At 34.7% G+C, this 72,089-nt stretch overlaps 5 protein-coding genes across 9 annotated transcripts; 1 reads left to right on the top strand and 4 right to left on the bottom strand.

The window, feature by feature from the left end:
* Positions 1 to 509: 509 nt before the first annotated feature.
* Positions 510 to 6,658, bottom strand: LOC141721687 (disease resistance protein RPV1-like). 3 transcript variants are annotated; one of them, XR_012574819.1, is made up of 6 exons: positions 6,037 to 6,657; positions 4,324 to 5,413; positions 3,815 to 4,093; positions 2,143 to 3,696; positions 1,582 to 2,014; positions 510 to 986 (listed from the first exon to the last, which is right to left on the bottom strand). XR_012574819.1 is itself a non-coding variant. In XM_074524729.1 (5 exons), the coding sequence occupies exons 1-4, from the start codon at positions 6,507 to 6,509 to the stop codon at positions 2,152 to 2,154; spliced, it is 3,387 nt and encodes a 1,128-aa protein (XP_074380830.1). In that variant the 5' UTR covers positions 6,510 to 6,657; the 3' UTR covers positions 1,370 to 2,014; positions 2,143 to 2,151. The 3 variants fall into 3 exon arrangements, 2 of the variants coding, with proteins under 2 accessions (XP_074380830.1, XP_074380831.1); XM_074524729.1 differs by lacking the exon at positions 510 to 986 and having other exon boundaries at positions 1,370 to 2,014; XM_074524730.1 differs by lacking the exons at positions 510 to 986; positions 1,582 to 2,014 and having other exon boundaries at positions 2,142 to 3,696; positions 6,037 to 6,658.
* A 9,219-nt stretch (positions 6,659 to 15,877) lies between these two features.
* LOC141721689 (uncharacterized) lies at positions 15,878 to 24,974 on the top strand. 2 transcript variants are annotated; one of them, XM_074524732.1, is made up of 5 exons: positions 15,878 to 17,278; positions 20,602 to 20,725; positions 20,803 to 22,770; positions 23,800 to 24,253; positions 24,704 to 24,974. In XM_074524732.1, exons 1-4 carry the CDS (start codon positions 16,074 to 16,076, stop codon positions 24,166 to 24,168), a joined length of 3,666 nt encoding a protein of 1,221 aa, XP_074380833.1. In that variant the 5' UTR covers positions 15,878 to 16,073; the 3' UTR covers positions 24,169 to 24,253; positions 24,704 to 24,974. The 2 variants fall into 2 exon arrangements, with proteins under 2 accessions (XP_074380833.1, XP_074380832.1); XM_074524731.1 differs by having other exon boundaries at positions 15,880 to 17,278; positions 20,803 to 22,965.
* A 17,220-nt stretch (positions 24,975 to 42,194) lies between these two features.
* On the bottom strand, positions 42,195 to 43,815 carry LOC141720101 (helicase-like transcription factor CHR28). The gene is made up of 2 exons (XM_074522456.1): positions 43,380 to 43,815; positions 42,195 to 42,397 (listed from the first exon to the last, which is right to left on the bottom strand). Exons 1-2 carry the CDS (start codon positions 43,813 to 43,815, stop codon positions 42,195 to 42,197), a joined length of 639 nt encoding a protein of 212 aa, XP_074378557.1.
* Positions 43,816 to 52,426: 8,611 nt separating this feature from the next.
* Positions 52,427 to 58,099, bottom strand: LOC141717315 (long chain acyl-CoA synthetase 8-like). Its single transcript, XM_074519399.1, has 12 exons — positions 58,008 to 58,099; positions 56,838 to 57,392; positions 56,679 to 56,759; positions 56,244 to 56,516; positions 55,961 to 56,092; positions 55,712 to 55,885; positions 55,388 to 55,617; positions 54,788 to 54,905; positions 53,838 to 53,969; positions 53,546 to 53,680; positions 53,076 to 53,282; positions 52,427 to 52,849 (listed from the first exon to the last, which is right to left on the bottom strand). The coding sequence occupies exons 2-12, from the start codon at positions 57,381 to 57,383 to the stop codon at positions 52,685 to 52,687; spliced, it is 2,193 nt and encodes a 730-aa protein (XP_074375500.1). The 5' UTR covers positions 57,384 to 57,392; positions 58,008 to 58,099; the 3' UTR covers positions 52,427 to 52,684.
* A 2,027-nt stretch (positions 58,100 to 60,126) lies between these two features.
* On the bottom strand, positions 60,127 to 63,821 carry LOC141721690 (uncharacterized). 2 transcript variants are annotated; one of them, XM_074524733.1, is made up of 4 exons: positions 63,669 to 63,821; positions 62,432 to 62,789; positions 62,144 to 62,332; positions 60,127 to 60,456 (listed from the first exon to the last, which is right to left on the bottom strand). In XM_074524733.1, exons 2-4 carry the CDS (start codon positions 62,675 to 62,677, stop codon positions 60,373 to 60,375), a joined length of 519 nt encoding a protein of 172 aa, XP_074380834.1. In that variant the 5' UTR covers positions 62,678 to 62,789; positions 63,669 to 63,821; the 3' UTR covers positions 60,127 to 60,372. The 2 variants fall into 2 exon arrangements, with proteins under 2 accessions (XP_074380834.1, XP_074380835.1); XM_074524734.1 differs by having other exon boundaries at positions 62,432 to 62,692; positions 63,669 to 63,812.
* Positions 63,822 to 72,089: the final 8,268 nt, after the last annotated feature.

The following is a 72,089-nucleotide window of genomic DNA, read 5'->3' on the forward strand; positions in this document are numbered from 1 at the left end:
AATGTTTAGATTGGCTTGTGCATTTTATTCGTTGTATGTTTAACTTTTTTTAGTTTAGAAAACTTGATGCTTAAATTTAATTACATAATCACATATTTCATGCACTCTAAAATAACGAGAAAAGGCCTATTGTAAGGACTGCATATTTTATTTTCTTAGAATAGAATGTTTGAAATATACTAACTTTCTTTTGTTCAATGCAGCCTATCAAACAACTACCTAAGTTGAGCTATCTGAATTTGGAGTACTGCGGAAATATGAAATGTTTGCCAAAGCGTTTGGGTGATATGGAAGGCTTGAAGATGATTAATGCAAGCTATACTGCAATTGAGAAACTGCTATAATGTTTAGATTGGCTTAAAGTACTAGACGTGGATAACTGTTCAAAGCTGGAGCGCTTGCCTGAGCAATTGGGGGAAATGCATTGCTTAGAAGAGCTTTATGCATCTTTTACAGCAATTGAAGAATTGCCGGATTCAGTTGGACTGTTGAGTAAGCTACAGGTGTTGGTTATAAAAAACTAAGACAGGCTTAAATATGTGCCCAGTAGCATCTGGAATCTTACATCACTTATAAGATTGTGCTTCCTACAGGTGGCCGTCTTTAGAATTGATTTGCCTGATACGGCAAACAATATGAAGCTGGAAGTGTTATGTCTGAGATGTAATATAAGATTATGGATGCCTATGATGTTAAATTTACCATCTCTAGAGAACTTATATATTGCTGATGATGGCCAGTGTGTCTCTTTAACTACAGCATCAAATCCTTCGAAAGGCCACAACCTACAGGCTCTTGAACTTCCTCTGGAAATAAATCACATGGTTCTGTTTGATAAGGTCCTAAAACTACCCGACTTGTCCAGCTCGGAACAGAAGGAATTGAGTAAAGAGATGTGCATCAATCTTGAATCATTTCCTCCACTTCCTCCTCATCTTTGATCAGATAAAGTTTATGAATGCAGCAGCCTACGACATCTGCCAGATCTGTCAATGTATAACGAGTCGAGAGGTATGAGATTCATCGAGCGCATCAATCTAAAATCTAAAATTACTTGGTTTGACAGAACGTTCCCCAAAGGTACATTGGTCCCCCCCCCCCACTCTCAGTTCTGCATCTCTCTCTCTCTCTCTCTCTCTCTCTCTCTCTCTCTCTATGTCTCACACACACACACACACTCACTTATATACATATATCCCTGTTTCTATTTTGTTACAGGTAGGACGGTTCTACTCTTCACTTGAAGTTGATCTGCTTAACAGGGACATTGCTGAATGGCTGGATTGTTTTTTATGAAGAATACTCATATTAACCTCATTCAGAACATAGTATGGTAACTATTGAATCACACACACACACACAGTAAGTTTAGTTTCCAAGCATTACATTATTTCTTACAAACCCCATATATGTACTTTATGATAATGCAGTAATTGAATCAGTTGCGATGATTTTCTTAAGAAAAAGAATGTTTTTAGTTTAGCAACTGCTTTACAGAAAATCCAAAGGGTATGTGTAGTGTACTTTTACAAAGCAAAGATAACTTGTTACAGACTTAGAGGTAATCTTAAGAGATAGTACCCGGTGTTATCAGTATCACATGAGCCCCGCACATCTGCAACTTCACTTCTCCAACAAGAACCGTTACGCCTACATAAGTATATAAGAAACTTTCAAATGAAATCTTAATCCTGTCTCCACTTTTTGCTGAGATTGACTCTGCGCTACTAAATTCTACCCTGGACTGTACATCATCCGCGCCATAACCACACATAGGTGGATGCATGTCACACTCCTTTGTTGTACCCTTTGTTTCATTCGTAACAACAGCTTTAATGACTGAAATACCAGAGGCTTTCCATTTATAAATAACCCAGATCAGAACACCTAAGAAGTTATCTCCTGAGTCTGGTGGGATCTCGAAAGAAGCTGTGCTCCCACTGCTTTTGTAGCTGAACCACTCCGGAATCGTCCTGTTTGAGAAGGTAGCTCGAAATGATGAGTAGTCTTGTACCTGTAACATATAAAGAATTGTGAGTAAATTTACAAAAGTAGTCTTGTACTTGTAGACATATAACAAAATGTGAAAAGATCTATAGAAGTGTGGTGTTTGTCGTTGAGAGAGAGAAAGAATTAACGAACCTGAAGGCATCAATTGTTCACCCGGTTTGCCAAAGAACTGCCAATTCTAAAAAGGTGAAGATCTTTCAAGTTTTTTAACATTGACAGATCAGGTAGATTCTGTAGGCTCCTGCAGTCGGAAATTTGAAGTTGTCGAAGATGAGTAGGAAGTAATGAGAGTGAATTAAGCTTAGAGCATCTCTGTATATCCAAACTCTTTAACTGCTTTAAGCTCGATAAATCTGGTAGTTGTTGCAGTGTTGCATACTCATATACCCTCAATTCTGTAAGATCACGAGGAAGTTCGGGAAAGGAGGACCCAAGACTTGTACACTTATCCAATGTAAGAACTTTTAGGTTGGAAAGCTGAGAAAGGCTAAACGGTTTTTCTGAGGAGAAACTTTCACCTTCATCAGTAAGATATAAGCTCTGAACAGAAGACAAGTTCAAGATAATAGGCATACATAATCTTATATTACAACTCAGATGGATGTAGGCCAACTCCTTCATATTGTTTATTGAATCAGGCAAATTTCCAAAGTTTTGACCTAATCGCAGTTCCAGTTCACCCAAATTAATCAGACGTGCAAATGAGTCTGGAAGTTGCTCAAATTCACTATAGCATGCATTCAATGTCCTTAAGCCTTCCATATTTCCGAAGTGCTCAGGTAACTTTCTCAGCTTCATGCAACGACTCAAGTGCAACTCAACCAATTCGTTTAGGCAAGTAAACGAATCTGGAAGTTGCTCAATTGCACTACGACTTACATCAAACATCCGTAAGCCTTCCATGTTCCCTAATTGATCAGGTAACTTACGAAGCTTCTTGCAACTGTACAATTTCAACCAAACCATTGCACTAATGCAAGTAATTGAATCTGGCAGTTGCTCAATTGCACTGAAACTTGCATCAAACGTCCTCAAGCCCCTCATATCCCCAAAGTTATCAGGCAACTTTTCAAGCTTCTTGCAACCATGCAAATTTAAGGTAAACAGTTTATTTAGGCCGCCAAATGAATCTGGCAGTTGCTGAATTGCACTATAACTTGCATCAAACGTCCATAAGCTTTCCATATTTCCAAATTGCTCGGGTAACTTTCTAAGATTCCGGCAATTGTTCAATTTCAACTCCGCCAATTTCCTCAGGCGACTAACTGAATCTGGCAGTTGCTCAATTGCTGTGTAGCTTGCATCAATCTTCTTTAGGCCATTCATGTCACCCAATTGCTCCGGCAATCGTCTTAGGTTGCTGCAATGTGCCAATTCTAAACTCCCCAAATTAGTCAAATGTTTGACAGGTTCGGGTAGTCGTTTCAAATTTATACAACCACGCAAATTCATATAGCCTAGTTTACTCAATTGTCCAATTGGATCAGGCAATGCTTTCAAATTGTCGCATTCAAACAAATCTAAATGGCTCAAGCTACTCAACTGTCCAATGGATGCGTGGACATTTCTTAGGCTTTTACAACCACGAAACAATAACTTCTCAACCGCTTTCGCATCTCCAAAGTCAGGGGTCGCTTTCAGATCAACTGAATAGCTGACATTAATGGTCTTCAAGCTCACTAGAGGCTGTTATAAACAGTTTACAAGTTAGCACAGTTTATAAACTTTTAGTGAACAACTTCATTTCTGATGAAACTCTTTATTAAGTATTATGAACCAGATAGTATGAGTTTAGGTTTCATACCATGGCGCCGTTCCACAATGTCTTAAATTTGCTGAATGGCATGTCAAGTGAGGCAAGTTTGAGTGGCCGGAAACTGGAAGGTAGACACGTCCACGGACAATAATGCCAACGAATACATCTTAAACCACGAAACGATTTTCCAAAACTTCCCTTAATGTTATGTGCACCTTGTATCTGAAGTAACCTCAACTTAGGCATCTTTTCAAATATTTCTGCGCTGATACTTTTTTCGCTCGACAGGGTTAGATCCAAGATAAGACCTTCAATTTTATCCGTTCCCTGGTTTGATTGTTAAGAAATAATAAATAAACAATGAAGCTAAAGTAATTTAAAAAAATCTATTTAGATATCTAAGTAACAAGCACACCTTAGAGCAGTTAACAGTTTAACTTGTAACTTTATCATATTCTCTATACATCAACACAAACAAACAGGGCGAAATTTCGGATTCAGTTTATGTGAATTTATGTTAAAACCTTATTTGTGCCAACCCATAAATTTAAATTTACCTCTAGATCTTGCAGATCATCCCATGCATCTTCTTTCCAATGCAGGTGTCTGTTCTTTCCAACTTCCCTTCCCATGTCTTGTATAAGATTATGCATCTGAAACCTATTATCGCTATCAACTGTTAGTAGACACCTTTCTACAAGAATTGGTATTCCAGCATCTGGAAAGAACCCGCAAGATTTGAATATATGATTGGCCTCATTTTTGTCCTTCCCGACAAAGAAGAATACTATATCAAGGAATATTGCCTTCACGGGCTCATCGCCTAATTCATCGTAACTCAGTTGAAGGATATTTTGTATATTCTTTTCAGGAAATTTTTGAAATTTTTCAAGTGTATCTTTCCAGAATAACGAATCAGTTCTACCACGCAAAGATGAACCCAAAACCTTAAGAGCTAATGGGAGACCCTCAGCATAAGTTACAAACTTAATCGAGAGCTCTCTGAAACCTTCAAGTGGCATTGTTTCCTTGAAGGCATGATAGCTAAAGAGCTTCAGTGATTCTTCTTGTCCCAGCACCTTCACCATGTATATTTCTACTTTTGAAATATGTACTTTTAATTGATTTAGCAGGTTTGTATCTCTTGTTGTAATGACAATTCTACTTCCAGCTGAAAGCAAGTTGTAAAATGTTGCTAGCGGTTCTGAATGGCTAAAGTGGTTCAAATCATCCAGAACAATGAGTGCTTTCTTAGAACAAAGAATCTGTTTCAATATCCTTATTCCACTTTGAACATCACGGACCTTATAATCCTTCCTTCTGAGAAGCTCGATCAAGACTTGCTCAAGTAAAGAAAGTAGAGGACCGCCTCTTTGTGAACTTTCTTTTATATTTTCAACAAAGCAGCTGATGTCAAATTTGTTGGAATTTTCATTGTAAAAAGCCTTGGCAGTCGTAGTTTTGCCAATTCCACCCATGCCACATATCCCAATAGCGCGGACATCATTTGATTCAATGCTTAACTTTTCAGATATCCGTTCGACAGCAGAATCTATCCCGAATAGATACTCCTCGAGGTGTAATACTTGTGCAAGTACTTGTGGTGCCACATTTTCCACAATTTCTTGTATGATATCTGATTCATTCCTGTTAATTTTGTTCAACAAGAAGAATTCATATGTAAAGTAAACTTACATAATTGCAATTTTATCAATTCATAATTTCGTTTATAGCCATATAGGACTGAATAGAAAATTGCAAAAAAAAAAACAATTTAATGAATAATCTAGGATGCACCTATAAACTATACAATGACTCTAATTTTTAGAAATCACATAAACTTCTTAAAAAACTTTTTTGTTCTCCAAATCTACACTTAATTAATACCATATTTCTCGTGTTTTTAAGATTTAAAACTTAATTTAAAAACAACAAAGACTCTCCTGTTCGATTTGAATCATTTATGTCTACAATAAACTGAAGAAACTGAATCTCCATAGCCTATCTATTAGACATGTATATGATAACTCAAAACAAGGAGAAAGACAGTCTATACTTTGTTGTAGAGGAGTTTCAAGTTTAAATCTGCATTTTATTGTTCTAAAGATTTCGACTTACTAAACATATGTTTAATTGTACCCAATGTTTCTTGTTTTACGGGATGTTAAGGGTTCGAATCAAGACAGGGAGAACTAGCAAAAAGATATATATGTTTAATCGAGGGCAACTAAAATAATCATAGAAACAAAGGACCAAACAGAAGAACATACTCATTTGAATCTTTCTTGAGATGGTATCCTGATAACTCTGCAATTGCAGCAAGAGCAGATTTCCACTTGTCGATCATATCACCAGAGTACCTTTTCTTATGATAATCAAGAGCTTCTCCAAAACTCCCTTTCTGGTGCCGTAGATGTGATGGATCAACATGGTAAAATATGGGAATAACCTGAAAATCAGTTTTTTTACAACCAAGGATCTCTACGAGCTCATCAAGGCACCACGACGAATGAGCATAATTCTCTGAGATAACCACCACAAACTTCTTTGAACTTTTGATTGCATTACGTAGTCCTAATGAAATCGCTTCACCCTTTTCAAGTGCAGGATCATCTCTGAAGGTTTGAACTCCTGCTTGATCAAGAGCAAAGTAAAGATGGGAAATGAAGTTTTTGCGAGTGTCCTTACCGTAGAAGCTCAAGAACACGTCCCAAAGAGGAGGAGCAGAAGATGAAGAAGCCATGTAAGATGAAGGACAGTGCTTCTTAGCCAAATGTGGATAGGCAAAATGCAATGCAGATTAAGAAGAACGATTCTATGACACTGATTCTTGGCGAAAAGTCCAACAATCAGAGCTAATGTAGTACAACCAAGTTGTAGTAATGTCAATACAATAAGATGCCAAGTTGCAAGACAATTGACAAAACATGTGGCAACTGGCAAGGTATTGAATTTTTCAAAACGCGTGTTTGTGTAATAACTCAAAATCTTAATATAGTGGTGCACATGGCCATGGGTAGGGTCAACTGAACTAACTCAACTCTACCGGACCCTAGACCCTACTTACGGCTAACTTGAGCTGATGAAAGTCCCGATTGGTATTGTTGCAAACAGCTAGAGTAACTTTTTGCTGAAAAACTGTCAGAAAAATTTTTGGTAAATTTTAGAAGCGGCTGTCTGGAGAAGGGTCTAAAAGCTGCTAACTGTTAGCAAAAATATGTCCCCCTAACTTTTGGAAAAAGCGCTTTTACAGGAAGTAATTATCAGTTTTATCATCAAATCTTCTGAAAATATTGATTTTATATATTATATCTCAAAATATGCATAAATTAAAAAAAAATTACTCCCTCCGTCCCAAAATATTTTGCCCATTTTTACTTTTTGTCTTGTTCATGGTAAGCGATTGACTACTAATTTACGTCTAATCTATAAGATCAAACATATTCATAAGTGATTTTGCTGGATTCGTGTTTATAAGTACTTTAATACAATAAAATTTTTATATTTAATACTAATACGAAATTAAAAATATTAGCAATCAAAACTGTGTATTGACAAACATGTTTAACACAGAGAGTAGACGTTTTTAGGGACGGAGAGAGTATCAAACAATCATACTTTTTTTCATAGCACAACAATTTTCAACAACGCTTTCATACGGAGCCGAACTTTTATCCAACTCTACCAGACCCTAGTTACGGGCCATTCCGAGCGGATTATTTTTAAACGGAACAGTAAAACAGTAATTGAATTAGAATTTATTAAATACTGAATAAATGGGTCGAGTTAGAGCATAGGGAACCCAAATAACAATAACATAGAATAATCGTTACCTAAAAAAATTCTTTTTACTACGATGATATTCCCTATATTTCAAAAGTTATATTAAATTATTATAACAACCATTTTTTAAGCAGAAAAAAAAGGGAGAGAAGCTGTGTCTTAAGATGACTCACCTACATGTAGGTTCCTCATCTTCTCCGCTAAATTTTAACTTACGCTGTGTTCCAGAGATATTTTAGGAGAGAAGAGAAGAGAAGAGATGGGAGGAGAAGAGGAGAGAAGAGAAATAGTAGAAGAAAATAAATCAGTCGTGTGCTCCCAAGTTTTTGTAAAAAGGAGAGAAAGTGGTCATGAAAAATAAGATAATGTGAGAGGATATTTCCAAATCTTCCCATTTTTGGGAAGAAAGTTTGGGGGGAAATTATAGCTAATTTTCTCTCCTGATCACTTCTCTTCTCTCGTCAAAAAATTCGGGAGCACGCCTAGGAACGAATTTTTTAAAATTTTCTCTTCTCTTCTCTTTTCTTGTCTCCATTTTCAAACTCGGGAGCACAGCGTTAGAGTTGAAGTAGAGTTAAGTTGGAGGTTTGGAAAACTAAACTCTAGTTCATGCTGCAAGAGCTGCAAGAGCATCTCCGACAAACTCTTCAAACAAGCTCTTAACTTGAAAAATACAGAGCATCAACAAAAGTTAAGCTCCAAGGAACTCTTTAAAATCTTAAGAGTTTCTTCTCTCTTCTCTATCCACCTACTCTTAAGTTATATTTTATTATAAAATAATACAACCACTCATTTTCTCTCTCCACTTTTTATTATACTTCTCGTCAATAAAGATATTTTAATATTAAAATATTATTTAAAAAATGGATATAAAGAGTGTTGTTGGAATTGAATGCCCATTAAATTGCTAACAGTCAATATTTTATAATATATTTGAAGAGGGGCTAAGAAACTATTGAAGATGATCTAAGTACGTGTGTTCTTTTCTTATTTTAAAAAAATTTCAGCGTCGATCCAAAAGTTAAAAGAAGACCCGGTCAAAGGCTTAATTAAATTTGATGCAAGTTACACTGAAATTGAACAACTACCTGATTCATTTGGATGACTGTTTAATTTGGTTGCGCTGAATCTGAATTTCATTGATTTTACATGATTATCGCTGATTTTAATTATACGCGAATTTTAGCAAAGTTATTGAATAAGTGCATGTGTTTTGGGCACCGTTTTGGGCCACTTATATGGGCCAAAGCCCATTTTAACAAAACCCGTATTGTTTGGCTGATTTTAGAATGATCATATATGCTAGCAGGAAGTTAAACCTCATGTACTTTCACTATTTAATTCAACTCATTTCTTTTAAATAATTGTTATTCTTATTATTTTATATTTATTTTCAATTTTTTATTATTTACATTGGTTATATAAATATAAAGTAAGGATATCTAAGTAAGTATCCCGAATATATATTTTAATTAATAAATATTTACATTAGTTACACATATGAAAATAATTAGATTATTTTTTAGATATTTCGAATCATTAAACTAAGTTTTAACATAAGTAGGTTGAAATTTTTTCCAAGTGAATAAGTGCCAAAAAAAATATAAACCCGATCCAAGTAGATAAGTGATGTGTTTCAGTTAAAAATATTTTAATTTACGTTATTTAGTTTTATTTTCGCCGATATGAATAATGTATATTATTTATTTTTATCCCGAGATCATTATGCTTGTTTTAAAAAAATCTTTCTTATTTTATATTCATGTATTAAAATTATTAATTCATGTAATTTGTAATTTGAGTTGTCCAACTTCCTCCTCATCTTATAAAACTTCAAGTCCGTGAATGCACAGGCCTACAGCATGTACCGGATCTCTCAGTGTTGAACAAATTGAGAAGTTTGAGTTTCAGTCGATCGACAGTTGGTGTAACAATATGAAATTAATTAATATGAAAGAGTGTTTCGGGTGATGGTCAAAAATACAGTAAAACCTCTGTAAATTAATACTCGATTAATTAATAATCTCTCTAAATTAATAATTTTGTCCGGTCCCGACTTGGGCCAGTTCAAAAAATGATCAATTTCGATAAGATAATAAGATAATAATTTTTTTGAAAACCCTGTATAAAAATATGGTCCAAATAAAACTATAAATTAATAATTCCCTTATATTCATAAAAATATAGCTATTACATCTTTGTAAAATATGATTCAATTGTAGTTTGCTTTTTCATATAATTTAAATCAACATGAAGTCCATCCCTAATCTTCCTTATTGCATCCAAAAGCTCGGGTGTGGTGCTTTCATGCTACATCAAAAAGTTATTAAGCATTTTTGATGCCTTGAGTGCTTCTTTACGTGTAACCGGCTCCAACGGTGTTATATCGTCTTCAAGATCATCTTCAACATTATTTTCAAAGATGGTGTTGTACATTACATTGACTTTCTAAATTCATATACATTGAATTAATTGAATTAAGTATAAAATATAAATTGTACAATTCATTTTATTTAAATTCATGTGAATAAAAAATTAATCAAAAGTTAATTTTGTTTGCTACCGAAAATTCTCTATAAATTAATAATTATTAATTTATCGATTAATTAATACCTCTCTAAATTAATAGAATTCTCCGGTTCCAACTATATTAATTTATAGAGATTTTACTGTACTTCTTTTTTAGAAATTGTAACAAGAATACCACTTTTTGGAGTTTATGGCAAAAAATACCCTTCTAATACGCATTTTAGAAATGGGTAAATTTATTACGCATTTGAAAAATGGGTATTACGTAAAAAAATTAAAAAAGAAACAGAACAAGTGATACGCACGTCACAAATGCGTATCACCGGAATCAAATGTGTGATACACATTATGTGGATGCGTATCTCCCTTTCAATTTTTTTTATTTTTTTCAACTTTTCTTTTATACAAATTACCCATATTTAAAATACGTATTAGTAATACCCAACTTAAAAATGCTTATTATACGGAATTTTTTGGCCAAAATTTTCAAAAGTTGTATTTTTGTCACAAACTCTAAAAAAAAGGTATTTTTGTCATTTTTTCAAGAGTTTCCTAAAGATATGTTAGCGAGTTTTTTTCTCTAGATTTCTCTCAATGACACAATATCACACTTCCTATAAATTTTGTTCACAATTTTGTTTATGCTACAGGGAGAAAAATCTTGTTAATATATATCACCAGGAGATGCAAAACAAACAATTTCTAACATGATTTACACCTGTAAAGACTATCACATTATTTTTGAAGGAATAAATACATCCGCCAGCATAAACAGGATTGTAAAAGATATGCGGAAAGAAAGAATATCCGTAATGAGTCTATGTCTATGTTCTAAAAATCACCGATTTTATCGATTAATTGTTTCAAATACCCTGCCAATTCGATTTTATCATCCGATTAATCATTGCACATTTTTCTTAAATTAATATATTTAGTTTAATAAATTAATTATTTTTGTATTTTATTAAACACGTCCGATTAATGCTCTGATTAATCAATTCGATTAATCACCGATTATTCAATTAATCACTAAAAGGTTGATCTGCCGAACTACCAAAAAATGCCGATTTGAGCTTTTTAGAACAATCCTAGGACGTCAGTATCATACCCAAGTACAAGATAATCATTTTGTGGCGACAAATAAGCAACTACAAATGTCTTCTCCATGACAAAAGAGCTTTGCGCATAGTTTGATTCAGAAAAGAACTCGGGATAAGGAAGTGATAATGCTCCCCAAATTCTTAATATTGGATTAAAAGTCTCAAAATGAGTCAATTGTTCATCACCTTGTTGAGCGGAAAGTACAAAAATTTATTTATCAACCGATAATACCATAGGTTTTTCGGGTTTTCCGGATAACATGGGAGGAATCCAATATGAAGACGAAGAATCCGGTAACTTAGATGTATTGATATCAAAAGCATAAACTTCAGGAGGATGCAAAGAAAAAAGGACTTGCATGATGCATCAACAATGTAGCACTCCAAGGATACCAAACGTGAAAAGTAAGATATAGAGCCACCCATAAAATAGACTATCGAACCAATATTACTAAGATTTTTGTAGTGTGCGCCCACGGACACATGCTAAGAAAGTTTGATAGATTAGTTGTAAAAATTTGATTGGTGGAGAGCTCACTAATAATGATGGACCCCTACATGCACAAAAATCTCCATCAATTAAATTTTTACAACTCATCTATCACATTTTTTTAGCATTTGTCCATGAACACACACCAGACAAACCGATTTTAACAAAGGACATGCCATATGGGTATGTCTTATCTTGACAGCTGAATTCAAATACAATTCAAATACTAGTTAAATTAAAGAAAGGGGATAATAAGAAGAATTAAATTGAATTGATCATCCAAGTTTTATAAGCCCTAAAACCTAAAACCCTTTGGTTTGTTTTGATAAACCTAGCGGGGCAGGTACTTCGACTCGAGATCGGCTCGTGAAAACTATGATTTTATAATTTGAATTATTACGAATATTTTTCTATTTTTTTTAAAAAAATAGCAATAATATATTAATTATGAATTATTATGAATATTATATATTTTATAACAAATGGACTTTCGTTCATTGGGTTTTACTGAGCTTATAACTAACAGGTTATGATTGTTTTTAATGCTAAGGTTGTTCAGTTTCGACCTTTAATGGATGTTCTTGCGTTCGAGAGTAACGGTCTTTGTAAGATGTCTACGAACCTCTGTGCTGTAGAGAATTAAACCAAAAACGTAGTTTTATGTTGAGGGGTATAGTTTTTTATGTAGATGTTGAGTGTAGGGTTAGACTTAGGTTGGGAGACTTGGTGAGCAGGTCTCCCACTTAGATGTAGGACTCCTCTTAGACGGGTGCTTCTAAATCCTTCTTTGTAGGAGTCCATTTCCGCGTTGGACATTATTTTGGTGTCATTGTAGACCTTGCTTTCAGGTCATCTCGGCGGGCCTATCACGTAGCTGATTTTGGACCGTGGTCTTCATGACCCATCTTGGGTTGTGGTCGTCACGACCTACTCGGGTCACCGGGACTTACATTGGGTCGTGGTTGCCACAACTCACTTTGGGTCGTAGTCGTCGGTTATGATTTGGGTTGTGGCCACCACGACCCACTTTGGTTGAGGTGTTCACGGACTTTGACCGGGGACTTTTCAGTCAATTTTGAATATAATTAATTCAATATTAATTATGTTTTTACAGATTATTTATCATTCATATCACAAACGACTACTAACAAAAATTAAAATGTTTTGTTTTTAATATGATAATATAGATAGTTAAATCAAGATTATAACGGTTTACATTAATTTGATATAAAATATCTAACGGTTGAATTGAGTGAACAAACAACTATCAACAAAACTTTTAATATTATATATTTAACATAATAGTAGGTTATATATAAATAGATAGGTAGTAATATAAAGATACACCACGTACTTGAGACACATCTTCATGATGTACACGTGCTCATTCTAGCATAAGCTTCTAGAAATTGATAAATATTTATCATGGTCAAGTAAATAAGCTGTTTCGATTCAGGGTTAGGGTTTTGTGAACGACACATATGCCCCACATTTTGACTATATAAGTGTAGGCTCTTTTGCCCTCTTCCAAGTTCAACATCGGTTCCGGTGTCGATTCCAAATATCACAAGGGGTTGAGCGAATCATTAATTTCTGTATCCGGTATTAATTGTAATTAGGAGAAAAGATTGCGACTAAATATTGGATGTGGCAACGATTGTGAGTTTTTGGCCAAGGCATTAAGAATTAAGGATGAAGATGGTTCTTACAGCATAGGTAAGTCCCATATGTAGAAAATCATGGGTCAAGATATTTTCCCGCTTACTTTTACGTATTTTTATGTATCATTGCATATCATTTTGTACCTAGAACACACATATCTATGCACACACAAGTCGTGGGTCTTTTGACTAAACAGTCTCTTCATTCTTTGTAATGAGTGTAAAGGTACGTACAGTATACCCTCCCCATACACTGCCCTGGGCGGTATATACTGGGTACGGTTGATTGATTGATTGATTGATTATGGTTAAGTGATGGTCAAGTCATAGGTTGCTGAAAGTATAAGTTGTGAAAAAAATATTAATAGTTTTTTTACAAGAAAAATATAAATAACGAAATTAAAAAAGAATCATATGACGTTATCTCATAACGAAAAATATTAATAATTAAAAAAATATTAATTATAAAAGAATCATATGACATTATCTCATCAAAATTTCCCGAAATAAAAAATATCTTATAAATAGACGAAGGTATTAATATAATTACAGAGAAAACATACATTTACAAAAATAACATTAATATTTTATACTAAAATCCATGTGCATCGAGCAAGGTTAAATAACTCAAGTGATTTATAGTTTATCCTATGTCATCTCAGATCTCAGGTTCAATACTCGTTCACCCCAAGCACATTTTTTTTATAATTTATATTTTTAATTTTTAAAATTTATATTTAAAATTTTAATGTACATATATATTGTTATTTCTGACGTTATTCATTATTATTTTTATTTTTGTTATTTTGTATTAATATTGTTGTAACAAATATTCATATATTGAGAAATATATGAATGAGAAATCGAATTACAACTATATAGAGTACAATATCTAATCATATTCTATCTACTATTATATCATTGTATCATATTTTGGTGTTTGAATAATAGTAGAACAATGTAATCTTTTTATATTTATGATTGATTAAATCTCTATTCATATTTTATTTAGGATAGTATCAGGGACATTGCATCGCTATTGGTGTTTGAATAGTATTAGAATAATATATTCATTTTTCTATTTATGATTGTATTAAAAATATACTTATTCTAATAAAATATAATCTTAACCGTCTAATTATATGAGTTCAACGGTTGAGATTGTTTTGGCGATACATTACCAAAATTTTGGATAATAAATAGCTTATGCTTATTATATATAATAGTCTATAACCCTTGTGATGCACGGACTGATTATAACATTTGTAAATTTATTATTTTATAAGAATAAATTATATATTATTAAAATTAATGAAGTTAAAGTATTTATGTATTATTTTGTATGTATTGTATTATTGAAGGATCCAAAATTTAGATAGTTAAAATTTTAAATAGTCCCCCAAATAATAGGAGCCTATAGGGAAGTGGAAGTCCTGAATAGCAGTGAACCCGTGGTGTATGTGGATGATTTTGTATGTGGATGATTTTGTATTGTTACGTGGTGTATGTGGATGATTTTGTATTGTTATTTTTAATATTATTTTTGGGTTTTTCATAAATACTTAAGTTTTACATTTTTTTACAAAAAATATCACTTTTAAAAAATATTTACAAAAATACGTTATACAAAAATATTATAATGTTTTGCAAATCTCTTGAGAATTTGGAAAAATTGCAAATAATTTTACAAAAAAGTTGCTTTTTTGGTAAATTTCCTGTTTTTAAATTTTTTTCTTGATTTATTAATTATTTTGTTATATTATAATTTGAATTACTAAAATTAATTTTGAAAGTGTTTGGTTACCTACAAAAGGGAAAAAAAGTTGAGTGCGATTAGAAATTAAGTTGAATAGTAATTCATAAAGTCTGTAGTTATAATAAATACATGATTTAATTTTTTTGTTAAATTATTTATATAAATTTATTTTGAAATTTATAAACATATTTTTTAGGAAAGTGTTAACCAACCGATCAAACGAAATTATATTTCGCTTATAATTGTATTTCGCTTATAATAGTAGAGTATAGATAAGAATATAATAATATAATTTGTAAGATTAAAAGGGGGTGTATTCATTTCAGATTTTAAAAGATTGATAATAATTCATCGATTTTGGAAGATTTTCGTTGATTTTATTTGTTCGTGGATTTTGACGGAATTGATGGAAAAATCTTGCAGAGTCTTGCTGATTTTGTGAAGTTTTCCACAAATCTTTCAAAATCTCATGTATTTTAAAGAGATTTCAAAAGATTAAAATAAACTAGCAAATCCATTAAAATTCATAACTTTTTCAAATAAAAAAAATCTACGAATTTTTTAATAATATCATATTTTGATGGATTATTAAAAATTCAAATTGAATACCGTCAGATTTCAGTAGACTTTTTAAAATATAAATTGAATAAACTCATTTTTCAGTCGAATATGTGCGGACAAGTTGACCAACGTCCCTCGGGCTAGGCCCAACACAAAGCGTGCCCTTATCCTACCAAACTCTTTGAGATCCGCGATAACTACATGACCTCTCTCTCTCGCTCCCTCTAGTCTTATAACCCGACCCAAACCCAATTCAACTCACTCTCTCTCCCACCTCTCTCCACATCTCTCCCATCTCTCTCTCATTTATAACCCGACTCAAACCCCAACTCAATTCAATTCTCTCTCTCCATATCTCTCCCCCAATACACACAAAATCTCTCTCTCTCTCTCTCTCTCTCTCTCTCTCTCCCTCTCTCTCTCTCTCATGGCAGCCGCCGTCACCGACCGCCCGCTCCCACCAGAATCAATCCCGACCGTCGATCTCCACCTCCTCTCCCAATCCGAACTCTACACTCTCTCCCTCTGCTCCTCCTCCGCTTTTAACCCTCACCATCAAAACGACGTCGTAATCCCCAAAATCGATCGCACAGTTTTCAATGAATCCGCCGGTAGTCGCAAACAAACCTACTCTCGGCTCCGATTAGCTCCGGCATCTTCCTCTTACGCCTCGATTTGTCGACGCACTCCGCATCTCCGTATTCCTAAACCTACCTCTCTCGAAACGGATCCCGAACGTGCCGAGAATTCGAAGATTGTTGCGATGCTTAAAGCTTTGTTTTCGAAACAAAGTAATCGAAACGGCGTCACTTTAGCTAGTATTGAACACACTCCTTTTGTACCTAGTTTACCTAGTTTGCCTAGTTTGCCGAATTTGCCTAGTCAAGCGGTTCCCGTAGTGAATTCGAGTGGTGTGATGAGTGTTGACGTGGTTAATTCGAGTAATTCGATGAGTGTTGGTGTTGGAAAAGCTGATACGGGTAATCCGATGAGTGTTGGTAATGTAGAAATGAGGAGTACAATGAGTTTGAGTACTGCGTTGAGTGTAGGTTTGAAACGGAAGAGAGGTAGGCCGCGGAAAGATAAAGATGTGGCTCCGGTGATACGAGATATATTTAAGTATGAGAAGAAGGAGAATATAGGGAACTATATGGCTGTGGATAATATGAACGGGATTAAACGGAAGAGAGGTAGAGGTAGGCCGAGGAAAGATGGGAGTATGCCTATGTCGATGGTGGTGTCTACATCTACTGATACAGCTATGGTTTTAGTTCCGGAGGAGAGGAATGAGGAAAATGAGAACAATAACGAAGTTGTCGTTTATGAGAATAGCGCTGAGAGCGACAAGGAGGTTTTGAATTCGAAGGGTGTGGTCGTGGATGTGGCTGCTTTGGCTGAGTTGGAGGATCCATTTGGACCGGAAATTAGGCGGAGGACGGAGGGGATGTCTACCGATGCTGAGTTGTTAGGGTTTTTGGAAGGGTTGGGTGGAAGATGGGGGAGTCGGAGGAGGAAGCGAAAGGTGGTGGATGCTAGTTTGTTCGGGGATTATTTGCCAAAAGGGTGGAGTCTTTCTATATCTCTAAAGAGGAAAGAAAAACAGGTCTGGTTGTTTTGTCGGCGCTATATAAGGTTGGAACTATACCCTTTTTATCATTGTTGGATTTTATTTCTGTGTTGATTGAAGTTGCATAGATATGCTTGATGTTTGATACTTAATATATGATATTATTTTTAATGAATAGTTTACATGTTTATAACAATGCATAAAATGTTGTTAGTAATGGCTCTCAAAATGTTGGAAAAACTGTGCCGCCTAAACACTCGGGTTTCAAACTATTTTTATTATCTGATCTGTGAAAAAAAGGATGCAGATACATCGGGAGGTATCAGAGAAAGAAACAAAAAATAGGATTAGATTGTTGGACAAATGCACTGTTGGATACAAGCTTGAGATCTAGAGTTAATCACCGTGTGATATAACATATAAGATTTAGAGTGGACAATCACCTTTTATATTGCAAAAATGGTTGTATAATGTTGTTTTTTAATCTTTTTTTTGCTTAAATAATTAATTTACAGTTAAGTTTGTCAGTTGTTACTAGATTTGCTCCAGGGCTTGCTTTGTTTAGTTGTTATTTTACGGTCATTGTAAGAATCTATTTGGTGTGATGGTGTTCCCGTGAATGTTACACACATGTTATAGGGTCGACTTTCTCTATGATCATTCTTTAAGTACCATATTTCAACGTTATTGTACGTCACGTCAAAATTTCATATTACTGTGTAGAACCAATCACATTTTTTGTTGATTAAGTGCATTAACTTTAATTCTATGCATGATTTTTTTCATCTAGATCTTCTTCCTGACTAGGTTTTGGATTTTGGCATATTTAAGTTTAAAAACGAGGTGCTGGTAACGGATTCTTAATGATCTTTAATGACATAATGGGAGTGGTTTTCTTGATCGCTTGCATGTTTAGTCATTAGAATTTAAAGGCATCCTGCTGGTGGCACAAATGATTTTAGATTAGGAGACCTGCAAGAATTCAAAACTAGGTAATACAAGGAAATTAAAGATCTTTAGCATAGTTATTTGAGATCGTAAAAATAAATTCCTTACAAGCACCTTTCCAGCAGAGTTTAGGCCAGATTCCCAAACCTAATTAGAACAGCAACCGAAATGACAAAATTCAATGTGGAAAAGGAAATAAATAAGAGAAAGCAAATACAAGGGGGACTCCTAAAGCAAGTAAATTATTAAAGAAGAAGTCCTTAAAACTCTATGTCTAAAACAAGATAGGAACAATTCCCAATTTGTGCTTGCATCAGTCTAGGTTCTCTTTTGATTTAGAGTAAAAAGAGAGATTGGTTTGTGGAAAGTTGAAATATTGCTTTTTCAGGCAAAGCTGTTCTCCTTTTGCAAACCTAATCTGTCATCCATATAGGATGGAACTTTGTATTTCCATGGACTGCTAAACAATATAAAAGATAAATTTCCAATTGTAAGGGCTGTACATGAATTGCAAGAGGTAAGTACTGCACCAAGTTGGACCCTAATGTCCTTTAGATTATTGCATGGAAAATGTTTTCCGAAACAACTACTCGTAGGTTGGCCAGTTGGACCATCGCGCTTGTTACTGTGACCACTTGAAGAATGGATATAAAAGTCGCGATAAAGTATATTGAAATTGCAGTTTCTTGGATGCACTTTTGCATTTTAAGTAAGCCTGTAACACAGTTTACTTTTTAAAGACCATATGGAAATGACAAGCCTTGTTTCCTCCTTTGTTTTGTGGCAATTATAAGTTGTGGGTCATGTTACCCTTCCAGTATGAGGGGTTAAAGAACAAAATTGTAAGATTAGAAGAATTCAGAGCTAGAATTTGACTTTATGAATAAATTTATATGGAAAAGATTAGTTTGTTGATCTACTGTAAAAAATCTAGTAGGTTATAACTGCATTGTTTGTATAACAGTGTGTTTTCTTGTTTTTCTGAACGAATTGACATTGTTGAATGTTGATGTGGTGAAATGAATTTTACAATTTGTGTAACATCATTGATGTGATTAGGTATAAAGAGAGAAAAGATATGTGTGTTGATTAATTGTAGAAAACCTAGTTTTAGCTCCAAGGTGATTCAGTGGAAAAAGAATCATTACGCTTAGGATTCTTCCAAACTCTTCCAAACTGCTGAAGAGAAATGATTATCAATTTGATTGATTAACTAAAGTCTTCTAATATTAAAATAAAAGATTTTCTCCTAATATAGAGGATTAAAACCCTACTACATGGCCAACAATTAAAGTAAGGAAACCAGTAATAAGGGAAGGAATTCTTTTTATTGTTCTACCAAGATAGAATATTCCTAAAAATATATCCTAATCACACTCACACACACACACACACACATTACTAATATTTTTATTCTCTAATAGATTAAAATAAACTATTCCTTGAGTAGCAACATAAGATAAATACAAGCTAATTTTTTAATTCCATGTTCCGCATCACCGCCTCCATTACCTACCTCTCCTCTGTATTTTGCTTCAAGTACACATTCCTGGCTTAGGTTGGATCATGGATGTGGGCATGGACACCCTGATTTCTTCCCATTTCTATAGTTTTCTTTCTTCTTCCTGGAACACACTGCAAAAATTATTTTTCAGAATTTTTGAACTTTCCTTCTTTTAAATAAAATAGTTTTGAGGATTTGGTGTTGATAAGTATCCTACGGGAAGAAGCCCTCCGTGTATTGATATCTTATGAGATGAGCTTGGGATACATGAAATTCTGAGAGGAGAAATGAGAAAAAATAATACGAGAAGTCGCGTTCGTGTTGATATCTTGACCTGCATTGATAGAAATCTATTAGATTTTATAAGGATTATGTACTCCTCTGTCCTGTTTATAATGACCTTGTTTCCTAATTCATCTGTCACAAAATTATGGCCTACATTCAGTTAAAATGGTAAATTAAACGTCAAATCTGTTCAAGTAATACATATTTTAGTAATTATTAGTTTATTTAATGTAACTGAATAAAAGGTCAAATATTATCACTGGACAATAAAAGCAGGACGGAGGGAGAAATTTTCGATATCCTTTACCAAACCATTTGATTTGAGTATTATGTTGTATTTTCGTTAGATATTTTTTTAAAAAGTGTCGCGTCTTCATACATGTATTCTAAGTGAGGACCGTTCAATATAGCAAAAGAGTCCTCGTGTCACCAATTTATTAAAAATATAGTCTCACACGGGTTTCTGTAGTGTTAGACTATCCATGCCAAAGTCCTTAGTATAAATGAAATCCTTGTTCCGCTACTTCCTCTCATTCTGTCCTGCAGTAAAAGTTCTTTGTTATTTTCTACAGCGCTTCCTGTTTCTTTCCTATTGTAGCATTGCTTGTGGTCGTTAACTTATAGTATTGTATCACACTGTTTCATGTGCAGTCCTAGTGGGAGGCAGTTTATATCATGCCAAGAAATTTCTTCATATTTGTTGTCCATCTCTGGGTTGCAAGACAATGGGCAGTTAGATTCTTCTCTTGGAGCATGCAAAATGGACCCTCAGAGTGTAAGTTTAGTTTTTTATGACAACAGTTTCATTTAGAATTGGAAATTTACAGTTTTTGCTTATGAGGATTACTACAGTCTGCAGGTGTTGCTCTTCAAGGGAATGTCACAAAAGATGACAGCCAATTTGGAAACCACATGATCAGTGAAGTGGCGGGTGCAAATGAATCTACTCTTGAACATGTACAAGATAATGTTGTCTCTTCATCAGTAGGTGAAATCCCTAACGAGAATCCGTTTGCTGAAGCAACTATAATGGTAGACATGGATGCCAATCCAGAAACATTTGATCCCAATGTTATTGATAAACTAGATTCTGGCATTGATAACAGTACACCCGAGGCAAGTTTGAGGGTGGGAATCTCTTCTGACAAGCTTAGTTATGATCAGCAGCATGAAGCTTATGGCGTTCCAGACATTCAAGCCAAAAAAATAGTATTAGATAGAGTAGAAACCAGTGATAAGCATACTAAGGATTGTCCTTCAAGTAGTTATGAAGTGGATGATGTAGCTGATCTTGCTGACAAACATTCCTTAGATTCAATTTCATGTTTGGGATCTGAAGCAACCTTGACTAGGACCGGCAATGATGAAAATCTAGCAACTGCTGATAAAAGCAATGTAGTACAATGTGTTTCAGATGCATTAAACACATGTTCTGTTGAGCAAGAAGCTGGTTTTCAAATTTGTGCTTCTCCCCTGATAGATGACCAAACTAGTGTTCCCCTTGCAAGTGATGTTTTTGAGGATTCTGCAGTTGTTAAGGAGTCTATTGGAGAAGCAGTTGTTGGAAATCTATTCTATAATGAGAAAATGTCTTCTACTAGCACAACTAATGATCTAAAACTTGATTCACGAAAGTTTGCAACTGTGGAGACGATATCCGGATCTAACACCAATCATGATGCAGCGAATAAGCATTGTTTAACTGCAGTCGGGCAGGATTTTACTGTTGGAGGAACTGCTAGTTTTCCTTCTAGAAACGCGCACTTTAGCAGTATAGACAATGTAAGATATGGGAGCTTGAATTCTGATTTTTCCAAGTCTCAGCAGAAGCTATGTTCTGACAGCAGTGTAGTTGCTCCATCTGGTGATGAGGAAATTCGCATCGACAACAATGTTAAAAGTGTTTTCCCTTTTTCAGTAACTCCACATCGTAATATGGTACTGAACTTTGGAAGCAATGAACCCAGTAAATATGCTGAAACACGACGAGATGTTGTGGATGTCCTTGAGGACGAAAGGAAATATGGAAACTTTTCGATATCGTCTTTGAGTCAGAGAAACCAAGCTACCGCGGAAGCTGAACCTAGGCAAAGAGTTTCTTTGAGCAGTTTACTCTCTCTTTCTGGGAATGAGAACACTTGCAGTGCTGAAAATCTTGTAGATCTACTTCCTGCAAGACATGTAGATACTGCAGAATTTAATGAAGTTGGAACTTCTAGGAATAATGAAATGATTTTTTCTTCTGGAAGAACTTACAATGATGTTGGTGCTAGAATGACGGGCAACAAGGAAAGAAGTCTTGAATTAAGTTCACTGCTTTCATCTGGGAAACGTGCAATATTTGGTGCTGAAGACACTGTTACTGGAGTTGATAATAGATCAGTCAGGGAGTGCAGACCGCAGTTCTCTGGAAGTGGTCTGCTTACTGGGTCTTGTTTTGCTGAACATCCTAGTAATGTTTATACAGTTGACCAGATCTATAATAGACCTGTAAATGAGCTCAAATTTAATAATGGGCAGAACTTAGGTAGTCAGGATCTGGCTCTTGCCTTTGGTGACCCTCATGCAGGATTGTTTGCTGATACCACTGATCTTGAGCATGAAAAGTACCCAGCAAATTGTTCTGTTATCCCAAACAGGATTGAACAGAACATTGATTCCCATATAAATGGGAACAGGGTTAATGATAATTTTGAGGAGCAAGGAATAAGTTCCTTTAGTGATTTATTTAGTTTATCTTGCAATGGGAAACTGTGGGGTTCTGACCCTAACTTCAATCAGGCTTACAACAGAAGATGGGAAGTGCCTGAAGTAAATGAGGTAGGAACTTCAAAAAACAAAAAGTATATGGTTGATTTTGGTGGTAATAATGGACAGCCTGGTGAGAATGTCATGCCTGGTGGTGGTATGTGGAGAGCTGGCGAGGATGCCTTTCAGAGTAGTATTGCTGGTCTCTCAAACCCTCCGGCGCATTCACCTGCCTCTTTTTGCACCTTTGATATACTCTCGGATAAGGTATTTGTTTCGAATGTAGAGATAAAGTTGCTGTAATTTAAAAATTGTTTAGTACTTGTATTAAAAGTTGGCCTTCTTGATAAAAACTATGTTGATGCATTGTTTTGATCGCTAATTTTTTTAACGGACAACTATCTTATATGTTTCCCTGTATGATTATATGCTGACATCCAAATATATATGCTCACATGTTTAATTTTAATTTATATTGTGTATACATATATCTGTATTTATATGACCTGCCTTCTGGTCAAAGGTAGTGGCTAGGTCGTAGGTGCAGTAAAGTCCTATGAACTTTGAGATGTTGGGAAGTGTGTAATAATAGAGTAAATTTATTTTTTAATGTATGTAATGTTCAAACTACAAGTTGACTACTTGACTTTGTTAAAAGAGCCTAATGGCACAATTGTGTGTGTGTGTTTTTTGTAAATTAATAAATATAATGACAAGACACTTTTTAATTTTTTAAAATAATTTAGTAAATATGTATTGAATATTGTATAACCTTTCTTATTTATTAGTGTATCCCGCCACATATGAGTCCCAATATTTTTGAACTGTCTGATTCTCATATTTCCATACTGTGCACTCGCAGTCATGCTTCTTAGTGTACTAGGTATGAGCAATGTTCTATTTAATTGGAAGATGTGGCTACTCTGTTTTTAGCTTGTTTTTGCTTTACTTGATTTTTGAAAATTGTGGTGTTGCATGTTCTTCATTTCTTTGTTTTTTCTTGTTCTCCCCAACTCTTTAGCAGAGAAAGCAAAGCATGATTTCTATGTCTGACCTTTTAGCTTTGATAACTTACATAAAATGGAATAATTGCTTGTGCAGGCTGAAGATGGTCTATATAGAATTGGTGATAAGTATGATAGAGAATCGTGTTTCGCGGAATTAGGATCAAGTAGAACTGAACCTGTTGAATTCAGTTTTCTAACTGCACCAAACTCAACATCTTTCCAAGGAGTTCCGGACAAAAATTCATACGGCGCAGGAGTGGAGCAACCATTTGGTTCCTCCTACTGGATTAATAAGCATGACTTGGTGCAGAATATTCCTTCCAGAAGTCAAGTTACTACAGTGTGTGTCTGGTGCAGAAATGAGTTCCTTCATGAGCCTGTCCACCCTGGAACACAAGCTGCAATAGGATCCATGTGCCCAACTTGCAGGACTAGGATTTCAGAGCAGGTCAATGCGTTGTAGTACAACTTGTTTGACGACTTTTACTTTGAAGGCAAACGCTTTCTGCAGTAAAAATATTAACGGAAATTAGGATCTCGTATAGAAGGTAATTCTACAACTTATCTCCTTACATTCTCTTTTACGCTTGTATCTGAATGTTGTTTAATGTAAAGGGGAAAATCAACTTTACCACGGTAAAGTGTGACTCTGATGTCCTCTTTCTGGAAATTTAAATTACTCATGATGATGTTTATCTATTTTTAACACCATTCTTTACAAGTTTAAAGCCATTGTAAAATAAAAGGTTGGAATACGTAATTAGTCTTGTGTACTGTAAAATCAGAGAGTTTAAAATGCTCTGAAACGAAGACGGCCTTTGTCACTGAATTATATTGATATCAACTGCCAGATCAAAGTCCTTTCCGAATGAGTAAATTTGTTTCTATTCACTTCACTTGGTGTTTTGTGATCTTTTCAGATTCAGATACAATATCATTTACTCTTGACTTAAAATTTGATATTTTTTTCATGTCTCTCTGGTTTGTGGTTGATCCAGGCGACAGAGATGCTGGCAGGATTGGAGGTGGATTCTTCCATGTGTTCTTGAATACTATACTCGCACAAGAACATGTTCGTTAGTCCCCTTAAAGTTAAAAGTCTCGTTACATTGGTTTAGCAAAAAAAATGTTCTTGTTACATTGACTTGGTTGTTCTTCTTTCTTGCATAGTACTTTCTCTTCTTTTTTTTTTCTTTTTAATTTCTGTAGTGGATTAAATGATGTAAAAATTGATGCAGTTTTGGCAGAGTAGTTATATTTTATGGTACATATTTTATGTTTGTACATTCTACATTTAACAGAGCGTAGACTTTTTATGGGCTGGCAATTAAATCCGGCACATGTTTATGTAATTACTGACTCTGGCGATCGCAAGATACTCTAGTATTCGCAACAAAATACTATAGTATTCTTGCTTGCTTTCCTGTGTACAGTCTTGTTTTTTTACCCTTGACTTGTGACTTGTAAGTCCCAAGTCCTGAATAAGAAAGAATATCGCTATAAAAGGCTTGTCCACAACCAGCCCCTCCCCCCCAATCAATCTCACAAACACTAGGCAGGTCATGCTTGCAGATATCACATACAAGCAGTGTTTGTGAAAATCGGGAATTGGGGAAGATTGGTTGAGCTACCGATTTGGGATTAACTGAAAATCGGGGATTAATCAGAAGGATTAGTCGGATGTATTACGGGAACGAGGGACGGTGATTGTAAGCTGATTCATATCTATTGTGCTTGAACTGTAATATCGCCCTTGTAGGTCATTTTCTTTTAAGGCTAGGAGAAGAAACAGCAAGGTGAAGTTGAGTACAATTGTCAATTGCACTTGATCATGCTCGGACCAGTGGCGGAGCCATGTAGATGTAGTAGTACACAAAAAGGGCATTCTTTAATTTTTTAACACAAGCAATGGAAAATCTATTTATTTTGAAAAAAATTTATCGTTTCTGGTGTTGGTGAATGAATATAACCAAACAGATAAAAACTAAAAAGAGAAATGCAAACGAAGTTCTGGAGCACCGAGTGATATTTTGCATGTTACTCCCCGATCCAATTTATTTGTTTTGTTTGATTTTTTATGATTAAATTGATTCAATTTTGACCATTATTAAAAACTTATCTTTTAAACATTTTAAAAAACCGAAAAATATATATTAAAGTAGATTAAATCTACTTTCTAATGATAAAATTTATTTTAGATTATTTACTATGTAAAATCTTTAAATTGAATCATTTATCTGTAAAAACTCAAATAAGACAGATAAATTATGACAGAGAGAATATTATTTTAAAATATGCGAGTGTCACATAAATTTTTATTTTGCAAATGTCACATAAATTTTTATTTTTTAAAAATTCATGAGGACACATGCACCCGAAGGCCTCCATATGCCTCCGCCTGTCGCTCATACCATGTTCACGAGGAGCCAGGAGATAGAGGAGCTGCACGAAAAGCCGGAGTCTGAAAATCTGGTTCGGTCCGACGCGGTCGAAATCCGGTCAAGTATGGCCTTGTCAAAGTTCGGCCCGGTCCCGGCCTGGGTTTAGGGCCTCAACAGACCCTATATTTTTAGGCAAAGTCTGATCCGGTCCGGTTAAAAGTCCGGATTCCGGCCCGGCCCGGTCTTTGGTCCAGCCCGATTAAAAATCCGAAAAATCCCGGTTAAAATCTGATTATTATAATATATTTTCTCATATATTTATGAATTTACATTTAATATAAATATTCATAATACTTTAAACACATATATATTTACATATTCGTGATTAATAATATTATTTATATACTTTATTTCAGGACTAATGAAAGAAGATACAATAAGTACAGTAAATATATTTGGATAACATTGATAAAACATATTATTTTATAAACATGTTTATTTTTTGCGGAACTTATATATTTTCCACGAAGTAATGTTTTCATAAAATAGTCCTTGCAAACTAATACATTTTTACGATAATCTAGTTCCTAACATATGTTTAATAGGGGTGAACAAAAAACCGACTAAACCGCAAAACTGACCCAACCCACCCCTTATTTCGGCCGACGGAGCGGAACTATCCAAAACTCGAAGGTTAATTGGTTTAATTTTTTGTCAACCCGAATATAATGGGTTGGGTCAATGTTAAAAAAATTAAAACTCTTGCTAACCCAACCTAACCCGATTTTATAATTATAGTATTATTATTTGAAATTTTAATTTATGTATTTATTGTAATAAATAATATATACGAAATAAAATTATTATTTTACGGATAACACACCACAAGTTATTAATTTTAAACTAAAAAAGTACACGGTACATATAATATTCAATAATAGTTATTTTCTGTTAAATTATGGGGTACACTTCAACTTTTGCTTAAATTTATTTGTAATTTTGACTCCTAAAAATATTTAAGTAATTTTATTCGAGTTTTAACCCAAACCAACCCGGCCCAATGTATAAAGGGTAAGGTTGGGTTGAAAATAATTTTTTTGATTAACGGGTTCATTTTTTTAAAATCCAATTAATTGGGTTGGTCGATTTATTACCTCTAACCTGACCAACCCGACCTGCGTTCACCTCTAATATCTAATAAAACTCGATCCAATTTAAATTAGAAAAAAGTCCGGCCGATCCGATCCGGCCTGAAAAAAAGTCGGCGAGGCCCGCCTTGAGGGCTCAAACGGGCTGGATCTGACCAGTGTTCTAAAAATCGGCCGATTAACCGATTAATCGGAGTTCAGACGGGTCCCGTCTCGATTAAAGTTTGAAATTATTAAAAAAATTAAAAGAAAAATTAAAGTTTTTTGAAAATAATAATTAACATTTAACATTTAATAATTAATAATAATAATATATTAATATATTGACATTTTTACATATAGAAACAATCGTATATTCTTATATTCTTAAATCATCTACACAAATCCCTAATTGAATTATTCTCAAATCTGAACACCTAACTCGCTTGCTTGATCGATTAACAATTTTAAGGTATTCTAAATTTATTCAATAATGATTACATCTTTCATATTTGTATTGTTTTGTCCTACCCTCACTCGATTTATTTTAAATCTTAAGGTTTGAACTAGTAGGTAGTAATTTTCTGAGTAACAAGTAGTGACTAGTGAGTAATCAGTAATAATTAATTAGTATAAACCACTTAACTATCAATTATATACTAGTGGTGGTTTTTTTTTTGTAAATTTTACCAATTAAACATCAGTATTGAATTAATGATATGTGGTTTATTTTTGTAAATTCTATGGAAGGTTAGTGACATTTAAATAGAATTATTTATTAAATAAATTGCTTCAGATTAATGCTCCGATTAATCAATCCGATTAATCACCGATTATCCGATTAATCATTAAAAGGTCCCTCCACCGAATAATCCCGATTTCCGATTTTTAGAACACTGGGTCTGACATTTTCAGAAAACCCGGCTCGGTCCGGTCAAAATCTGAAAAGCCCGATACGGTCAAAACCCGAATTTTTTAAGGCCCGATCAAAACACGGTCCGATAAACTCTTGTGCATCTCTACGAGGAGCACGGGGTAACACCTTTATAACCATGAATTCATGTATAAATTCTTTATATTCATTCATTTGTCATTTGCAGACTTCTAGTGAATCTTTCACAATGATATCCATTTATATTTTTTCAGAAAATTATATAAGGTTGCAGCTTAATTAAGTTCCAATCACACAACAATGCAACATAAAAACGGGGTAGGAAGAGCTTATAAAAGCATAAACAAATAAAAAATTTAACGGAACACAAATACGATCATTTATAAATAACCAAATTACATGTATATCGTAACGAAAAAAATCGAGCCAAACCAGCCACACATCGAATCTAAAATTTAGTTGCCAGAGCAAATAGGTTGTGAGTAATAAGGATGGAGCAGGCATCCGCAAGCATTTTTGTGACAAATTTTGGCACCGATACGACAATTAATATCGCAATCGCAACTCGAAACACACGGCTTAACAACTTTCCGCAACGGCTCTGTTGATTCTGCTTCTTTTTCTGGGGATTTTATGCATGCGCATTGTCCATTAAAGCAAGCAGGAAAGCCAGTTGGACACTGATCTACACAGTCTTTATAAGAAGTGCATGCTTGTACTGAAATAGTAGACATGAGAATGAGTGACAAAATTGTAATGGTGATTGTAAACTGCTTCATATTTGATTTGATGAATGTGTTGTGGATTGTTATATGTGTGTGTAATATTATGTTTTGTTTGTTGCAGGATGAAGATGAAGGTCTCTGGTTCACTTTTTATATACACTTCAAGATTTTTGACAATTTTTGTAATCTTTTTGAATGTTAGTATCCAAATTAAATCTTTTTTTTTTCAGAAATGTGATCTCAATATATTTTTTGAAAATCTAATAAAATATTTTTTTTAGTATATATAATCCGATTTGTTTTGTGACATTTCATTAATGAAACATTCGCGTTACAAAAAAAATGTTAAAATCTTAAAAATTGTTCCCGAAACTGTTTCAAAATGATAAGTTGTCGGCGTATTATTGGATACTCACTGATTAATGAAATGGACCTTGTGTATTAATGTGAATTCCACTAATAAAAAGATGACAGATATTATTTTCTGAACGTTTGCGGAATTTTTTTTGACTATGGCCCTGTTTGGTATTGCTGTTGCAGACAGTTACAACAATTTTTTGCTGAAAAACTGTAAGAAATGTGTTTGGTAAATTTTAAAAATTATTGTCTGAAAAAACGTTTTTGGTCTAAAAGATGTTGTTAGCAAAAATATACCCCCCAATATTTTTGAAAAAAACTGTTTTCAGTTTTTGCAGAAATAACTATCAATTTCACAATCAAACCTTCTCAAAAACATTATTTTTATATATTATATTTCAAAATATGCATAAATTAAAATAAATTATCGAACAGTCATCTAATTTTTCTGAGAATACTTTTTTCATCAACATTTTTTCTCACAGTACAACAGTTTTAAACTGCATTTCCAATCCAAACGGAGTCTATGTAATATAACTCTTCTCAAAATCAATAGAAATTGCATGGGTTTTTCTCATAACAAAAATTTATCGTCTTATCTAATCGAAATGTATGCTTAAACAGTGTAATCTTAATTATAATTATCACAAAAAAAAAGGATTGGCCCAAAGTTTACACAATAATCCATATCAAGAAAGATAAAGCCTTTAAAAAGAAATCTGAGTTTTGAGTTTTGGAAATCAAATAATAAGAAAATATTAATTTCCATACTTAAAGATTTATTTCCATACATAGTCTGGGCTTTCAGAACCAAAAGATAACTACTAACCTTCTAGCCCAACAACTACCATTCCACAAAGCCCAAATATATTTTCAACAAAGTCCATCAAAACCAACCCAATAACATACCCCCAATGTGTTTATATAAGACTAAAATGCAGAATGTGTCCTTGTAGTATCCACAAAATGCAAACTGTGTACCTCCATTCCTTGAAATTGCAAAATGTGTACCTCTAGTTCATGAACTTCTGCAGAATGTGTACGCCCGTCATCTCAGCTGTTCATCTTAGCTGTTAGTTCCGTTAGTAAATAAAGCAGATGGAGAAGGGTGTTCTGGTAATTACAGCAGAAGATGCATTATTGTACTATATGCTACTTTGGCGCCAATATGCTACTTTGCTCTTCTTTATTCCCTCATAATCTTTCTTATGTCTTAATTTGCAAGCTTCTTGCTGAATTTGCCTTGCCACGACATGGTCTGTGCGGCCTCTTGCTGAAAATGATGTATACTCCCCGAAGGAAGCACCCGATTACAATAGTGAGTTTCTTGCTTTATCTTGTTTCTTGTTTTTTATCTTGATTACAGTAGTGAGTTTTAACTGATAAAACTTTAATTTATACTTGTAAAATGTCATATTATCTGTAGTATTGTCTCATAGGATTGTAACAATCATGTTTGCAAAGGTGTGATAGAAAAGTGTGATACTCCCCGAAGGAAGCACCCGATTACAGTAGTGAGTTTCTTGCTTGATCCTTGTTTCTTGTTTTTTATCTTGATTACAATAGTGAGTTTTAACTGATAAAACTTTAATTTATACTTGTAAAATGTCATATTATCTGTAGTATTGTCTCATAGGATTGTAACAATCATGTTTGCAAAGGTGTGATAGAAAAGTGTGATTTTTGTGTTTGTAAGAAGATTAGGGTTTGAAGAACATATTGAATATATTTGCTTACTATGTGTTTCTGTCACCTTTTCATATTTATGCAGATTCTCTTGATAAATTTTCCATAAAAATGCACATTGGTGGTCAATTCGAACTAAATCCTAGAAATTATGTTGGTGGACAAATAAGATATGTAGACAAATGTGATGTGGATGAGATGAGCTTTTTTTAGAGATAGGTAATATGTTAACTGAATGTGGTGAATCTACAATTGTCTGTGAGGTGTTTTACAAGGTTCGAAATGGTGATTTAGAGAGCAATTTGAACCATTTATCAAGTGATGGTCTTGCAAATGTGTGATGCTCTGGATTGCAATAGAATCATACATGTATATGCTATTAGTGAAGCATACATACCATCACAGGTGCATTTGGATGACCTAGTTTATGTAAATGATCCTAGATATATTGCATATGAGAAGGAAGAATTGCAATAATTATTTGAACTTGAGGGTATATATGAAGACTTCAGTGACCATGAAGATATTATAGAGCCTAACCTTGGAAATGAATCAGTGGATGATCATAGTGATGATCATAATGATGGCAACAACTTTCATGGTGATAGCTCAAACATGGACTCAACAGATGAAGATGTAACAACTTTCAAAAATGGTGAGTTCAAAATAGACAAGTGTGATGATGAAAAGGATAGGCATTATGGTATGTGTGCATTTGATGTATCTACAATAACTGGCTTCATGGATCAAGATGAACAAGACTTAGGTGATGTATCAGACTTCAGTGAGTATGCTAGTAGTGAAGAGGAGAGAATGTCTGGAAATAGCACTGATGAAGAGGAAATGAAGTATCATGTTTTTAATGAAGAAACAGATATGGAAGATACACATTTTGAGTTGGGAATGTTGTTCACTGATGCAACTTCATTTAGGGCAGCAGTGAGAAAGTATGCCATTGTGCACAGGAGAGCAATAAAGCTAGTGAGAAATTTTGGAGTGAGAGTTAGATTTGTAAGTCTGGGAAGTAGATGTAAGTGGAAAATTTATGTCACTAAAAAGCAGATCACATCTACATACCAGGTGAAGACTTATTTGAAGAAGCATACTTGTGCACCTACCTTTGAACAAAAACAAATTACTATGGGATGGTTAGCTAAGCATTATGAGAATGACCTTAGGATGAATCCCACTTGGTCAATCTCTGCATTTCAGAAGAAGATAATTAATGATTGACATTATAATGTTAGCATCTATATGGCAGGGAGGGCTAAGAAGTTGGCATTGCAGAATATTAAGGGTGATCATGTTCAACAATATGGTAAATTATGGAATTATGTAAATGAAGTTAAAAAAGTTATGCCTGAATCCACAATTGATGTTGTATTAGAAGAAGAACAGATTGGATTGGAGGGAAGAAGATTTAAAAGAATATATGTTTGTTTAGGACCAATCAAGAAAGGATTTAAAATAGGTTGCAGACCTATAATTGGGCTGGATGGTTTCCATCTAAAGGGACCTTATGGAGGTCAATTATTGACAGCAGTTGGGTGTGACTCTAATGATGGATGTACCCTATTTGTTGGGCCATTATTGAGGCAGAGAATACAGACAGCTGGAATTGGTTCATAAATTTAGGGTAACTGATGTTGGTGTGGTCAATTTTGCATCTGAGACATTCATTTCTAATAGGAAAAAGGTAACTTGACCTTTATTTGACATTTCATGGTTTCTTATGTAACATTATAACTTACCTTTATTTGCATTTTAGGGTTTGATCAATGCATTGACAGAAGTTGTGCCAAACTCTGAACACAGATTTTATGTTATGCACCTTTATAGGAACATGGTAAAAGATCATAAAGGAATCATTTTGAGAAAGCTTTTATGGCTTGCAGCAAGGGCTACAACAGAGTACATGTTCAACAAACATATGGATGAGTTAAAAAAGGTTAAGATTTATTTTTTATCATATCTATATCCTAACTAACTACACAATTTAATTAACTTTATTATGCAGCTGTCAAAGATGTGCTACAACTGGTTGATGGAAAAACCTAAATCACAATGGACTAGAAGTGCATTTAGAATATTTTCTCTCTCAGATATGTTGGTGAATAACCATTAAGAGGTTTTTAACAACGGTATCTGACAATATAGGGATCTTCCCATCATTGGTCTTTTACAAGGTTTGCATAAGAGTGCTATGCTTAGAATTCAGACTAGGAGAGACAAGATGCTAAAAACTTACTCTTTAAACCCTATTTGTCCTGGTGTCATGAGGAAAGTTAACAAGTAAGTGGTCATTCATCCATACTTATGTAATAATGTAGTGATAATATTTTTATATTATTTCATATTTTCTTAGATCAATGAGCTTCATTGGAGGGTGTATGGTGCAATGGTCTGGCAAGGCCACATATTTGGTAACTATGACCGATGGTGGCCATGAAATGGTGGTAGACATGGAAAACCACACTTGTGCATGTAGAAAATACCAACTAACTGGACTTCCATGTTATCATGCATGTGCATATATAAAAGGGAGGAACTTGGAAATTTCAGAGCACATTCACAAGACATATACTAAGGCCATGTTTTTGTCATGCTACACACACACTTGAACCTATCAATTCTGAGCAATACTGGGATAAAGTCACTGGAAATCTAAATATTCTACCCCCTCTGGTAAAGATAACTCCTTATAAACCTAAGAAAAAAGGGACTGTAGAAATGATCCTAAACAAGATAAATCTGATGTTACAAAGCTTGTGAGGAAGAATAACACTGTAAAATGTAGCTACCGTGGAGAAGAAAAATATAATGCAAGGAGCTGTCCAAAAAAGGTGATATTTTTTAACTACATTATGTTAACTACATTATATTTTTAACTACATTTATCAAGTATAAATTAATTTGTGATTATTTGCAAGAACTAGATATGTCCAATGGTAGTGCTACTCCAACTACTACTATAAAGTCAAAAGCTATAAACTCTGCACCTATTAAGAAGCCTATAATTTTCAAAAGGTCTAAGGTTGTAGTTGCAGGGAGGGAAGAGAGGCCAGCACAACTAAAATCTGCAAATTTAAAGAAAAAGGCCAAGGTGGGAGTTATTAATGTTAGTAAAAATCAAGGTGGGATCTTTACTACATAATCTCAACCTACATCAGCTGTATCAAACACCCCTCTTGGAATATAACCAAACAGATTCAGCACTTCAGTTAATTGCACCACTAACTTGAAAAATTTGGAAGCAATTGTTAGGGCAAGAAAGGAAAAATCAAGCACCAAGCCTTCATGGAATATTTAAGCAATTATATATATATTTCTGACTTTTGGAAACCTATGCATTTTTTGCATCCCTTAAATGGATGGTATTTATGTTACTTTTGTAACAATTTTCATGATTCTTAAGTTTGTAACATACTTCTTTAATTAACATAGGTTGGTATTAATGTGATAGGCTAGTTTATCGGCCAATGCTAGGTAGTCCTTACTTTGACTGCATTTCAACTGCTTGTATTGGGAATTGACAATTATTTTACCAAGTTTTTGACTACATCAAGTCTTAATGAAAGTGGTTAATAGCCCTATTGGTTGCTCTAAACCTTGGGACATTATGCATTTAAGTTTTTCTGCCTATAAATTTCACTACTTTGTGCATTGCTTTGCCATTCATACAAACAGCTATACACTTTATCTAGTTTATTTATCTAAATATGTCTACTTGGAGTAAGCATGTTGTAGGGACTGTCAAGGTCAATGTCAAGGGTTCCTTTCTTAGGTCTCACATGAGGGCTTCTGTGGCATACATAATGAGAGACTCAAATGGAAATTGGATGAAAGGGTGCATGAGTATGATTGGGTTAGCAGTGCCAGTGACTGCAGAACTGTGGTCCATCTGATATGGTTTGAAGATGGCATGGGAGAGGGGAAGAATGTTTGTCATTGTTGAGTGTGAGAATGAAGAAGCTGTGGACCAGGGGAACAACCCTGATGAAGACTATGACATATTTGATTTGGTGTTGATGATCAGGCATATCATGTTTGAGAAGTGGAATTTCTGTGATGTTGTGCACATCCCAAGTTCTTCAAATGTACTTGTTGCTGCTCTTGCCAATGAGACAATCAATGATCATGGTGGCCTTGAGGATGTTATTATGCCACCACCATCCATCCAAGGCCTCTTGCTTGCAGGCAAGATGGCTTGAAATGCTTGTACTCTCATTTTAATTATTTCTGGATTAAGCCATGTATTATCTGCATTATTATCTAAATAAATGGCTTTTTATTTAACAAATTTTCTTCTTTACTGTAATATCCCGTAATTTTTAGAATTCACATAATAATAGAATAATAGAAAAAAGTATTAAAATTAGATAATGGTTAGGATTTAAAATTGAATTAGACCAATGAGCCTAAAATTTGGATCAGATTCTAATATGTATAACTTGTAGGTTTAGATATAGGGTTTTGTATCATTATAAATACACCATATTCGTCTTTCTCGTTTTTAATATTAAAATTCATAGGGTAAAAAGCCATAAAAATCAGGAGTCTTGTAAAATTTTAATAAAATTCATCGTAAGTCAGAATTCATTGATCCTGGACTTTTCGGAAATGTCTTTTCATTCTCTACAACTTCTGTGTTTTGTGTTTTCAAAGATAGCGTCGTTTAGAGGTTCAAAAATAGTAAATTCAGATCTGGTCAGTTTTTGAGGTAAGTTTTCGATCGATCTTGCTAGTATTTTTAAAATTGTGTGTTGTGCGTTTATATTTGATTATCAAAATTCGGGCTAAGTGATTAAATATTTAAAAAGTATTATGTGTTATAATATATGCATTATTTTATATGTGTGGTGTCTAAACGATAATTTTGGATCTTTGATTTGTGCCATGGTTTGTGAAAATATCGAATAAGAACTTATGACCGCAATCACCGGATTGTAATGACAGTTTTATGAAAATTTAGGACTGTTATCACCGGGTTGTAGTGGTCATGGCATGGATTTTGGGTTTTGAATTATTGTTGTTTATGTGTTATGTGTATTATGTGTATCGAATAAGAATAAGAATATGTATCGAATGTGTTTGTTTCATATATCGTATCGAACAGAATGTCGTATTATTTTATGTGTATGTGTTACTTGGCCTGCTAGTTGGATCGATTGGTTTCTTGCTGGGCTTCGCCGCTCATTACTTACAATTTCAGGTTTCATCTAAGAGTTCGAGTTGGATAACATTGGAGTTTCGAGGACCTTAGTTTTGGAGTAGATGGATATTTGGAATTCCGTTAGCTGCGCTTTTTTAATAGTCACTTTTGTAATAGAATTTTGGATTAATAATTTTATAGTATTTTAGTTTTGATTTAAAATTAATAGTACGGGCTGTTATAGTTGGTATCAGAGTAGGCTGTCCTTCGGAGTGTATTAGGTATGGGACTATTACATTCTCTAGGATGCGTTCATGTGGACCATATTTTGACCTTTGGTAGATTAGGGGGTAGATGTGTCTCGAACTTTAGGATTGTTGTGAATTTGGGGACCAAATTCTTTTTAAGAAGGGTAGTATGTAATATCCCGTAATTTTTAGAATTCGATTAATAATAGAATAATAGAAAAAAGTATTAAAATTAGATTATGACTAGGATTTAAAATTGAATTAGACCAATGAGCCTAAAATTTGGATTAGATTCTAATATGGATAACTTGTAGGTTAGGATATAGGGTTTTGTATCGTTATAAATACACCATATTCGTCTTCCTCGTTTTTAATATTAAAATTCGTAGGGTAAGAAGCCATTAAAATCAGGAGTCTTGTAAAATTTTTAGAAAATTCATCGTAACTTAGAATTCAGTGATCCTGGACTTTTCGGAAAGGTCTTTTCGTTCTCTACAACTTCCGTGTTTTGTGTTTTCCAAGATAGCGTCATTTAGAGGTTTAAAAATAGTAAATTCAGATCTTGTCAGTTTTTGAGGTAAGTTTTCGATCGATCTTGCTAGTCTTTTCAAAATTGTGTGTTGTTCGTTTATATTTGATTATCGAAATTCAGGCTAAGTGATTAAATATTTGAAAAGTATTATGTGTTACAATATATGTATTATTGTATATGTGTGGTGTCTAAAGGATAATTTTGGATCTTTAATTTGTGTCATGGTTTGTGAAAATATCGAATAAGAACTTAGGACCGCAATCACCGGATTATAGTGACAATTTTATGAAAATTTAGGAACGTTATCACCGGGTTGTAGTGGTCGTGGCATGGATTATGGGTTTTGAATTATTGTTTTTATGTGTTATGTGTATTGTGTGTATCGAATAAGAATAAGAATATGTATCGAAAGTGTTTGTTTCATATATCGTATCGAACAGAATATCGTATTTTGTTATATGTGTATGTGTTACTTGGCCTGCTAGTTGGATCGATTGGTTTCTTGCTGGGCTTCGCCGCTCATTACTTACAATTTCAGGTTTCATCTAAGAGTTCCAGTTGGATAGCATTGGAGTTTCGAGGACCTTATTTTTGGAGTAGATTAACATTTGGACTTCCGTTAGCTACGCTTTTTTAATAGTCACTTTCGTAATAGAATTTTGGATTAATAATTGTATTATATTTTAGTTTTGATTTAGAATTAATAGTCCGAAAGTACGGGCTGTTACATTTACCTATGTTATGCTCTTCTCTTTTAATAATTTTTGCGTTATTATGATCTGTGTATGCGAAGAAACAATTAAGATCAACCACATTTCATTACCAATACAACATTATAGTAACATTATACAACAACAAGACATTCAAATCCTCATTACAACTTTACAATTCTAAATCTCCTTCTTTAACATTACCAAACACACCACAAACAATCATAAAAATAATGAACAACATCCAATTTATTACATAATAATGTTTTGAACAGCCATTCCTCTGAACTTTATCTTGGATGTCTTCATCAACCAATATTGGATTGTTGATATGGTCTGATTCAAGAGCTCTCAATCTAGACCGTAAACCATAAATTACAACTCGACCTCGATGACAAAGAGGTTCATCAATCCACTGGAAATAGTTGCAGCACCTCATACCTTGAACACACTCAAGGAACCTCCTTCCAGCATTAGCCTCTGTCCAAGCTGTTCTCTGAAAAACAATGCGACCACAATTATAATATTCAGCCATTGAATATCTTGATTTATACCTCAATTCTGTGTAAGGTCTAGGGTTTTTGATTTGGGGAAAAAAATGACCCGATATAAGATCGGGTAAAATATACAGAAGAGAGTATATAGCTGCTGCTTGTGACAAAATGTAAATTGAACACTCCTCTTTTCATTTCTTACTAACAGTGTTGGTTCTTAGTTAACATATGTACACGTTTTGCACAAATTTCAAAGTTAAGGTACACCTTTTGCAATTTATTACAATAGAGGTACATACTCTGCATTTTTTATAAATATTGGGTACTTGTTCTGTATTTTAATCTTTATATAATCCTAAACTTATATAAACAATTTTTTCTTTAATTACTAAACCAAACCAAATTTAGGATATATTTGAAAATATAGTTGAAAATAGAACATATTTGTAAATCATTTTTTGAGACCGGACATGTTAGAAAAAAAACCCAAACTAAAACTCATTTAACACAAACGCATCATTCACCCAAGTAAAAACTTGCAAATCGTTGCAACGAATTTATTGAAAAGGTGTCAGGATCTAACACTCCAAGTCCAACATCTCAAATCCCAACATTTATTAGCTAACTAAATCTCTTAATAACTCACTAAATTTTTTGGACTATATTTTTGGGTTACTCAAAAGAGCAACCAAAACATAATAGGAATTTCATATTTTTTATAGGAATTTTTAAGATCCTAAGTTTGTACCTCAATTTTTCGTTGAAAAATGTTGGGGGTACAAAATTAGTTTTCAAAATAGTTATAAATGTCACGTGTCAGATGCTGTTTATTGACTAAATATAAATGAATCTCCTGCATTCACACTAATAGTCACAATTAAATTATTATTTCATACCGACACCTCACCCATGTCATGTCATTTTATAACATTTTTTATAATATTTTTTGTACGTCTACCATTACTCTTTTTTATTTTTATTTTATGATTCAAAACAGGGCTATATGGCACTTCACATGTCCCTCTGTTGGGGTTTAACCCAATAGGTAGTACGGGTTTGGTGATAGAAAACATAACTGGATTGGGTAATAATTGTAAGGATAAACAATTATAATCATAATTGAGTTGGGTAATAATTATATGGGTAGACAATTATTATTATAATGGAATTAGGTTATTAATCTTGGCGGTCAAGTTTGTGATGGCTATATATACATGGTCATATTATTGTTTTGATGTATGCTTGAGTATTATTTGACTTAAGTATCGCTTGAGTGAATACCATTTGGTGAGATTGATTGTATTATTGATAATTGTTTTGATTAGTAATACAAGTTGGGACGTGAGTTTTTCCGCGTCATATATTGAGTGTGTGTTTTGCATTGTTTGTTTGATTCTATATTTGTGTGTATTCCCCTTAACAATTGGTATTAAGAGCTAAGGTTCATGATGAAGAAGGTTGGGGGATTTGAGATTGATTTGTTTAATGGAAGAAACAATTTTACCTTGTGGCAAAGCACGATAAAAGATCTGTTAATTCAACGAGGGTTATATGCGACTCTCGGAGGGAAAAAACCTACTGAAGTTGATGATACAAATTGGGGAGACATGAAGTTACGTGCAGCATCAACGATCCGGTTGGCCCTTGCACCGGAAATCAAGTATGATGTTCTTGAAGAGGACAATCCCAAGAATTTATGGGAGAAGTTAACGAAGACTTATCACTCAAAGTCTTTGACTAACAAGCTGTTTCTCAAGAAAGATTTGTCCGGGCTCAAGATGGAAGAAGACGGAGATTTAAGAGATCATCTGAATCGTTTTAATGGCTTAATCAACCAGCTGAATAATTTGGATTAAAAATTGAAAGATGAGGACAAAGTTGTTCTACTACTAGTGTCTCTACCGAAGAAGTATAATACTGTGATGACTTCCTTATTGATTGGGAAAATGAAGTTAGATTTGGATGAGACTATTTTTGTTCTTCTGGAGGCCGAAAGATTGATAAAACAAGAATCGAGTGACACATCTGATGGAAGTGCATTCGTGGTACGTGCGCGTGACACGGAAAAGAAGTATGTTAAAAAACATAACCCTAATATCAGGTATTTTTATTGTGAGGAATTGTATCATATACAATTTATGTGTCCAAAGGCAAGAGAAAACTTGAGAGAGTTGAAGAAAAATCGAGGGGGTAGTGTTTCGCTTGTAGAAGCTGATGAAGATGTTCTTTTGGTTCAAGAAGAGAAGGAACCAAAAGAAGAATGGGTGTTTGACTCAGGATGTTCTCATCACATATGTGCTAGGAGGGAGCAGTTCTCGTCTTACAAAAAATGTGAGGGAAATATGGTAACTTTACCGAACGGTAAAAGGGTAAAGGTTGTTGGAATTGGTGAGATAACAATGAAACGTCACAATGGCCGTGTTCAGAAGTTAACTCAAGTAAGATACATACCGGAGTTAAATCAAAATCTAATTTCATTGGGTAAATTAGTTGATTTGGGATATACTGTTATGAAGAAGAACAGTATGTTGGAAATCACTAAAGGGGATTTAGAGATACTCAAAGGTCGAAAAGATAAGAGAAATCTTTTTTGCTAGAAGGAGAGGTTATTGTTCGAGGGGAGGCATTGGCAGATCGATGTCGATGGCTTGATGACAAACGTTAATTCGGTTGTGCATGAAACCATATTGGATTGAAAGGGAGGATTGTCACTACAACAAATTTGACCATTTACGATGGGTTTTTTGAACTGAAATCATCGTAATTGAGCCATTTACGACAGGAAAAAAAATCACCGTTTTTGGTCGAATAGTAAGTTCGTTTTTACGTCACAAGATAAAATTGCGTCGCAAGTTAGGAAGTAGGGGTCCACATACTCAATAAAATAATAAATCTACTTACGACGAAATTTATCGTCGTAAGATACCACAATACGACGAACAATAACATCGTAAATTATCTACTTACGACGGAAAAAATATCGGATATTACTTTACGAGACCCACTTTTAATGAGATAAAATATAATTTTACGACGAAAAAATGTGTCGTAAGTTAGAAATTTCCGACATAAAAAACGTCATATTTTAGAAGGTGGGGCCTACAAGCTAGGAAATGAAAATTCAAAAAAATATTTTTAAATATGAAAATGGATATATTACGACGGAATGTTTGAAGAACAACCGTCGTAAGTTTATTTTTCCAGAATAACCAGATACTAATTTTTCAATATCCAGCCATTTTCGGCTTCCAATTTAAATTCTAAACCTGCCAAAATCTTATGCAATCGCAAACTCAAAACAAACTCTAAAACTGCCAAAAGACAATCAACATTTATTAAAGCAAAATACACAATTATCATTGTATTAAGTTTTATCAATAATTCTAAATCAAACACATTACATAATTACATTCTTTAAGTCTAACTTAGAAGTAACTTATATTATAGTAACATGAATACCATGCTCTTAAATTAGGCGCCCAGGGAAATATCCGATTAACTACTGTTGTCTAATTCAAATATAGCTGATGAACTTGTCATGCAATCGAAACCTGAAATCAGTGGCAATTGACCTGTGCACTGAAAGAACACACACTTAGAATACGAGAAATAATAAACGACAACATTCTATTGCTAGACACAAATCTAACACAGTAGTGACAAAAATATGTCATCTGTAAATTGCAGTTTATACAAATATAGAAAAAAACATAAAGTTAAGTTAAAAAAAATAATAAATCTTGTATCATGACTAAATAAGTATGAAAATCATGTTTATGAGAACCATTTATAATTGAGTTAATCTATCAAATACTGCAATATGCAGAGAATTAAAAACCACACAAACACATAAACATATCTTTGGACCCTAAATACTTACTACTGTAAAATTAAACCTTGAACTATTTAACTATATATTTCTGTCAAACTAACATTTTACCTGACTATTTGGAAATTAAAATACACATTTCGAAAGCACTTCAGTTCTCACCAAGTTGGTACAAGCAGGGTACCATTATTGTAAACATGTGATTCAGAGTGAGTGAACTTATAATAAATCATTGACATACAGTGTACAAAGAGAATATACTGCTGAATCCATAATTGACTCAACTACTTCACTAAAAAAGCAGGAAATATATTTACCACAGGAAACTTCATACATAAACAAATTTAGGAAAATAACTAAAGAGCCAATATTCTATCTTCAATAGTATCCCAAATAGTGAGCCGCGATACAGTGACAGGATGATTCTGTCCTATTCGGTGAGCTTTGTCAATAGCCTGATCTTCAGTAGTTGGATTCCACCAAAGATCTAGAAGAATCACATGAGTTGCAGCAACCATGTTGAGACCATGGTTGCCGGCTTTAAGCGATATGAGCATACCTGTTGAAGGTACATAAGATACCACATAAGATGAATAGTACCACATATTCTCATACTCATCATATAAATATCGATACAAGAGTGAAAGTGATTTAGTTGAAGGGTACTACCTTATCATTTTGAGTAATCTTATGCATATTAGGACAGCATTGTGGTAATCATCATGGTAATTTATTCATAAGGGTTAAATATCAAAGTGGTCACCGAAGCGGATGTCATGTATCACTTCACTCACTAATCTTAATGGAGTATCATTTCAATCACTAAAGTCACAATAAATATCAATCAAATACCTCCAAATTTTAGTTCAAAGAGTAAAAATATTATTTATAGAGTTTGACACATTATTTTTGAATACTACCATAACCAAGTAAAAGGTTATGACTTCTAGTATTTATGATAACATATTTAGATTTTATAAAGTTTATTTACTATTTATTTTTTATTATATAATTATTATTTTTGTTTTAATTAAAAATAAATAGTAAAAAAATTGATAAAATCTAAATATATTGTCATAAATTCTAGAAGTCATAACCTTTTACTTGGTTGTGGTAACATTCAAGAACAATGTCTAAAACTCTATAAATAATATTTTTACTTTTTGAACTAAAATTTGGAGGTACTTGATTGATATTTATTGTGACTTTAATGATTGAAATGATACCCCGTTAAGATCAGTGAGCGAAGTGATACATGACCTCCACTTCGGTGACCACTTTGATATTTAACCCTTATTCATAAAAAACGAGCATCTAGTTTTAACCTTCTTACTCAAGTAACAAGTCACATACATATTATAATAACGGATTCAAAAACACTTTTACCCAACAATATATCTTTTGAGTAGACGCTAACTAGAAAAATTTACATATCTGATATAAGAGAGCTACCTCGGGGTCAGTGTTAAATTCCCTGACAGCTTGTCCTTTGAAGACAATGACATCGTACCATCAAGTTTCCTATACTAAATCCAACATGCCAATCCACTGAGAGAAAACAATAGTTTTCCTTGGAGCTTCAATTTGTGCATCCGAACATGAAACACCTGAGTTTAATAGTTCTTCATCTAAATTTGAAGAATCCACACCATGCAACTGCGAAATTTGACTGTTTGACTTGCAATGAGATGCAAGAATCTCCAAAGCAGCTTTAATTTTTGAAGAAATATAGTCACTCTGCAAAATTGACGACTTTTCAGGCGGAGATGAACTAGAAGGTTTATCAACTTGGTTATTAGATAGACACCTTCTTAGGGTAGCTTTGGAGAACACAAGATCATGAGCAGGTTGTTGTTTGCATTCAGGTGAAGGACATGTATTTTCATCTCCCCTTACGAATTTTGATACACACTGGTAGCAGAAAACATGTCCGCACATTGTGACAATTGCATCTTCAGGTGGATTTTTCCTCGTCATATATTGAGTGTGTGGTTTGCATTGTTTGTTTGGTTCTATATTGGTGTGTATGCCCCCTAACACCCTCCTACAACCAAAGTTAATGTTTTTTTATCATTTATTTTTTAACACAATCATTAAATTTTTTAGAATATATAAAATCAGCCCAACTTAAAACTATAGGGGTTCCTCTGGGTGTCTCGATAGAAAAAAATTATGAATGTTTGTGTCTCGTGATGGATTAAATGATATTAGTTATAAATATTATTTTGTTCTTATTCATTTGCATAGATTATTTTTGTAACTTATAAATATTAGTTAAAGTCAGTTGGCATTTCACCTAGAGGCCATGTATAAGCCGAATTGAAATGATTAATTATCACGGTTTATGCTTCAATTTCGGGTAATTATGGTACGTAATTCTTACGATTATGTTTCGATTTCAAGTAAATTAATATATTTATATGTTATTTGTGTTTTTTTTCTATCCAAGTAATAGTATACACATCCTATGATAAAACACATTTACATAAATTGAATTTATAGATATATATATATATATGCAGTTTAAAATAATTGTTTAACTAGCATAAATATAAGGAAGTTATAAACTTAGTTGGCAAAATTCGTTTAACTAAGATTTAATTGTCAATATTAATCAAGTTATTAGGCTATAACGATGCATTATTCTATTCTTTACAAATAAAGAAACAATATGCAACTATAAATTTTGAGTTACACTATTTACGAAAATATTAATTTAGTAATAAACTGTTTACGGGGCTGAGCATTTAGTCCGTCCATTTGGTCAAGATTCTGAATTGACAAAAGAAATTACACCATGCTTGTAGTGAAGTCTCATATTTTTTTTACAGAATTTTTTAAGATTGCAAGCTTGCCCCTCAATTTTCAGCTGCATGGTTCAAAATCGCATAATATTGCAAAGCAAATTATAGGTAAAATAACTTGTAAAAAACATAACCAAATCTAAAACTATGAACAAGATTTTATTAATTCTCAAAATTCATGCATGCATGGTAGTACAAATCAACCTACTCTCTGAGATTTTATTAACATCAGTTTATTGCACATGGTCCTGGACGTTGCAGAGGGTGGTTTAGGCATCCACAAACATGTTTGTGGCAAATGTATCCATAATCTGTATGACACTTCAGAGCCCCACAATCACAAGGTTTACGACATTTTATGTATGGCATAGGACTATGAGTAGTGCTCGGTGCTGGTGCAGGTGCTTGTTCTACTGCTGAAATGGTAGCTATCAGAATCAGAGACAGAATTGTTATGGTGATGGTGATTGTAAGATGCTTCATTGTTACAGATTAATTTTACAATGCTTTTGTGTGTGTGTGTGAATATGGAGTTTTTGTTATTGCAGAGAGGATGAGAATGAAGGTCATTCTGGTTCCTATATTTATACACATCATAGTTCCTTTTTTTCCACAAATCTTATCTGAATTCATCTGTAGGGAAATCTAAACTAAATGTCTTTGGAGAATTTGTCAAATTCAGATGAATTAGATGTTATCTGTAATCTAAATCTTTACTAGTGCAAATTTATGATTTTTGTACTTATTGAGTGTGTCGGTGGAGGGCCCGGAGGAACCGTCTAGGGATTAATTGAGTACTCGGGAATTAATCGAATAATTAATCGGGTCATTAATTGAAACTAATTCAATATTATTTATATATATAAATATTGTTATATATATAATTATTTCATTATTTTGATTATAAATATATATATATATTAAATAAATATAAAATTTGTAATATTATTAAAATAAATATAATTTTTAAAATCTAACTTATGAATTGAGGGCAATTTGAGATAAAAAAAAATTCAGAAAGTCTATTATTTAACCATTTAAAATAGTAATTATGTATATGAGAATAATATTTTTCTTAAATTATTTACAGATTTATGTTTTTATTTTTTATATAATTTTTAAAAAAAATTACGAATACAGCCGATTTTTGGCTGATTTTCGTAAAAATTGATTTTTGACTTGATTTCACTTAATCAGTTCATTTTTCTACTGAACATCGATTACTCGCCGACTAATCCCGATTAATCGCAAACTTTAAGAACACTGGTTAAAATCAGTTGGCATTTCGTCAAGAGATCGTAATGGAGCCGATTCGATACGAATTTTAAGAATTCATTTTTGCTTGGGACCTTTCACAAACACATCTTTTAAGCAAAGCAGCAAAAAATTAGGTACAATTTCAAAAATTAAGATGAAAATTGAACCAAATATTATCAGCTTGTGCATTTCTATCATGTGCATGTCAAAGTCTATCTCTATTTTAAAATATTTAATTATAATACATATTATATCCATTTAAATCTCGATAAATAAATGCTATTCAAATTTAAATATTTATTCATTAATCATTATTAATTTATCAAGATTAAAAAGATATTGTCTCTATTATGTTGCGATAGAAAAAATATATTTATTTAATAAGATATTATTCGTTTATCAAATATTCATTTATCGAGTTTGTACCATAATCTGTAGGCATCAAGGTGGACGGAAGTTAGGGATGGTAATCAGGTCGGATCGGGTCGGATATTGCAAAATCCATATCTAAACCCAAAAATTTTATCCATACCCGAACCCGACCCGAACTAAAAAAATACCCGAAAATTAATACCCGAACCCGATCCATCGGATTTCGAATCGGATTCGGGTATACGCGAAATCCGAAATTTTTTTGAATTGGATATTCATACCCGAACCCGAAACCCGAACCCGAACCCGAAATCTGAAAATTTGTATAATTATTGATATTGCAAGTGCTTGGCATTGAACACGCAACTTGCAGAGAAAGAGTTTTAACGTGTAATCATCAATCACTCCACCACGTCATTAATTGCGTTATTATATTTATAGCTAATATTTAAAAAATCAACTCAACTAATACCCAATTTTTAAATTTATCATTAAAAGATGTTTTGTTAACTTTATAAACCTTATCATCCGTTTAAATGATTGAATAATTATATTTCATTGAACTTTATAATTAGTTAATTTTTAACATAAATATAAAGATATATGTTCTAAAAATTATATAATAATATGTATAATGTATATTATATAAAATAATATATATATAATATTATAATGTGTAATATATAAAAATCTAATTATATATGTAATTAATATATATATATATAACTAATAATTCGGGTTTTTTTCGGATTTCCGGTTCGTATTGGGTTCGTATAGAGTTTCGTATTTCGGATCGGTATACCTAATATTCAAAGCCAAATCCAAAAAATTTCGGATTTAAAAATTAAATTCATATCCAAATCCAAATCCAAAAAATCGGGTCCGGTAAATCCAAAATTTCGGATTTCGGATTGGGTATCTGTTGGATCGGATTATTTTGACATCCCTAACAGAAGCAGTTGGCCAGTTTTGTCCAGGACCGAACTAAACACACAGAATAGACTGAGAACCTAATTGTTACAAAGAAAGAAAGTTGCAAATGAACAAAGTCATTCGGAATCGGCTCGTTTAAGTAAACTCGGCTCGGCTTGTTTTTTTAAGCAAGCCAATCGCGAATATAAAAATAAGCTCGGATAAATAAACGAGCCGAGCCTAGTTTTTTGAAAGAACTGAATTACACTATACTTGTACTTATACTTACACTGAATGATCATATTTTTATCCAGAAATTTTTAAGATGCTGAGCTTGCCCCTCACTTTTCAGTTACATGGTTCAAAGTCACGTAATATTGCAAAGTGAATAATGGGTGAAATAACTTATAAAAACATAACCAAATCTAAAATTATGAAAAGATTTTTTATTAATAATCAAAATACATATTGTTTGGTGTTACAGAACTTCTATACGAGCTTTGTTTCGAAATTATCATAACTCTAAGACTAGTTGAATATACACATTGTTGGATGATGCACGGGGTGGTCAAGGCATCCACAGATGTGGTTGTGGCAAACTATATAACCCATAATACACTCGAAATGCTTGCAATCACAGTGTGTACGGCATCTCATGTATGGTACAGGACTGTGGCTAGACGGAGCTGGTGCAGGTGCTTGTTCTGCTGCTTGTGCTGAAATGACAGACATCAGAATCAGAGACAAGATTGTCGCGGTGATTGTGATTGTAAGCTGCTTCATTGCGACAAGTTTTATAATGTCTTTCTATGTGTTTGTGTGTTATGTGATTGGAGTTTTTGTTACTGCGGAGATGATGAAAATGAAGGTCATTCTGGTTCCTATATTTATACTCATCAAAGTTCCTTTCTTCCACAAAATCTTATCTGAATTCATCTGTATGGAAATCTAAATTAAATGTCTTTGGAGAATTTGACAAATTTGGTAGTTGTATTGAATGTTTGTGTGTTGAAATGAATTCAATGATATCTATAACCTAAATCTTTAGCAGTGCAGATTTATGAATTTTGTTCTTATTCATTAGCTGCATGGATTACTTTTATGCAAATAGTGTTGAGTAACCGACTCATCTAAAACCTTAAGATATTAGAGGAAGGCACAACCAGATCTATATTCTAACACTCCCTGAGCTCTGATACCATGTTGAGTAACCTTAAGGTGTTAGAGGAAGGTCCAACCGGATCAATATTCTAACAAATAGTCAAGAAACTTTTTAATCTTACCTCAAGAACACATTAAGCGTGCAGCTCACAATCTCATTATACTACATTTGCTTAATATTTTATGTTAGTTGTAGGGGTAGTAGACCATCCAGTGTCTTTAAACATGAATGCAACTCTCTAAGAGTATAAGACTTTGCTGCAGTGACACCTTAAGATTTTTAGATGAAATGCTTACTTCTTGAATAGCATAAGGTCATGTGTATTGTTTGTCTAATCAATCTGTACGAAAAATACGTTTAGAAGGGAATTTCAGGTTCGAGTCCTTCCACTCCATGAATCATCTCCGTCTAATGCTAAAAAAACAGTTAATAACAACGGGCTGATATTTAACTTTTGGTATAGAGTAAATCACACAAAATCACACAAGAAAAAGCTCTGCAACTACTTAGTGGATGAAGATTAGTAAATAAAAGTACTAATTAGTGGAATACTGCCTTAATTACAGTAACTGGAAAGATCATTTAGATATCACTTTTTCAAATTTTCATAAAAAACAGCTCATCTATATATAAGATCAGACTCTATCCATGTTCACGTATAGCCTGCAAAAAAGACTATTAATATTTATTAAATAATTCAAGATATAAAAATGCAGATACATATGAGCTTCAGACTCTAGTCGATTTAGGTTGGTCATCAAGTGTTGCTGACTTGCTGCAGTAGCCCTGGAAGAAGAGGATGTTGTGAAATTCTGATACTTCTGTTCTGTAAAAGGAATAGTAACATCATTATGTGGAAATAAAGATACCTTCTTGACACTTTCGCATTCCTACGTTCTGTTTCTTTTAGTTCTGTTTGTTAAAGAGTATAAGATTCTGTTCGGGCCTTCCTCTATCACCTTAAGGTTTTAGAGGGACGGTTACTTAACATGGTATCAGAGCTCGGTTTAAGGAGGGACCACGCATATTGCCTCGGCAATTTAGCAACATAATGCTTTAGCTCTAACCATAATCACATCTGATAGATATATTTTACTTCTTTTGTTAACTCTTGCTACTTGACTACTTCCACGAACTTTTATACATGTAGGTGCTTTATTTGCTAATTCTTTGTTTGTGTAAGCAACATTTCTGCAGTTCAGGATAGGCAACTGGTACGCAAAATATGAGTATTAACCTTTTTAAGATCATTAACATGGAAATTGCAAAACGTATGATGTTATTGTAAATTATAACTAAATTAGTTTCTGTAAAAAAGGAAAAATGAAGAATTGTTGCATATAGCACATATCCTATGACGGGATATACTGGTTACGTTTGCTTTGGTTTTAGCGTCTATCATATGCTTTTAGCAGAGTGTTGAACAACTCATGTAGTCCTTTTCAATCAAACAACAAGAATAAAACTAGAGGAAGATGGGTAAAATCAAAATAACTAAAACAACTAAATCGAAACATTGAAAGTAACTTAAGCGATTATTCATTAATAATCGAAATCTATGCAAGGTGGTACATAACTTTTGTCTAGCATCAAATAATGCTATAACTCTAAGATTTGGTAGATTTGGTTAAACAAGGAGGTAGAAGAAATTGAGGGTGGTGAAGGCATCCACAAACATGGTTGTGGCAAATTCTTTCACCATAAGCACACAAAATATTGCAATCACAATATGTATGGCATTTTAGATATTGTACTGGAATTCTCGGAACATATGGTGTTGGTTCTTATGCTGAAACAGTAGACATCAGAATAAGGGACATGGTGATTGTAAGCTGCTTCATTGTTACAAATTCTTCTGTTTCCACAAAATGTAATCTGTAAGGAAATCTAGACTATTTCTTCAAGCAATATTTGTCAGATTTGGTTGTTGTATTAAATGTTATAGTATCTAAGTTATATTAAATGAAATCTAAACTAGCCAACAAAGGTTGGTGCACTGGTTGAGCTCTTGCCTCCTTATCGGTCGGGGGCTGGTAGTAAAGGAAGAACATAGAGTATACCAGTTTCCCGGCTCATGATAAACAGAAATTAGAAGTCATATTACTTCAAATGGTTCTGTATCTTTTTAAATATCATAACATTAAGGTATGCAGTGGTCCTTTACACTGATTTCCTATGGTATGTCATGAAAAGGGCATGCAAGTTCATTTATTCTCATATCAAACTTATGAAAACATAATGAAACATTATCAGAGTTTCTAGACGGAAGCCACCTCTTGCAGTGAGATTTCGAAACATACTTGATGATCCTTTTCATAGTCATACTGATCATTCTAGCTAGTGCTGGTCATACCTTTTTTTTTTTTTTTGCCAGAGCTGGTCATACCTTTTAAATGTTCAAGTTTTATTTTTTGATTGATTAGCAACAATATATGAAAAAAAGTATGTACAAACTTAAGACTTTATTGAAGACCATAAGGTTGAACCTTAGTTTTTAAATATGTTCAAAGCATGCAGTGTAGTAAAAGAATGATGGCAAAAATAACTTAGGAAAACACAGCTAAATGTAGACTTTAAAAAAACACAATTGAGATTTTTTAATAATCAAAATTCGCATACTATGATACAAAATTTTTGTTTGCATAAGCAACTCGAAGATTTAGTTGCCTATGCAAATGGGTTGTGGATAATAAGGATGGCCAAGACATCCGCAAATATTTTTATGACATATTTTATTTCCGAAATGACACTGAATCTGGCAATCACAATTTGTAAAACATCTTTCAATTGGTATTCTTGCCTGCGCTGCCTCTTTCAATGTAGGCAGGTTGGTGCAGTAGCAGTTGCTGTTAATGCAGTAAGGAACCGTTCCCGGTCTGCACTGAGCTTTACAGTCACTGTGAGAACTGCATGCTTGTGCTGAATAATAGACATGAGAATGAGGAACAAAGTTGTAATGGTGATTGTAAGCTGCTTCATTGTTACAAAATTTTTATATTGTTTATATTGTGTGTTTATTTGATGACTCTAGAGTTTTGATTGTTGCAGGATGAAAAATGAAGGTTACTGGTTCCCTATTAATACCCTCAGAGCATTAAATGTTACTATCTAAGTTAATCTCTTTCTTCCACAAAATCTAATCTTGATCCTTATTCAAGGTAATCTAAATTAAATGTTTTAAGAACTTGACAAATTTGGTAGTTGTATCAAATAATGATTATTAGTGGCGGAGGGGCTGCGTTTACTTTTAACATGTGCGTATGTGATTAATTATTAAAAATATAATTTTTTTTCTGATTCGGTACGATTAGTAAAAAATATATTAGTTAAATTTCGATTTTATTGCTCTATTTCTCACTTTAATTGCGATTTTGCAATTTAACATTATTAAAATAAATAACATCGCTTTTTAATTAAGCATTTAACACATTTCAAATTATTTTGTTCCATGAAAAATTAAAATCAACCATAATCTTTCAAAAGATTATGGTTTTAACGAGTTTCGATCCGGATGAAATTAATCAAGTCAAGCCGAGTCGGCTCGTATAACTAAACGAACCTAAAACTCTGCATGAACTCGACTTGTTTAAATTTACGAAAGATTATGGTTTTAACGAGTTTCGACCCGGGCATAATTCGAGTCGAGATTAATCAAGTCGAGCCGAGTCGGCCCGTATAACTAAACGAACCTAAAACTCTGCCCGAACTCGACTCGTTTAAATTCACGAGTCGAGTCGGCTCGTTTAGCTAAACGAGCCGGTTTTAACGAGTCGTGCGAGTCATCTCGTTTAATTTTATACTTAATCGAACCTAAATCTCTAGCCGAACTCCGCTCGTTTAACTAAACGAGTCAGGTCGAGCACATTTAAACGAGTTCGAGCCGGGCGAGCTCAACTCAACAAGCCGAGTCGAGCCCGGTTAAACCGAGTTCGAGCCGGGCGAGCTCGCGAGTCGCCCGACTCGAATTACAGCCTTAATTCTACTCTTCTAAGTACGCATTGGTGCTTTGATTTCACATGGTTCATCAATTATCATGAAAAGAGCATGCAAGTTCAGCTATTACCAATTCAAATAGTTAAACACAAAATGAAACACTCTCCCATTTTCTAAATCGCAATAAGATTTCAAACATACTTGACTATTCTTTTCAAAGCCGTAGAAACAAAACAAATCCTTATATTTCCTGATCCTACTACTTCTATAACAATGCAGTTTAGGAGAATAAGTTCCAATCTTCGAGAATAATATGCTCGTAACGCCATTGCAAGAAGCCACAAATATTTCCTATTAAAAGGAAATAAAATTATCAAACTAGTCATTTCAATTTCTGAGAGTAGCTTCACTGATACAACTCTTGCAGCTCATTCTTGAACTTGGCCTTTATCTGTTCCCTCTTCAACTTCAGAGCTGCAGTAACTAAACCAGATTCCGGAGTCCAGGGTTCTGACATCAACTTAATCTTTGCAGGAAGTTCAAACTTGTCCAACTTCGCAGATTTTGCTTCCTGCACATAGTAGCACACGAGGACTTGTAAACACGATACTTTTCTTAAATGAGGCAAATTCCTTGAGCAATGAAACAGTGAACTATATTCTTGACTAATGACATTAGACGATGAAGGCTAGACAGGCGAGATTTAGTGTTATCATTTAAATTCATATCAACAAACCTGTGTTAGATTGCAGTTGCTATTTAGTATGAAATCTTTAAGTGAAAGATAATAGACAAACCTTGGAAAGAGATTTTTGGACCTCTTCTACAGCTTCATTTTTGTCGCACAACTCAGGATAGTCCTTGAACTCGACACCAGCTCCTTGTGCCCACTTCTCAAGGACCTGGCGTGAGGGGACAACTAGAGCTACACAAAATTTCTGCGAGGGATCTGCATGTGTCATAATATTTTCAACATAATTGCTAGACATCAAGGCTGCCTCAACCTGCAATTAGACATAAACTGAACCTAAGAACGTATTCAAAGCATATGTATAAGACATAAAATGGTCTCGCTGGGTTTCCTATCCACTCAAACATTTCGATTACTCAGATATATGGCTATCAGATTCGTCCTTTACTTGTCAAGTATATTATCATTATCTTCTCCATGTGGAATACATGTTTCTTTAGGTCTCCGCTACAAAAGCATTCGTTGGCTATAATAAATAACATAAATAGATAAGTGTATTGAATATTCAATGCACACCTTGCCAAGGGAGATATACTCCCCATGTTGAAGCTTAACAATGTCCTTCTTTCTGTCAATAATTTCAAGGCATCCATCAGGGTGAAACCTTCCAACATCACCCGTGAAAAACCAGCGCATTCCCCTTTCATCAACCTGTACCATAAAAAGAATTAAGACACGATTCACAAGCTGTAACCAGCAAAAGCTATCAGCCAGACCGAGTCAGAAAGGCTTTGATGACTCAAGGTTCATATTAGGGAAAGGAGAGTGAGGGGAAGAATATACATCTGTGCATATACATAAATATTACCTTGTAGACCTCATTTGTTTTTGTATCATTGTTATAATAACCAGCAGTTACACATCCTCCACCAATTACAACCTCTCCTCGTGGCATTGGTTTGTCAGATGTCAAATAACCACCTTCGTCCCAAGAAACAAGCTGCAATTCAAATTGGAGATATTATAAGAAACTGGAAAATCATAATATGCATGGAAACATAACTGCAAGGTTGCTGTCTAACATTTTTAAGCATTTGAATGTGTAATATGAGTTCCACAACATTGCGTATCATTATCCCAAAAGAAAATTTTATATCACCTAGTTATATAATGACCTTATCTGTACACAGGTACTTAATTACATAGGCATCTGAGATAGAAGACATCAATGTTCGTAATTTCAGTCAATAGGAAAAAACATCACTTAACTTAAGGCGAATTACACAGTTACAAAAAATAACTGAGTAGAAATTCTGTAGTTAATGTAATGAATGCCAAGATTTGCTTGGTTGGAGTACTATAGAGACCTTCCAAAACCGCTTACACTAATTTCCTTGGTTTCAATTGGTTTCAATTGTACAGGATTAGTATCATTGATTCTGGTAATGTCTCTGTAATGGAATATTACATTACAGTGATATCTGGCTAAGGGATTTTCCTTTCACATAAGTGTTCTATTGACATCCGCAAGGAAAAACAATGTACTAACTTCTACGAGGACTAACGAAAAACTGAAGTGGGCATCACTAATTATAACTTTACAAAAAGTAAACAATCATGTGACTAATAACCGCGGTAAGTACATATACCTATATATGTTATTTTGTGATTGAATATATAGCCTCAGGTTTGAAGTGCACCAGTTACCACGTCGGACAACAATCAGATCAGTATTGAAAAACAACTATTTGGTCAATATTTATTCGACATAATTAGTAGTTAAGTCTGATTATCTTTTACATGTATTCTATTACTAACCTTAACAAAGCAGCAAGGGAGAGGTGGGCCAACTCGACCAACTGAAGTATCATCAAACTCGGAAAAGGCACCTCCACAACATGTTTCTGTCAGACCATAACCTTGTACAATAGGAGCCCTGTTGACCATCGTTCACACAAAATCTGGTGTCAACTGATGAGTATTATCCACAAGAACTACGCGATGGATGAAAAGTTGAGGTAGCATATGGAATATAGTTTAACCGCGAACTAGCATCATATGCTGACCAAAGTTCTCATAGGTAGCAATCCTACAACTTATGTCAACATTTTAAAGACTGTTTAGCGTGATAATATCATTTATCTTTAGGCAAGTGAAGTCCATGATTATCATTTAGGCGTTAAGCTGGAAAAAAAAAATCCACAACATTCCCAAACTAGCTAGGAAGGACTATTGGCAAACACTATGTTAAAGGTTGAATTTTAGTTCATATCAGTATCCAGTATCCACAGATCATAAGTTATCAATAGTTTGTCATGAGGGCCATATCTCTAGATATAAGACTAGACAAATGAATATTCGGGCCAAAAGATAGAGTTTCTATAAAATTTTCTTTTGTGTAAAGTGTTAAGAACATACCCCATACAAATGTTAACAAATCGTTGTGTATCTCCTGATAATGGAGCTCCACCACATAGCATGGCCCGAATATCGCCTCCAAGTACAGATCTTATCTTTCTGAATACAAAAAAATCCCAGAATAATTTTTCTAGTCCCCAGCCTCCAAACCAGCTACCTTCTAGGGCTGCAACTCGGCGCTTGTAGGCAAAATTGAAAAGTGCTTTTGTAAGACCTCCAGTTTCTCCAACCTAACAGAAAGAAAAACAAACAAACAGTTTATATCTAATTTGTAGTAAAATGCAGTGAAACAATAGAATATAAACTTTACTGATCTTGATCAACCTTCTTCAGAACTCCATCTCGAACACGGTCTAAAATTGCAGGAACTGATGGAAGTAAAGTAGGTCTTAACGCTGTAGCATCTCCCTTGGTCCCCTTCTTAATTTTGTTAGATGAGTCTGTTATAGTTAATGGTGAGCCATAACCAATTGACATACCTGCAGTGAACATCACAATCTGGACAACTCTCTGGATTTAGTACGAAGTTATCTTAAAAACTAGTTAAAAAAAGAACATTATATCTGATGCTACCTCGGCTACCAACTCTAGAACATGAGCTAGTGGTAAATATGCCAGAAACACGTCACTGCTGGCAATCTTAGGGATCACAGTCAGAACTGCAGCAGCACTTGCTATAAGGTTACTATGCGTCATCATAACTCCCTAAAGTATAAGAAAAACACTGTATTAAGCAAGACTGCAGCTTGAAATTATGCAGCAAAAACTCGGTGCCAGTTAAGCTTTAGTAGCTGAAATATTTAGTTCCTTTAAACCCGCAGAGAGTTTTAAATGTTATTAGTTAGGGGAAACAAACCTTTGGTAGACCTGTACTGCCACTTGTATACATGATGACTGCAATATCAGTCTTGCGCGGTTTTTTGAAAGGCGGTGTATTATCCTTGCCAAGTTTCTCAACTTCAGAAAAAGAAGATATAGTCCAATTGCTCAGATCTTTGTAAGTCTTTGGGTCATCTGTGCTATCACCGTCTTCAAAATAAATCACGTTCTTTATGGTTTTTAGCCTTGAACTTACTGCAGGCAATTTCTTCAATTGTTTGGAATCACATATCAACGTTGATACTTCAGTCTGTTATAAAACATGTACAAAATCAAGATCTACACTCTTATAAGAGAAACAAGCACATAATCAAGATCTACAAGTCTGTTACATAAAACGAATCTAACAACAAGTGCATATAACCACAACTGTTGCAATATTAGTCTTAAAGGATTAGGAGTGTGTTCAAACCTCGTTGAGGGAGTGAACCAGGGCGTCTTCGCCTAAAGAAGAATAGATGGTAACAACAGTAATGTTCTGTCTTAAGCAACCCTGCAGTATCACAAAGTCTGAGAAATTATGTCACTTCCTCATAACAAAATCAATAACTGCTAAAAATTTATATGTTACCTGTAATGATATAAACCACTCAGGCCGACTATCTGAAAAAATGGCAGCACGAGTATCCGCATCATGGCCTAATCTAATAATCCCCGTTTCAAAGTTGCAAGCACGGTCAAAAATTTCTCCATAAGTTTGCCACTTGTACTCCCCTAAATGAAGCTTCTCGTGCTTCCTTCCACTACTATCTGTTATATATTCCTTGCTAAGCTGTTCTCTAGTTCCTAGACACCGTAACTGAAAATGCTTTTTACAAGACTGCTCAAACAGAGCTGCCATAGTATCAGCACCTTCCCAAGGAACTTCAAGTAATTGAGTTTTCCTAGCATTGCGCACTGCATAACCCGACTCCCCAGCAACTGCAGCTTCAACTCCTCGTTGCTTCCGCGTCTTTTTCCCCAAAAATATGGCGGAAATCAGAGGTATAATTACTGCTACAAAAAGGGCACCTAGAATTCCATATGTTTTGTTTTCTTCAAAAGCTGACAAATAATCAGCCTTCTCTGATTTTCCGGACAAAGGCGATCTCAAAGAACTTCCCTTAGAATTTTCCATTTTCAATTCCTACATTTTTACAAAAAGATCATTAATTCCTCAGTCCACTCACTGATCAAAAACAAACTCTGCCTACTAATCGAAAAACAGATCAGGAACTTCAATGCATCCAAGGTTTCCAAATATTAGTAGTCATTAAAGAAAAATTTAAAGATCTGGAACTAGTAATGTACAACACTCTCTCGGTATCCATCTATACACCAGTGTTCTAAAAATCGGACGAGTACTACCTATTCGGATTTAAGATCGGCTGAATACTCGGAAAATCGGCCGATTACTCTGTAGTTTCAAGGAACCAGTTACTCTAAAACCTCAAGGTGCAGAGAATAACCCTTTTCAGGATCTTATATTATTCTAACATATAAAAACGATTTTCGAGTTTTATAATACACCGAAACAAAAAAAATACGAAAAATCGCTAACAAATCACAATGCATCACATGAAGATAATCCAAGAATCAATAATGAGATAGATCAAGAAAAGTTGACAAAGAAAATACAGAACAAAAAACAAATCAAGAACTGAGGCATGCATGCAAAACATGCAAAATGTGTAAAAATAGAAAGCAAGGAGATGTAAATATGGAAATCATACTTATAAGATTATATATGTATTCATGATACCTGGTTAAACAAGATCAGATGCTAGTGTGTGATGCCTTCGTCTTGCTTTAATTTCGGTGTATATTGTTACTACAAACAATAGTACACTTATTTTATGGGGCAAGTGCAAGTTCTAAGCTTTATATAGCCACAAAATGACCTTTTTATTTAGGTCTAGCGAGGAAAATGACCCAAATACCCCTATATGAATAATGATTTTTAGTTTAAAAATATTACTCTTTGATCCCTTTTTAGTTTTTAGTTCCCCCATTACTTTTTTCAAAGAAAAATTTAACAAAAAGGTTAGCTTTTATTTATCATGTCATTATATATTTTAAAAATCAGAACTAATAGATAGAGTTGTCGATTTGTGATTTATCGGGTGATTTTAAAAAATCGAATAGTTTATCGGATTATTTTTCTGACAATTTATCAAAAAACTTTTAACCAATTTTTCATCAGTTTATCGACGATTTTTAAAAAATCGACTCATAATTTATGTAACAGTGTTTTCAACTAATGTACTCCTCCAAACAATAATATTAAGAGTAAAAGAAAATCAATTATACAACTAATCTTTTTATAAAATATATAATTTTTTCAAACGTAACAACTAAAAAAACGACGGAGAATTCTTATTACGCAACTTCGCAAACAAATACAAATAATTACAAACGAATTTTCTAATAAATAAAGGAGAGTTTATTGATTATGATGGACCCCCTACATACACAAAAATCTTCATCAATAAAATTTTAATAGATTATCAAACACGAATTTTTAGCGAAAAAACCGAATTAGTAGTACTGTAATAGACTGCAGAAACTGTGATTTGAACAAAATAACAAGCTTTTATCAGTGAGCTGAAAACTAGGTGAAACTCCAGTCAAGTGTACTTGTTTTTAATGGATAAACATGTTTGGTCCTTTTTTTAAAAATTAATAGTAAAAAAATTAAAGCTTGGATTATGTTGGTCTAATGGTCTGTTTTAAACTTGCAAGTTATATCCAATTTTATACTCCTAATATTACTCTTTTATTACACATCAAATATATATTTAGAAACAATTCAAAATTTTAGCGATGATATAAAAATTAATTGGGTCGAGTAATTCACGGAATATTTCATTAATGTTTCCTGTACCTGCTGACAATAACTATTTCTGAAAGATGTTCTTTTGTTTGTTTTTCTAGAAGCTAGGTATATGTTCATATACCTCGTGAAAAACAACAAATTTAGTGAGCACGTTTAGATAACTCAGATGGTTAAGAGTTTATCTTCTGTTATCCCAGATTTGATCCTCGCTCACTCCGAGATTTATGTGAATAGTTACTCATTTGTAATATTATAAGCCATATTTATCAAAAAAAACCAAAAATTTAGTTAATAATATGATCAAATTATAAAAGTGTATCCCTCAAACATGCAAAAAAAGATTTAAAAAAACGAATAACAGAGGAAATCGAACCACAAATATCATATTCCGCATCATTTTCATATTAAAACGATTAAATTTTGAGTTGATTTATGTTTGAGGAATAATAAATAATGCGATATATATTGCTCTTAACATCCATGTTTCATAACAAGGTTAGCAACTTAGAATAATGTGACATATCTTGCTCCAGAAGCTTTAAACATAGCATTTTCTCATCACATTCATGCTTTCTAACAAGGCTAGCTACTTAGCAAAATGCATTATATTTTGCGCTTCACAAGCTTTAAAAATCGCTCTTATATTACTCTTCACATAAGAGGTCCTTGTGCAATATAGTAATCATAAGCATATCACATTAATGCATTTACAAGCAAGTCTAGAAGACAGCAGCAGTACAGGAGTAAAGATATACCTATCTACCCCTTCATCACATTTCTATTACGATATGAGTAACAGACTACTGCAAAATGTATTTATAGCAGCTACAATAAATGTCAAACAAGCAATTCCTTTGTCATTAATGAGAACATGATCATCTGTAAAACATAGAAGTCCTAGAAGGCAGCATAAATTTTGCTTTTCTCAAGATCAGTAAAGAATACTACTAGTAGAGCAGAGTCTGATGCTAACATTAACGTTGGTGGAAGAAGTTTCCAAACCTCAAGGCTATTTTCCAAGCCCGAGAATACATCCATCGATGCATAATCATAATGCAAAAAAAAAAATCTATTCAAAACAATATGGTAGGTTTGTAGAACTGTAACACTGGAATTGGATAGGATATGGTTAATTCTGGTTCATGCAGTAATTAAATATAGAGTATATTATATTAGGGAGCATGCAAGACACAAACTTTAATATTTTGAAGGATTACTATATGCAAATAGAAGTTAATTTCAGGATTTCGTGAAAGATGGAACTCTTTTCTCGAACAAAGGGAACAAGTGTTCATTTTGACCTGTATCTAACATTTTCTTCAACACGAGTGAATGCATCTGTGAGCACATCAATCGTCCAATCCTTCACATCATCCTGCATACATCAAGTAAGGAATCATCAAACAAGTTTCATTTGGAAAGAGTGTGAGTGACAATTTTTGTAGGATAAAGGAGTATGTATACCCAAGTCATAAAGACTGGCAAAGCAAATATACATTATATATTTTTAAACACTTGGCAAATGCTTTTCGTCAAATATGAATCAACTTTTACCACTTATAATTGTTTCAGATGCAATAGATATTTTGCTCCAACAAACACAGAGAGTCGATTCACAATAAGAAATTTCCAGGAGTCATTGACTTCAATCACAGTCACAGTGATGTTGGCGCAATCAAAGATATTAGTATTAGTTTACAGAAGGGGGGAAAAAGAGAAGATAAAAAATTAGCAGCATTTGTCATCAAATATTCAAATTGATACACCACACAAACTAATTATGTGTTTCCACGAACTTGACAAGGTTCTCTAGCACTAAATTAAAAAATAACTATGCCAGGTGAAGGCGATCAGAATGCTTCAAAGTATTAGAAAGATGCCTCGAACAATATTATTTATCTGTATATGTTGAGTGCAATACACCATAAAAGGTACATACAGATACTGAACAGTTCAAATCATAACAAGATAACTAACGAATTTACAAACATCAAGCTTTTCCTTCACATATATAGCTATCTGTCTACAAGTCCTGCCGTACGAAGTGGTGGATTCAGAATTAAAGTTTCAATTGGTTAATAAACAATGCAAGCCATATTGTCATGATAACTAGCAAAATGAAACTAGGATATACAATTCCACCGGAACCATGAATTTCTGAATTTTAACAAATAAAAAAAATCTATATATATTTCATTGCATAGGTAAATACCATTATAACTAAACAAGAATTTCAAATTTTAATTTCATATCGGTATAAACGAATTTCTATATTTGGTAGAACCATATTCTAATTTATTCAGAAACAACAAGATCTATACTCTAACTCAGGACCGCAAACCAGAAATATTCTAATACATAACCCCTTAAGAAAATAATCTTTAGGATACGCAGACAGATTCACTCCTGTACAAGGAGATGTATTCTTTTATATTTAAAAGACTTTGATTATTATTAAATTTGAGATTAAGAGTTACGATCCTAACATATTCTCTCAGGGTGTTCAGACTCAACCATAGTTCATATACATATATGCAAAAAAAAATTAAGGAGACATCAGCCTCACTGCATTCTAATCAACCTATAAAGCTCTCATTGTGCTCAAATTTGCCTCCCATCATTAATAACAACACTTCAGACAGGTATTTGGCTTTTCAATAGACAAACAATTAAGAAAAAAAATTAAAGTATCACACAAATACATGAAAAGAAATGATCTAGCATTTCATGACAGCCGTTGATAAAGCTTGCAACAAACATAGAGCCAGATCGTTGCGCCTTTCGTGTGGGTTGGAACTTACCCGATAAGGAATTTCGCTACCTTAGGACCGTTAAAGACTAGCACATTGAACAGACTTATAGATCATTACACTTTCGATTACAAAATGAACTGAACTCTCTGCATACTGATACTTTAAGACTTATAAAAACTAATATCGCATTTGATAACCAACAAATCAACATAGAAGCAATCCAAGCCTATAACTGGCAAACTTATGACTGTCAAATAGATGTGACTAAAATTAACAAAAATATGCAATGATGAAGGAAAAGAATATGACCATGCGTAAAGGTTCTCCGGTTCGAAGCCTTGCTTTAGGACGAGCAAGCTTAGACTCGAAGGGGGTTCTAGGTCGAACATCTTTAATATCGTCCCATTCCTCACGAGTAAGCATCCTAACAGTGCCTTGACCAGCAGGTGCATTCCTTATTTTTCTCTCAATCATCTCTTGTGACTTTGAATCATCATACTGCATAAAACACATATTTAATAAAACCACATAAGAAAAATTATCAAACACCTGACGGCCATTCTAAGATATTAGCATTTCTTGATCATATACACCTACCATCATCAAAAGCTTGGCAAAAAGTGCACCCCCAACTGCAGTGAGAATCATGGGCAGAGTAGCAGTGTCAAGATACGATTTGGATTCTGGAACTTCCACAAACAACTGATTCTTTTTTATACTTTTCTTTTTCCTTTGCTTCTCAATAAGTGAAATCTTTTTCTTCAAGATGTTGCTGGGTCCATCAATAGATCTGGCATGTAAATGTCTAGAGAATAACTGGACTACTTTATAGCGAGTGTCCATGGCAATGCTTTAGCTCTACAGTCAGGAAACCGAGATTTGTAATGGCCGTGCAGATGCTAAATTGTATGTTAAATGTAGTGAACGAATTTTGTACAGGCAATGTCTCTCCTAACTGAAGTTCAAAAAATTGATTTTAATTATACTGTTCCAGTAAGTAAGCTGCTAGATAAGTAGCACAAACTAAATATTACTTAAAAAAAGATTATCACAAAGCTAATGCGGGATAGAATGTTGTATAATGGTCACTTTATCAGTGGCAAAAACGAAACAACTACAATCTATATGTTCATTGCACAATTTTAACAGCCAAATGGACATCTCATTGTGTTGTCACGGTATGGTGATATCTTTAGGTAAACCACCTAATTGTTCTTTACATCTTGTCAACTACACTGTAACCCCCGGAGCCCTTAACAACTTAACACAAATTGTAAATAAAATCGTACACACCTGTACACTGAAGTACTTCATCTAGGGCATGCAAAAATATATCGGGAAATAAAATTTCCAAACAAAGATACAACATATAACCTATATATGATAATTAACAACCATTTACGCAAAGCAAGAGAAACAACCTCTAGAATACTAGAGCTTTGTCAATCTAAACAATCAATGCGTGTCGGCCTAAAATTTGCTACACATTCAAGCTTCAAAAATAGAATGTGGTGGCTGGATCATTTCAAGTCATATTATTCGGCATCGTCTCCCGAAACAGGCCGTGTCTCATATTGTCATCGACATAACAACTCGATAAACTAATTACTCTTACTTTAGAGCTAAGACCAGATAATATTCGACAGCGCTACTAACCACGCAACATTTCTGAAAAAAATCGTTGGGGACTTTTATCAAACATTTAACATACATTCATTAAAAACAAAACAAACGCATCTAAGAAAATGAAATTAAGAATCAATTACAAGATATAATCACGTTAATATTAATTAATTCAGTAAAATAATATATGAAAGAAGGGTTAGATTAGTACCAGAGTGTTGAAGATTGAGATCAAATGACAAAAAAAAAATTGTGAAACTTTACTAATAGGAGAATGATAAAGAGCCTGGAAATAATTGGACCTAACTAGTTGGGCGTATTGCTTCGGTTCGAGTGGGCTCAATTTTATTGCTACAAACGAAAATTACATATTAGCTCCCAATATAAGCGTAAAATCTCGTTAAATTAATAAACTCTCTAGAATAATATATTTTTCGGTCTCGACTTGGGTCAGTTCAAAAAATGACTAATTTTGATACAATAATAAGATAATAACTTTTTAAAAATTTCTCTATAAAAATATAGGCCCAATAATATCATAAATTAATAATTCATAAAAATTGTAAAACTATATTTATTATAATTATGATAAATATAGGGTCTGGCTCAATTTTTGAGGAATAATTTAGATGTCTTCGCATGGTCGTTTTCTGATATGGTGGGGATTGACCCGGATGTTACGTGTCACCGGCTCAACTTATATCCAAAAAAGAAAGGGGTCAGACAGAAGAGGCGGCCGATCAGCGGTGAGATGGCAGAAGTCCTCAAGGAAGAAGTGGATAGGATGATGAAGGCAGGGCTCGTGAGGGAAACTTTCTACCCAATGTGGCTGGTAAACTCTGTGCTCGTCAAGAAATCAAATGGCAAATGGAGGACATGCGTGGATTTCACTGACCTCAACAAAGCATGTTTGAATGATAGTTTTCTCCTACCCCGAATCGACCAGCTGGTTGATTCCACAGTTGGGCATGCATTACTTAGCTTCATGGATGCCTACATGGGCTATAACCAAATCTCAATGTATGGGCCAGATAAGGAGCACACTTCTTTTATCACCGATCAGGGCCTCTACTGCTATATTGGGATGGCTTTCGGACTCCTCAATGCTGGAGCGACTTATCAGAGACTGGAGAACAAAATGTTCAAAGATCAATTAGGAAAGACCATGGAAGCATACATGGATGATATGTTGGTAAAGTCGAAGAAAGCAGAGGATCATGTTCACCATCTCGCGGAGATGTTCAAAATTTTGAGAAAGTACAAGATAAAGCTCAACCCCCAAAAATGTGTGTTTGGGGTGGAGTCGGGAAATTTTTTGGGCTTTATTGTGAACCATAGGGGTATCGAGGCCAATCCAGCCAAGATACGAGCCTTGCTCTAGATGAAGTCCCCTCGAGTAAAGGATGTGCATAGCCTAATAGGGAGGGTGGCTGCCTTGAACCGCTTCGTCTCAAAATCCTCTGACAAATGCAAGGAGTTTTTTAAGGTCATCAAAAAGGTGGGGAAAAATTTTGAGTGGACAGGGGAATGTGAAGTGGCCTTCCAGAATATAAAGAAACACCTCAGCGGCCCTCCCATGTTATGCAACCCCAAGGAATGAGAGGTTCTAATCCTATACTTGGTTGTGTCTGACTTTTCAGTCAGTGTTGTATTGGTCCGAGAGGAGAGGGATGTTCAATTTCCAGTATATTACGTGAGCAAAAAACTAGTAGATACAGAGACCCGATACCCAAGTCTCGAGAAATTGACGTGTGCTCTAATCTTGTCCTCCCGAAAGCTTAGGCCATATTTCCAAGCTCATAAGATAGACGTGAGGACATCTTACCCCCCTCAAGCAGGTGATGCACAAACCTGAGACTCCTGGTTGAATGTTGAAGTGAGTAGTAGAGCTAGGCCAGTTCGAGGTGAATTATAAACCCCGAACCGCAATCAAGGGTCAGGCCTTAGCAGATTTTATTCTCGAATTTCCACTACATCGGGAAGCGGGCCAGGGGGCCTCATTGTTGTCCCTGAGATAGATAAAAGAGAGGAGAAGAAGCAAGATAGCTCCCATGGTTGAAGTTGTTTGTAGATGGAGCCTCTAATGTAGAATGGACAGGAGCTGAAATCGAATTGATTAGCCAGAGGGGCACAAAATAAGAAACGCGACCCGCCTGGTCTTCATGAAACCAACAATGATGCTGAGTATGAGGCCCTGATCAATGGCCTCAAACTAGCCTTGGAGATGAAGGTTGAGACTTTGAATGTGTTCAGTGACTCCATGATTGTGGTGTATCAGATAAACGAGGGGTACCAAGTTAAGGGGACAAGGACAGAACTATACCTGAAGTGTTCCTAAAGAATAATAAGCATGTTTAAAGAGGTGAGGCTGGAGCTTATCCCACGTGGACAGAATAAGGGTGCGGACGAGCTGGCCAAATTGGGCTCGCGCCGCGAGACCACTCTATTGGGATTTGTCTCTCTTCATATACAGAGGCAGCCCAGTGTGCCCGAGCAGAAGATAATCAACGTTAGTAGTGGTCTCGGCCCGACATGGATGACTTTCATTCCGGCTTACATAAAAGAAGGATTGCTCCCCGATGGAAAGAATTAGTCTAGAAAAATGAGATACAAGATAGCTCGCTACGTGATTTAGGATGGAGCAATATATAGAAGAGGATTCGTTGTGCCCCTCCTCAAATGCATAGACGAGGATGACTATAATTATATCATGAGGGAGATTAATAAGGTCATTTGCGGCAATCACTCGGGCGGTAGTTCGGTAGCTCAGAAGATCCTCGGTTAGGGCTATTATTGGTCAACGCTGAACAAGGATGCTTTTGAATTCTCTCGAGCTTGTGATAAGTGCCAGCGGTATGCCAACTATTACAACAGTCCCGTGGCCCTCTCACCTCTTTTATGAGCCCCTGGGCCTTTGCCATGTGGGGGATTGATCTGATTGGAAAGCTGCCAAAGGCAAAGGGAAGCGTTAAATACGTGGGGGTTGCGGTGGATTATTTCACGAAGTGGGCGGAAGCTGAGCCCCTGGTCATCATTACAGCAAAGAAGCTCAAGGAATTTATGTACAGAGCCATTGTGTGTCGATATGGCATCCCATACAAGTTGGACTCTGATAATGGAAAATAATTTGATAGCATGAACATGAGGGAATGTTTTGAGAAGTCGTGGATTCAGAAAAGCTTCAGTGCAGTCATCCACCCACAAAGCAATGGCAGGCTGAGGCCATGAATAAGATAATCAAGCACAATTTAAAGGCGAAGCTAGAAGACAAGAATGGAACGTGGCCAGATGAGCTCTGTTAGATATATTTGATAATGTCATGGCTAATATGATTTATGTTTAGTTTTCAGATCTTACTTAAACAGGATAAATCGGTACTTACTGGAAGTCAGGACTTAAGGATATCAGTACTTATATTATCAGGAGATAATCATCAGAAGATGGATATCAGAACTTAAGTGTTGAAGAACGTTCAGATAAGGATAGTAGCTGATTGAAGGAAAGAAGATCGAGATAAATATAAGAAGAGATATGCATGAAGAAGGAGTTCTATGAAGAATAGAATACTTGGAAGAAAAGATATTTGATTGATATATTTCAGGAAGCAGAATTATATTCCATATCAATTAGCGATTATCTTGTAACTGTGTAGTATATAAACACAGACATAGGGTTTACACTAAAAGTGTTATCATATTCGAGAAGATTATTCATTGTAACCCTAGCAGCTCTCGTGATAATTATTCATCACTGAGAGGTAACAGTTCCATACTGTAACAGAGTTTATTGTTTCAATAAAGTTTGTTTTCTGTTACTTGAGATATTAAAAGTTTGATTTGATTGTACTTTACACTGTATTCACCCCCTCTACAGTGTGTGTGACCTAACAAGCTCCCACAAATCATGTAGCATCATAATACAACCCCGAGGACCACCACGGGGGAGACCTCTTTCTCTTTGATGTATGGATGTGAGGCCATGATGCCGGTTGAAGTTGGGGAATGATCATTTCGGAAGGACAATTATGACATGAAGGAAAATGAGTTTAACCATCAACTTAATCTGGACATGAATGAGGAAATTTGAGAAGATGCTCAAATCAGGATAGCAGCGTATCAACAACGAATAGTTCGATACTACAACATCAAGGTTCGGGTTCGCAGCTTTAAGCTGGGAGATTTGGTTTTACGCAGGGTCATGCCAAACACCAAAGTAGTAAGCCATGGAGTCTTTGAGGTAAACTGGGAAGGCCCCTACAAAATAAACTCAGTACTCTTGGAGGGAACTTACCGTCTTAACGATATGCAGGACAAGCTGATCCCAAGGGCCTGGAATGCGGAGCATTTATGCAAGTATTATCAGTAATATTATTCTTTTCAAGACTTAGAATTATTAGAATATTCCTAACTCTCGGGGGTAGTGCTATATAGGCGCCTCCCTAAAACCACAACCATGTACTTGATTCACTTTCCATTATCTATGAATGAATGACTAGTTGTTTTTTATTTTTGTTGCCTTAATTTTTAATATTTGTTGATAAACTGAGGTACTAGCAAGAAATCCCGTTGTAGGGACGCCCATGCGAAGATAAAATAGTTATTTTCTTAGCAACATGTGGAAATTATAATTCGAGGTAGGCCTCGCCCTACTTGGAAACAAGGCGGCAATAACCAGCTTTTTTAAGGATGGATTTTCTATGACTTAAATAATATTTCAAGATTAAACGAAGCAATGCGAGCTCGTGAGCTCGCCTAAAATTGTGTAAACTATGTCATGCGAGGTTAAAACTACAAAGGTTTAAGGCTAGCAGCGGTGCGAGCCTATCACATTTAATAAGGAAATTGTGAGTAAATTCGGCTCGCATCACACCGGTTCACGTTAGTAATAATACGAGGATATAACACTTGGAAAAATTATTCAATTGAAAATATATAAAAAAAACCACAAAAGTGCGATGTGAGCCGATAGGCTCGGCCGCTCTCAAGAAATGCACGCGGCCAGAACTACGATGGTTGTAGGCCAGTAATGGCGAGCTTATTTTACTTAGACTTACAATGATTATATATTTCCAAATCAACAAGTGATGTGAGCTCGTTCTACTTAGATTTACAATAAGCACATTTAACATGTTCTGAGTTGGTAAGCAACACGAGCTTATGAGCCAGCCTAGAATTGCATGACAGACAAACGACACGAGCTAGTGGTTGCGGCTCACTTTTAGACAACTTGACTCGCCATACACGGCCAGAATTATGATAATTCTAGGCCAGTGGTGGCACGAGCTCATCTCAATTGAGTCTACAATAAGCACAATTTTCTAATTGAGCTCATCGCAAGGAGAACTAGCTCGCATCGCAACTAATAACAAGGATATGCGAGCACAAAAGACTTGAAAATTTTAAAGCAAATTATATATATAGTTAAAAGTTGGGCCCAAATGCAAATAAAGTTAGGTACAAATGTGAGGCAAATGGGGTGCCCGCATCCCCATTAAAATGTTCGTCAAATGAAATATTCTAATGGTTGCTAGTTCAGCTGCGAGGCGGGCATCTTCAGCGGCCTTGATGGCTTCCCTCTCCACCTCGAGCTTCGGCTTCTCAGCATGCTTAGTCGTGCCCGCACTAAGGATGCCCCAATTAAAGTCTGGAACTTTACTAATGAAGATTTTCATCAAATTTCTTGCGCCCGAGTTCCTGGCATCAATTAGGGAATCTTCTCGGCTCGCCGTAAGAGCCTGCTAGCGACCCCTCGAGCTCGACCACCTTCTTCTGGAGCAGCTCCCTTTCCTTGTTCGCATCAGTTGCAGCTAGGTCATGAGCCTCCTTCAGCTCCCTCGGCTCTTTGGCATGGGGAGTTGGATATATCAAGCATTTTATATTTATGGTCCCTGCCCTTAATCATTGATCTTGTTTTGCAGGATTTTGATCTTGGAGTCAAGTTTCGCAGTAACCTGGCCAATGGCTCAAATTTCTTGAGTTCTAGATAGCTGGCGGAAATAGACATCGGCATCAGCCCTGTTAAGGGCATCATTATTGGACTCCAGAGAAGTTGAGGTCCAAATTTTTACATCCTGCTTGCCGACATTGACTTGTGTGAGTCGACCAAATATAGCCGCTACTGCGCTGACCGAAGAAGAAGGTGGAGGAAGAGCTTCATTAGGAGCAGAGAGCTGAGTTCTTTTGGGGTCAGGCTCGTTTACCCTCCCATCTTTAGAGCTTCTATGCCTTTTTTTTCTTAGGAGATGGAGAGTCGCATTTGAGATGCTCAGTCAAAGTTATTCGATGAGTGGGGGGGATTCCTGTGTGTTAGCCACTGTGGTCGCTGCCACCTGTTGGGCTGAGCCCGAGGAAGCGCGGGCTTTCTCGGCTTCTTCCATGAAGAAAATTAGAGAGACAACCACTTTTGAAAAAATAATAACAAGGAAAAATATCAAATATAGAAACAATACGAGTAGAGAGAAGATGTATGCAAAAAATGGGATGCAGGCAAATTAAATGTAAAATACGTGCAGAAATAAAAAAAACAAAGCGAGCCTACCGGCTCGCAAAGTTAAGCATGTGCGAACCCAACGTACTTGCCTTTTTTCGATTTGTTTTTGGATTTTTTTCTTCTGAGGAGTAAACCTTACTCCCTCTTTTAGAAATCCACGCTCAACTAGGTTGGAGATGGTTATAAGCTTGCGAATGTTCCTTTCCGCAACTATAGGAAGATCAAGAAGGTTGTCCGCGTTAAGTTTCTCATGTCCTTGAAGAAAAGTGTGAAGCGGGTGGCTGGTAATTAATAAAAAAATAATATATATTATTAAAATGGTCTATTATGGAAAAGCGGTTTGACCAGAAAGAACTTGTCTTATATGGATTATAGTAGAAATACGTTTGAACATGAGGTACTTCATGGATGTAGAAGTATGGGAGCTTCCACTTCCCCGAATTGCTTGGCCCGCTGTGAATCAAATTCTTTTTATTATAGCACAGCCAGACGGAGAGGTAAAAGTATCCAAAGTTATTAGGTGAATACTTCAGATTGAGGAAGTAGCCTAGCTGCCTCGGGTCTAGGGAGGAAAATTTCATTTGTGGTAAATTATGTATAATGCAATGGTATCCCTATATCCGTTAGGATTGATCTGAAGCGGTGCGAGCTAGTAGTATCACACACGTCCTTGTGAATGGGTGGAGGGGTAAAGAAATTCCCAGCCTAAGCAGGAAAGTGGAAAGAACCATGCGAGGAACCCTACCCCCAATTTTAGGATGATTGAACCTATAACATCTCATATGAGGTCGTTTCAAGATCACGTGGTCCTCAAGTTGAAACTGATCAACAATATCAACCAAATTTTATTAAGTGAGCGAGGACGCAAGGTCGCGACAGGCTAAGACCTTCACCTCGTCCTGAGCCAAGCTCGAGCTCTTTTCCCCATCTGGAATTATTTATTATCTGGAAATGATTTCACCCTCAAGCTCGGGTTGGGCAGGAAGAAGATATGGCTCGGGGGAGGCCTCGGGGATATAGTTGTAGTTGTAGATGTTGATTTAGCTTGTGACATCTGCCACCTCCTCACTTATAGGGGGATCATAGGACCAATGCAAGCCCTCCTCCTCGCCGTCCAGACCTAGTATGGGATATTCTGAGGGAACTGGTTTCTTCCCCTTATTAAGATCATAATAAGCGCTGCCTAGATCGTTGTCAGTAGACTCAGAATCAAGATGAACGGGGTCAAGGGAAGTGGCTGCAGCTAGCTTAAGATGAGCCTCTTTCTCCTGGGCCATCTCCCTAAGAATCTCATCGGCTCGCTCTTTATCGATGTGAGTGGGCTCGCGCCTGAGCATATTCTCCACTCCAAGCGAGCTGGGAATGTTGGAAAGATCAATAGGTCTCTTCCTATAGTCATAAATATTATTCTCCCTGGTATAGTCCTCGGGGTTGGGCTCGAGGTGGATGTTTAGCGAGCTGGAGGCGCTGGCTCACATCGAACTTTCGATTCGAGCTATATTCATGCCTCCCCCGGGGTAATAGCAGAATTAGGAGAGATTGGCTGGCTAAGATGGCCAGAGATGGAAGTCAGCTCACACTGAAAATCCTTGGAGCCTCATTTCTCAGGTGGGTGCTGATTGAGAGGGGAAGGAGTAGCTGAAGAGTGAGCCTGGCTCGAGGTGGAGCAGGATGAGCCATAAGAGCGGCTAAAGACGTATTAGACATTTGTAGGAGATGGTGAAAGTTAGTATATGCCCCTAATCATCTAACATTACAAAAGAAAAATTAAAGAAACTAGTGTCCTCGCATCGCACACGAGTACATGGGGTCGCACATATCAGTCTACGCGAGCCGGTGGGCCCGCATTATGATTTGTGAATGTGTGTGAAAGAAATGGGCTCGCATCAAAGAGAGGTGTGTGCTCGCATAATACATAAAATTTGATGAACAAATAATAATGAAAATGCATGATTTTGGATCAAAATGGTACCTGTGGATGATTCAAATAATGATCCTAAAGAATCTGTCACCGGAGAGTATCGCCGTCGGTAAACAGTTCTTGTGGTGATAAGAGTCTTTGTCGTGGTAAATCCTTGAGCAAAAAGGGCAGGCAATTCAATAATATTCTTGGAAAAGTTACAAATAGTAAGTGACACTCTCA

The sequence above is a fragment of the Apium graveolens genome, chromosome 4 (genome assembly GCF_009905375.1).
Source record: "Apium graveolens cultivar Ventura chromosome 4, ASM990537v1, whole genome shotgun sequence".
In the NCBI taxonomy this organism is placed as follows: domain Eukaryota; kingdom Viridiplantae; phylum Streptophyta; class Magnoliopsida; order Apiales; family Apiaceae; genus Apium; species Apium graveolens.

Bases quoted from the DNA above. Each gene is read 5' to 3' on its own strand.
- LOC141717315 (XM_074519399.1), bottom strand. From the start codon at position 57,383: ATGGAAAATTCTAAGGGAAGTTCTTTGAGATCGCCTTTGTCCGGAAAA. The intron at 56,517-56,678 runs GTTTGAACACAC...GTTTTATAACAG, and splicing joins TGGTTCACTCCCTCAACGAG to ACTGAAGTATCAACGTTGAT. The intron at 52,850-53,075 runs GTTTGTCTATTA...TACTATGTGCAG, and splicing joins TCCAAAAATCTCTTTCCAAG to GAAGCAAAATCTGCGAAGTT.
- LOC141720101 (XM_074522456.1), bottom strand. From the start codon at position 43,815: ATGACGAGGAAAAATCCACCTGAAGATGCAATTGTCACAATGTGCGGA. The intron at 42,398-43,379 runs GCATGTTGGATT...TACCTTCAACAG, and splicing joins TGTTTTCTCTCAGTGGATTG to GTATGCTCATATCGCTTAAA.
- LOC141721687 (XM_074524729.1), bottom strand. From the start codon at position 6,509: ATGGCTTCTTCATCTTCTGCTCCTCCTCTTTGGGACGTGTTCTTGAGC. The intron at 5,414-6,036 runs GTATGTTCTTCT...CAAAATTAACAG, and splicing joins CTCAAGAAAGATTCAAATGA to GAATGAATCAGATATCATAC. The intron at 4,094-4,323 runs GTAAATTTAAAT...CAATCAAACCAG, and splicing joins ATGATCTGCAAGATCTAGAG to GGAACGGATAAAATTGAAGG.
- LOC141721690 (XM_074524733.1), bottom strand. From the start codon at position 62,677: ATGGACACTCGCTATAAAGTAGTCCAGTTATTCTCTAGACATTTACAT. The intron at 62,333-62,431 runs GTAGGTGTATAT...TGTTTTATGCAG, and splicing joins TTGCCAAGCTTTTGATGATG to TATGATGATTCAAAGTCACA. The intron at 60,457-62,143 runs GTCATATTCTTT...TGATGTATGCAG, and splicing joins CCGGAGAACCTTTACGCATG to GATGATGTGAAGGATTGGAC.
- LOC141721689 (XM_074524731.1), top strand. From the start codon at position 16,074: ATGGCAGCCGCCGTCACCGACCGCCCGCTCCCACCAGAATCAATCCCG. The intron at 17,279-20,601 runs GTTGGAACTATA...TTTCATGTGCAG, and splicing joins TTTTGTCGGCGCTATATAAG to TCCTAGTGGGAGGCAGTTTA. The intron at 20,726-20,802 runs GTAAGTTTAGTT...GGATTACTACAG, and splicing joins GCAAAATGGACCCTCAGAGT to TCTGCAGGTGTTGCTCTTCA.